Raw genomic sequence first — 54,942 nt, 5'->3', positions numbered from 1 at the left:
AAAGAATCCGTGAATTTGAAGACAAATTAACATAAATTATCCTATCTGAAAAACAGAGAAAAAAGTGAAAATAATAATGAACAAAGCCTTCGAGACCTGTGGGAATATATCAATAGGTTTAACATGCATTTCATTGGATTCTCAAAAGGAGAGAAGTGCAGAACAAATATGTGAATAATGGACAAAACCTTCCCAAATTTCATAAAAGACAAAATTTTAAAATTCAAGAAATTCAATAAACACTAAACAGAGTAAACCCCACAGACCACACCAAAGATATATCATAATCAAACTACTGAAAACCAAAAATAAAGAAATCTTGAAACAGCCAGATAAAGACACATTACATATAGAGGGACAATGATTCAAAAGGCTGAATTTTTTTTATTAACATATAAGGTATTATTTGTTTCAGGGGTACAGGTCTGTGATTCATCAGTCTTACACAATACACAGTGCTCACCACAACACATACTCTCCCCAGTGTCAATCACCCAGCCACTCCATCCTTCCCATCCCCCTCCACTCCAGCAACCCTCAGTTTGTTTCCTGAGATTAAGAGTCTCTTATGGTTTGTCTCCCTCTCTGGTTTCTTCTTGTTTCATTTTTTCCTCTCTTCCCCTATGATCCTCTGCCTTATTTCTCAAATTCCACATATCAGTGAGATCCTATAATAATTGTCTTTCTCTGATTGACTTATTTCGCTTAGCATAATACCTTCTGGTTCCATCCATGTTTTTGCAAATGGCAAGATTTCATTTTTAGATGGCTGCATAATATTCCACTGTATATATATACCACATCTTCTTTATCCATTCATCTGTCAAAGGACACCTGGGCTCTTTCCATAGTTTGGCTATTGTGGACATTGCTGCTATAAACATTGGGGTCCAGGTGCCCCTTCAGATCACCACATTTGTATCTTTGGGATAATTACCTAGTAGTACAATTGCTGGGTTGTAGGGTAACTCTATTTTCAACTTTTTGAGGAACCTCCATATTGCTTTCCAGAGTGGCTGCACCAGCTTGCATTCCCACCAACAGTGTAGGAGGGTTCCCTTTTCTCCACATCCTCGCCAACATCTGTCGTTTTCTAACTTGTTAATTTTCGCCATTCTGACTGGTGTGAGGTGGTATCTTATTGTGGGTTTGATTTGTATTTCCCTGATGCCAAGTGATGTTGAACACTTTTTCATGTGTCTGTTGGCCATTTGGATGCCTTCTTTCAAAAGGCCAAATTTTTCATCAGAAATCATGGAACCAGAAACAGTAGAATAAAATCCATTCAAAATGCTATTTCCAGCAAAAATGCCCTTCAGGTGTAATAGCAAAATAAAGACACTCTCAGATGAATGAAGACTAAAATATACACTGTTATAGACTGAAGTGTAACTCCCCAAAATTTGTATGTTGAAGTCCTAACATCCAGTGCTTCAGAATGTGACTATTTTAGACATAGGGCCTTTAAAGAGGTTAAGTTAAATTAAGTTAAAATGAGGGCAGTAGAGTGGGCCCTAATCCAGTAGAACTGATGTCCTCATAAGAGGCAAAAATTAGGACACAGATACAAACTCAAAGGCAAGCAAAAGATAGAAAATAATAAAGAGTAGAAATTAATCACATTGAGAAGAAAAAGAAGATAGGGTAGGGACGCCTGGGTGGCTCAGTTGGTTAAGCGACTGCCTTCGGCTCAGGTCATGATCCTGGGGTCCCAGGATCGAGTCCCACATCGGGCTCCCTGCTCTGCAGGGAGTCTGCTTCTCCCTCTGACCCTCCCCCCTCTCATGCTCTCTCTCTCATTTTCTCTCTCACATAAATAAAATCTTTATTTTTTTTTTTAAAGATTTTATTTATTTATTTGAGAGAGAGAGAGCACAAGAGAGGGGAGCGGGAGAGGGAGGAGCAGACCCCCCGCTGAGGAGGGAGCCCGATGCGGGACTCGATCCCGGGACTCCAGGATCATGACCTCTCTCTCATTTTCTCTCTCACATAAATAAAATCTTTAAAAAAAAAAAAAAAGTAGGGTAAATTAATGGAACCAAAAGCTGGTTCTTTGAAAGACTAATAATATTTTTTAAAACTTCTAGCCAGACTGACCAAGAAAAAAAAGACAAAAATTAATACTTATATTGAGAATCAAAGAGGGGATTTCACTAAAGACTCCACAGACATTAAAAGGATAAGGGAACACTACTAACAACTGTATGCCCATAAATTGAACAACAGCTGAGAGTCCATGATGCAACCTACCAAAATTGAATTCATCATTTAAACCCTCCCAGCAAAGAAGACTCCAGGCATGGATGGCTTCATTACTCAATTCAACCAAGTATGTAAGAAAGAAATAATACCAATTATATACAGTATCTTTCAGAAGATAGAAGAAAAGGGAACATTTCTCACCTCTTTTTATGAGGTCATCATTACCCTGATATCAAAACTTAAGACTCTACAAAATGCAAAAACCAAAACAACATTACAAAATAGGATTAGAACACTACAAAAAAAAAAAAAAAAACCGTAATAAGCTTTTAACACATGAATTGTAAAATATCCTTCCTTCTCCCCCTCCTATCCTTCCATAATCCTGCAAAACCACACCCAACCAAACCCCTAAGAAAGCCCTCAGACACAGTTATGCAGCCTTGACCCAAGGGAAAAGTGCCAGTAGCTACAAGTGTCTTACTGCATGCCCTCTGATGCAGGGCTTGATGCATGGAGTGGAGCTTGGGCTGAATTTTAGATCCCATTCACCCTGTGGTAGGCTGAATAATGGTCTCCCTAAACACCCATATCCTAACCCCTGGAACATGTGCATGTCACCTTCTATGACAAACAGGATTCTGCAAATGTGATTAAGGATCTTGAGATGGGGAAGTTATCCTGTAGTATCAGGTGAGCCCTAAAGGTAATCAAAACTGTGTTGATAAGAGAGAGGCAGGGGGAGATTTGACTGAAGGAGAAGTGAAGGCAGTGTAACAACAGAAGCAGAAAGAGATTTGGAGATGCTACACTGCTAGCTTTGAGGATGGAGGAAGGGCCATGAGTTAAGGAATGTAAAGAAGGGCTCTAGAAGCTAGAAAAGGCAAGGAAAAGGATTCTCCTCTCAGAGCTTCAGAGGAACCAGCCCTGCCAACACTTTGACTAGCCCAATGAGACTGCAGATTTCTGACCTCTAGAGCTGTAAGAGAATAAATTTATATTGTTTTAAGCAACTAGGTTTGTGGTAATCTGTTACAGCAGCAATGGAAAACCGGGAACTGGGCACCTTAGTACACAGCCCAATCTGCACAGCTATTCAAGACGGCCTGTGTATAGTCCACTTCTTCTTCTTCTACCCACAGACTAGTAAATTAAGACAGAGGCAGCAACTAGTTAGTAATTCTTCTTTCTTAAATTTCTAAGGCCTCCCCCAGCCTCCCCCAGTCTAGGCATTGGGGCATATGTTTTGACTTGTTCATCTCTGGCTCCTTTCTCTCTGGTCCTCAAATGCATTGGAAGTAGAAGTTCTGGGACTAAGCTTTTGTTTTTGGAGGGGGCTGGCAAATAGCTACCTGCTTTTCTTGGGGTACCTCAGAAGAAGGAGGTTGGCTTATGATGACAAGATAGGGCCTACACATTCCTCAGTCTCCAGGCTGAATGCCATTATAATACCATCTTAACCACTAATGAATTCCAGCATACTACACATTACTATGAGAGCACAGTGGAAGGAAGGATTATATTAAAAGTGTGTTTATCAGACTGATTACGATCTATTTACATTAGTGAATTTTTAAATCAATTTTGTTCAGTCTAATCAGAACTTTTAATGAAATAAAATAGAAATTATCAGAATGTATTGCAGATGGATGGGTAAGCATAGCTCTATAAAACCTTTGTCTCAATTATACATATGAGCACAAGTTCTGTGTTGCAATATGAAATATATTTCTTTTACTGAGTCTTAGTCAGAGGGTTTGAAAAATACTGGAATATGTGCTTTCGAATAGCTATCCTAACTCTCATCTTACTGTTCTCATGAAGAGTCAAAGAGAAAGACAAAAATGGACATAGTTCTCTAAACTGAAAGGGCATTTTCAATAAACAAAGTCCTCACTTAACTCACTTTTGATAGCTTGAGCTTGTAATGATACTGAAGGAAAGCTATTCAGATAAGAGTTCTTAACTTGTGTCCAGGTGGTCTAGGAAACCTCTGATTGTATGCAAAATGTTGTACACGAAAATGGACATATTTTTAGGAAAAGGTTCATATTTTTCATAAGATACCCAAAAGAGTCCACAAACTTTTGATACATTAATCTTGTCTGGCAGTGCCATAATTATGGGAATGGCAGAACTTGATGATAGTAATTCAAATTGATTTAGGAAAAGACATTCTGATTGAGTCAGGCCTAATAACAGGGTTGGACTAATACAAGATGAGCAGTTGATATCAGTAAAGAAGATACCAAATTATGAAGACTTTTTCTAAAAAGAGACTGTCCTGTCTTTATTATATGAAATCAGTTGTGTTAATGATGGGCTATAATACAGGCTGACTCTTAAAATGGTTGATAGAAAAACATACTTGGTTTCACGACCTAACTCATATAACCACGTCTCCATCTTAGTCTTGATAGACAGGAACACAGAGCCTTGTCATCTCTTGCCATGACCTCTTGTCACTCCTCACCTAGCTATTTCCTATTTATCCTTACAAATTCATTTTAGGCCTCATCTCCTCCAAAAGAGTTCCCTCTCCTTGCCAGGCTCAACTGTCACAAGAGCTCCACCTTGCTCTTCCATAGCAACCAATGCACAGCACTATTAGGTACTTACTTTGTTACATGGAGATTGTCTAAGTCACATCCCACCTCTGCACTGCACGGTAAGTGCTCTGAAGGCAGACAGGGACTGATGAATCTTAATCTCCAGGTCACCAAAAATTAGCTGTGTGCTTGGCACACAGTAAGAGTCAGTACCCGCTACCAGTGGCAACAAATTATAAGTTCAGTTCCTACAGCGTAAACTTATCAAAATTGTCTAAAGTCTTTTTTTCTTTAACAAGGCAGTATATATATTTTAAAATATATTAATACAACACTATTATAGTAATTTGTTAGATATTTGAGACAGAGAAGTACTCCAAGGGTGTAGCAGGTATGGACTTCAGGCAAGTCAGGCAAGTATGGGGGAAAGGCTATGGTTGTAAATATTGGTTGGTGATGACTGGTCCTGCACGCAGTGATCTTCTGAGAAAACGGAAGTGGCAATGTAGGAAGCTTGTGGGGAGAGTTTCCAGACAATTCCAGTCCCCAGTAAGCATATTTGTTTCCATAGACAAAGACAACATTAGCAACAAAATTTGCTTAATATCAATTTGACTAAATACCTTCCCCTTAACTATTCAGGGCTCCAAACATTCTTATTTTGTACCTGTGGTATAAACGATGTTTTGGATGTCTCACCACATATACTTTCCCCCATTTTCTAAGAAAGATGTGGCAGACAGAAAGTGAATAGTCTAAGGGACTGTATTCCTAGCTTTTGTATTTCAGAAATCTAGACTTCACTCGGCTTTGTTCATTGGTTTACCTGAGGTGGAAGGACAGGGCAGATGGAGCAAAGGTAAAGGATGAAGATAAATGAGTGAGGTTTTTGGTTTAGAACACCCCTGCCTTAACTGAACATCGGTCCTTTAGCAGGAACCTATTCCTCTTCCACAGCACATGCAGCTTAAGCATGAATGCTGGTGAAGCAATGAGAGAAGACGGCGGCACCTGGCAGGCCAGCCAGACTCCCCTCACAGCACACACTTAGCCCAACATAAACCTATAATGGAATGGTTAGCCAGAAGGGCACCAAGCTGGGGGGCTCAGTCAGTTAAGTATCTGTCTTCGGCTCAGGTCAGGATCCAGCCCCACATTGTCATCAGGCTCCCTGCTCAGCGGGGAGCCTGCTTCTCCCTCTTTCTCTGCCCCTCTACCCCTACCCGACCCCCATCCCCACCCCCGCTCATACTCTCTCTCTCTCAAATAAATAAATAAAATCTTTTAAAAAAGAAAGAAGGGCACCAAGGGAGTATGATCCCCTGAGGTCCCAACAAAGTCCCAGGTGTGTCTTCAACTAGAAAACTCGGAAAGCATTGCTCTGACCACTTGTGGCAAATAACCTGATTTACCTCTGGAATGTTCACATATACAGTTCTCTGGGGAGAGATGGCAAAATTTACCATGATGCACAGTCAGGTATGTAGAAAATATTTATTAGGACACTGTTCATTACAGATGAAGAAAAGACCAAGTTTCTTACACAACACCATGGAGTGGCAGGGCTGGGTCAGCAGCACCTCGGGAGCCAGAATGAGGCTGGGTCCCCCATTCCCAGCCCCCAGTGGCAGCAGGGTTCTGTGGGGGCAGAAGGAAGACAGAGGGGAGACCCTGCCTGTATGAATGCATTAAGGGGTGAAAAAGCAATCCTCTCCTGAAAGCACCAAAACAGTGCAATAACTTTTTCCCTTTAAAGTAAAAATAGGTAGTTTCACCATCATACCTAAACATTGAAATGATACAAATTTTCCCCAGGAAACCACGGATCCAAACTTTGGGTTTTATACGAACAACCGGGAGCCATGCAGGTACTTGTTGAGGGGCCACAGGTTGCTCTCACCCACACTGGAGGTGCGCCTCTGGCACTGCTTGCAGCGCCGATACTTCTCACACTGGTCCAGGAGGAAGAGCTTGTCTGATGCCCTGCGGAGAGGGGAGGACGAGCAGTCACCATCAGGCGCTCCCTGAGGCCACGCCGGGGGCCGAGTTTAGAGACCAGCGCAGTAGAAGAGACGGAAAGAGAAGTCACACCTGCTCCCTGCCCTCCAGGTGCTCACCACCCACCTGCGACGGCCTACCTGCCATCCCCCCCACACACACTGCTCCCCAGAGCTCAAGCCAAGGGGGCATCTCCTGCTTCCAAACCTCTCTTTATTTGATCACAAAAACTCCTCTGTTAGCTTAAGTCGGGCAGGTGTCTGCTTTCCTCATCTTACAAATGAAAAAAGTAAGACAAAAAGATGAGCCGCCTCTCCAAAGTTAGTGTTAATTCTCAAAGCCATGACTAGATTCCCTAACGCTAGATTGTTGATCGATAGCTGGGGACAGGGGGCGCGGATCTGATACATGTCAGGAAGATGTTCTTGGTTGGATCCATCGTGGGCATCTCGGTTTCCCAGTTGCCGATCTTACACACAACCCCCTTAAATGACCATTCTGTCAGCCTTGGATGTGTTCAGATGGAAAGTCCATCTCCCTATTTCCAACTAGTTATTTCCAAGGAGAAGTCCTACCTCCCCCCCACTCCCACCGCATGCCTCCCTACCCTCCACAAAATGACAATAAAGCTAGCCTAAACGGAGGCAAAGATCGGGGCAGAGATGGCAAGTATGTAACATACAGCAGGCATTCTCCAGTCCCATCTCCGTAACAGGCTTTTCTAATACAGCACAGCAGTAGCTCCTACTGAACCCAGAATTCTCTTCTCCACCAGAGGTGCTAGGCAGCCACAACCAAAGACCTGAAGTTGGCCCTGGAAACCTCTCTGCCATGCCAGGATCTCAGGAAAGTCCACGAGGAGCAGAGGGAGTTTCTCTGCAAAGCCCTGGAGGTTCCAATCGGGAATTACCGCTCGAAAGCCTTCTCCTCCAGGTCCCGCTGCCTCTTCATTGCAGCACTGCTTTTCCAGTCCTCCTGCAAGCTCTGGTTGACTCTGTTCACCCGCTTGAGCTCAGCATTTCTGTCCGCCAAGTGCCTGGAGAGAAGAGCATGGTCTGCTTCCATTCACAATACAGGGAAGGGCAGGCACCGACCTTGGGAGCCCCATTCCCCTCATGGTAGATTAAACAGAAACATTCTGGTTTTGTTCACTGCTCTTTGAAATATACTAAAAGGCAAGAACACTGAACAAAGAAAAACACTAAAAACATCATAGCTCTCAAATAGTTTATGGGTCTAGGACCTTTCATCTTCAATCCTGGTTTAAATTAGCAGAACTGAAACCTTTTTCCAGTTAACAAATGCAGCCTTTAAAGCTATTAATTTCCTTTGAGGCTAATTTAACTAAACTGAAGAATCATCTCAAATGGATTTCCTATACTTGAGGTTTCTTTCCTTTTATTCCAGTCTCCCAGCTGTCAGTAATCAGCCCACGAGTTGCTACAGGCATGGTACAAGGCGAAGTAGACAGGAATACAAATGAATGGCTAGAGAGGGGAAAAGAAACAGAAGTGACTGGCAAAGGAAAATGAAATCAAGAAAATACTTAACATTGTGAAGAAGATTAAAAAAAGGGAGAGAGAGAGAGAGAGAGAGACTGGTGAAGGTCACAATATCAAAGAAGTGATTGCAGTGTCTCTCTCTTCAAGTACCATGCCCCAGAATTCCCAATGGTAAGTGTCTCTATTACTGGTCTCCAGATGCTCAGCCACTGCTGTTGTGAATCATCTTAAACCTGGTTCAAATTATTTATATGTGTCTATTTCTTGCCAGACTGAAACTCTTACCTTCAGTTTTCATTAAGGTCTAGAAAGGACTTCACTAAATGTGACCATTGATTTAGCCCATTCTGCAGGGCTCTGTGTTATAGGCAGCAACCGCCACTAGGTGTCAGGATGCTCTGATAAAAATCAGCAATGTACTCTGTGCTGGTTCACTTGTCCTAAAAGAGCATGGCCACATTTTCCTCTAATGAGCACTGATTCAACAATTCAGCTACTGTACAGTCATTACAAAGTTTAAATGAAATAATATACAAAAAGTGCCAATGCCTATCACACAATGGGAGCTCAATGACTGAATGGTACCTGTTACATATATCTATCTATCTATATCTCTTATAACCTTTTTTTCCTTTTCATTGTGTTTTTTTTTTTTTTAAAGATTTTATTTATTTATTTGAGAGAGAGAGAATGAGAGAGGGGGGAGGGTCAGAGGGAGAAACAGACTCCCTGCCAAGCAAGGAGCCCGATGCGGGACTCGATTCAGGGACTCCAGGATCATGACCTGAGCCGAAGGCAGTCGCTTAACCAACTGAGCCACCCAGGCGCCCCATTGTGTTTTTTAATAGTAAAAACCATATAGGGAAGCCTGGATGGCTCAGTCCGGTAAGTGCCTGACTTGGGCTCAGGTCATGATCTCAGGGTCCTGAGATGGAGCCCAGTGTCAGGCTCCGTGCTCAGCAGGGAGTCTGCTTGTCCCTCTGCACCTCCCCTTTCCCCCTGCTATACTCTCTCTCTCAAGTAAATAAATAAATAAAATCTAAAAAAAAAGAAAGTAAAAATCACATAACATAAAATTGACCATCTTAAACATTTCTAAGTGTACAGATACATAGTGTTAAGTATATTTACATTGTTGTGCAACCAATATCTAGAACTCTTTCCATCTTGCAAAACTAAAACTCTATACTCACTAAACAACTCCCCATTCCTCCCTCCCCCTAGCCCCTGGCAGTCACCATTCTACTTTGTTTCCATGAATTTGACCACTCTGAATACCTCACAGAAATGGAATCATACAATATTTGTCTTATTATGACTGGCTTATTTTACTTAGCATAATGTCATCAAGGTTCATCCATGTTGTAGCATGTCATAATTTCCTTCTTTCTGAAAGCTGAGTAATGTTCCATTGCATATGTATAACACATTTTGTTTATTCATCCCTCTGTGACAGCTTCCATTTCTTGGCTACTGAATGCTGTTATGAACATGGGAGGGCAAATATCTCAAAATCCTGCTTTCAACTCCACCAAAAAAAAAAAAACCCTACCTGAACTGATCAATGTACAGAAATCTGTTCCATTTCTATACACTAATAATGAAACAGCAGAAAGAGAAATTAAGAAAACAGACCCACTGGGGCACCTGGGTGGCTCAGTCAGTTAAGTGTCCCACTCTTGATCTCAGCTCAGGTCTTAATCTCAGTGTCATGAGTTCAAGCCCCATGCTGGGCTCCACACTGGGCATGGAGCCTACTTTAAAAAAAGAAAAAGGAAACAATCCCATTTTCAATTGCACCAAAAAGAATAAAATACCTAGGAATAAACAATGAAGGAGGTGGAAGATCTGTACTATGAAAACTATAAAACACTGATGAAAGACATTGAACACAGGGGCTCCTGGGTGGCTCAGTTGGTTAAGTGTCTGTCTTCAGCTCAGGTCATGATTTTAGGGTCCTGGGATGGACCCTGCTTAGTGGGGACCCTGCTTCTCTCTCTCCCTTTGCCCCCTCCCACTCATGCCCTCTCTCTCTCTCAAATAAATAAATAAAATCTTAAAAAAAAAGAATGAAAGAGATTGAACACAAACAAATGGAAAGATAGTCCATGCTCATGGATTGGAAAAACAAACATTGTTTAAATGTCCATGCTACCCAAATCAATCTACAGATTTAATGCAATCCCTATCAAAATACCAACAGCATTTTTCACAGAACCAGAACAAACAATGCTAAAATTTGTATGGAAACCACAAAAGACTCTGAATGGCCAAAGCAATCTGGAAAAAGAAAAACAAAGCTGGAGATGTCACAATTTTAGACTTCAAGTTATATTACAAAGATGTAGTGATCAAAACAGTACGGTACTAGCACAAGCATAGACACATAGATCAGTGAAAAAGAATACAGAGCCTAGAAATAAACCCATAACTATATGGTCAATTAATCTTTGACAAAGCAGGAAAGAATATCCAATGGGAAAAAGATAGTCTCTTCAACCAATGGTGTTGGGAAAACTGGACAACAAAATGCAAAAGAATGAAACTGGACCACTTTTGTATACCATACACAAAAATAAACTGCAAATGGATTAAAGACCTAAATGTGAGACTTGAAACCATAAAATTCTAGAAGAGAGCACAGGCAGTAATTCTCTGACATTGGCTATGACATCTTTCTAGATATATCTCCTGAGGCAAGGGAAACAAAAGCAAAATTAAACTATTGGGACTACATCAAAATAAAATATATATAAAGAACTTATACAACTCAACACCAAAAAAACAAATAATCCAAGTAAAAAAATGGGCAGAAGACATGAACAGACATTTCTCCAAAGAAGACATACAGATGGCCAACAGACACATGAAAAGATGTGTTTACAGTCATTACAAAGTTTAAATGAAATAATATACAAGCATCACTCATTATCAGGGAAATGCAAATCAAAATCACAATGAGATATCACCTCACACCTGTCAGAATGGCTAAAAGTCAAAAACACAAGAAACAACAAGTGTTGGTGAGGAGGTAGATAAAAAGGAACCCTTGTGCACTGTTGGTGGGAATGCAAACTGGTGCAGCCACTGTGGAAAACAATATGAAGGTTCCTCAAAAAATTAAAAATAGAACTACCCTACAATCCAGTAATTGCATTACTGGGTATTTACCCAAAGAAAACAAAAACACTACTTTGAAGGGATATATGCACCCCTGTGTTTACTGCAGTGTTATTACAATAGCCAAATTATGGAAACACCCCAAGTGTCCATTGATAGATGAATGGATAAAGAAGATGTGGTATATATATAGAAGATACCACATTTTCATATATATATATATATATATATATACACCCTCACAATGGATATTATTCAGCCATAAAAAAGAATGAAATCATGGCCTTTGTAACAACATGGATAGAGCTAGAGAGTATAATGCTAAGCAAAATAAGCCAGTCAGAGAAAGACAAATACCAGATGATTTCAGTCGTATGTGGAATTTAAGAAACAAAACAAATGAACAAAGAGGGGGAAAAAAAACAAAATAAACTAAGAATAGACTCTTAGCTACAGAGAACAAACAGATGGTTACCAGAGGGAGGGAGGTGGGGGATGAGTGAAATAGGTAAAGGGTATCTTGATAAGCACTGAGTAATGCATAGAATCTTGAATCACTACATTGTACACCTGAAACTAATATAACACTGTATGTTAACTACACTGAAATGACAATAAAATAAAATAAAGTAAGAACTTTTTTAGTTAAAAAAAAAAAGATCCTGCTTTCAAATCTTTTGGATATATACATAGAAGCGGAATTAGTGAATCATATGGTAATTCTATTTTTAATTTTTTGATGAATTGCCATGTTGTTTTCCACAGTGGCCGCACTATTTTACACTTCTACCAACAGTGCACAGGGTTTCTATTTCTCTACATCCTCACCAACACCTATTATTTTCTGGTTTTTTGATAGTAGCCATCCTAACCGGTATGAGGTAGTATTTTTCTCTCTCTTTTTTTTTGTTTTTGCTTTTCTTTCTCTTTCCCTTTTACAACATAATTGCATCTTAATGGTTTTGTCTACCAGTGAATAGACAGTTTTCTTCCTTTCTAATTTTTTGAATAGTCTAAAAGAAGTACTTATTAAATGTTTCATGGCGCATGTGGTATAAGAAAAATCTTTAATTATTCTTGATTTGGACATTGCACAGATATTATAATACAAGATAAATGAGAGCACATTTTATCTTTGCACTTGTGAAACCTTATGGCACTGTTCCTCAAACATATGTTTTCTTTTCATAAAGCCCTATGGGGAAGAAAAGATAGCCATCTTAACTATGTTACAGTGATATATACATTTCAAACAGTAAAAGATGTTTTCCTACATCTGCATAAATGAGTTGCAAGGGGAAGAGTGAACAGTTTGCTAACTGCTTACTTCATTCAGACTGCCATAGACTTGGCATTCCAGGATAGATATGTGATTAGAGTTAAGTTATTAAATCGTGTGATATAAACCACAGCTACATTTGCAATCTCGCCATCCTACTTGGCTACTTTTATTCACTGGAGTGGAAAATCCCTGTCTCTCAGGTTCAGATAAGCAAAATTAAATAAAACATGAACTACTTCTTGCCTGGAAGAGACAAAATCTAGTTAAATGCTAAATGGCGTCTATTCCAAACAGGACAAAGGAGGACAGCTAGTGCTGAAGAAGGCTTACCTGCGCACGTTGCAGAGTATGGAGGCCATTTGTTAGCCAGGAGCTACCTCACTCTGGTTTTGATGTGCGTTTCCCTAATGCTTAGTAATGTTGAGCACCTTTTCAAATGCTTTTTGGCTACTATTGTATTCTTTGTAAAAGGGGAGTTTTATAAGTCAGTTTAACTTAGATGCCAAGCAAGTGAGAAAATGAACTGGGGCTACGGGGGAGGTCACAAGGATTCTCACACGACTGCTGGTGGAAGCAAATTGCCATACATTTTTAGGAAGCAACCTGCTGGTATCTGGTAATATTTAAAATGTGCCATACGCTTGATCCAGCAGCTCCACTTTTAGGATTGTATCCAACAGAAACAAAAGAACCAGTATAAAGATATATATTAAAAATGTTTAATGCAAAAATCGTTGTAATAGCAAACCATCTGGAAACAGAGTGAATCTTCATCAATAGTGCAAAAGTTAAATTATAGTAATCCATGTTGTAGATATTATGCTGTCATTAAAGAATGAATTTTGTTTCTATGTACTGACCTAAAAATAAATTAATGATGCATTATTAGGTTAAAGAAAGACTGGGCTGCAGAGTAACGTATACAATCTCATAGGTCTTATTTTCATTTACAAAAGTAGAAGGAAAATATATATGTGGATATTGTTTGAATATATTTGTAAAGAGTGGGAAAAAATATAGAAGGCTGGGGGAGATTATTAACCTTTTTTTAATGTCTCCACCAATTGACTTATTTTAATGAACATGAATTGTTCTATTTTTTATAAACAAAAGCAGAAAAATTTAAAGAAAAAGAATACTTTATCAGGCCTGTTTAGATCACACTGACCCAATTATCCCCTCTGAAAGTGACCCTCTACTTGCCACAGGAGGACCTAAGATGACATCTTGAGATGGACTAGAGACGGGGAAGTTGGAAAAGAGAAGATCAGTAAGAGGGGCGCCTGGGTGGCTCAGCACATTAAGCATCTGCCTTCGGCTTAGGTCATGATCCCAGGATCCTGGGATGGAGCCCTACATTGGGCTCTTTGCTCAGCAGGGAGCCTGCTTCTCCTTCTCCCTCTGCCTCTGCCTCCCAACACCCCCCACTTGTGCTCTCTGGCTCTCTCTATCTCTCTGTCAAATAAATAAAATCTTTTTTAAAAAAGAGAGAGAAGATAAGTAAGAGAATCTGGAATAAGTAGGAAAGGATATAGAAATGGAAGAGAAGGATCTGACCCATACAGAAAAGGGGGGGTCTGTGACCAGAGCTCAACAAGAGAGATAACCAAGACCACAGTTCGTATTTGTTCAGAGCTCTGCAGTTTCCAAAAGTGTTCTCAAATACATACTCTCACATCCTTCTCAGAGTAAGGATAGGTAGGGGGGTATGTTATCCTTACTTTTCATGTGAGGGAAATGAGGGCTCAAAGACCCCACGTGTGTTTTGGCCCAGGTCATACAGCTTGGGAATGACAGAGTTTAACATCACTCATCATCAGAGAAATGAAAATCAAAACCACAATGAGATATCACTTTACACCAGTTAGAATGACTAAAATCAAAATGACAAGAAACAAGTGTTGGCGAGGATGTGGATAAAAAGGAACCCTTTGTGCAGTGGAGGTGAGAATGGAAATTTGTGCAGCCACTATGGAAAAAGTATGGAGGTTCCTCGAAAAATTAAAAATAGAACTACCATATGATCCAATAATTCTACCTTTGGGTATTTACCCAAAGAAAATGAAAACACTAATTCAAAAAGATATCTGCACCGCTACATTTATTGCAGCACTGTTTACAATAGCCAAGATATGGAAGCAATCTAAGTATCTATCAATAGACAAATGGATAAGAAAAACGTAGTATATATATATATCCATATGTATATATATACACACAAACATATACACACACACACACGCACATGCATGCACACCATGGAATATTACAGTGCCATAAAAAAGGACGAAATCGTGTCATTTGAGACATGGATGGACCTAAAGGGTTTTATGCTAAGTGAAATAATAAGTCAGACTGAGAAAGACAAATACCACATGAATCTTAAAAAAAACAAATAAACAAACAAAAAGCAGAATCAACAGAGAACAAACTGAAAGGTTGCCAGAAGGGAGGGGCATGGAGGGTCAGGGAAAATGGGTGAAGGGGAGTGGGACATATAGGCTTCCAGTTATGGAACGAATAAGTCATGGCAATAAAAGGCACAGCATAAGGAATACGGTCAATGATACTGTAAGAGCAATGTAACAGGACAGATGGTCGCTACACTTGTGGTGAACATAGTATAATGTATAAACTCATCAAATCAAAAAGAAAGAAAGAAACAGGGTGCCTGGTGTTTGAATTTAAAGATATTTGCACTGATATAGCATCCAGTCCTGCCCTGCCCACCCTGCCACCTTCACCACCCCCTCACTGGCCATGATAAGTACCGCTCACTACATCAACAGTTCTTTGAAGGAAGGGGGCTTATTGGAAGTTGAGAAGGAGCTCAAGTTTCATGTCGGTGTCTAATTGAGGGGCACCTGGGTGACTCAGCCAGTTAAGTGTCTGCCTTCAGTTCAGGTCATGATCCCAGTGTCCTGGGTGCGAGCCCTGCATCGGGCTCCCTGCTCAGCGGGAAGCCTGCTTCTCCCTCTCCCTCTGCCACCCCGCTCCCCCCCACCCCGGCTTGTACCACAACAGCACAGTTGTGGCTCACACTGTATTTCCAATGGATAGTATGGATCTGGACACCTCTTTAAGAAGTTGTACTGTAAAGGGAAGGAGAAATATGGAGAGGTAACTGGAGGGAGAGGTAGGATCAGGTCTGGTCAGTTGGTTTTTTTTTTAATCAATAACTTTTCTTCATAGGGTGAACTGTAAGGACAAAATAAGATGAAGGATTTGATAAGCTTAGAACAATATTTTGCACACAGTTACTCCTCACTGTGCTCACTATTATTATTGCTTCTGTGCTGTTGTAGGAGAAAGAGAGAAAATGGGAAGTTGGAGAGGGGAGCAAGAGAGGAGGAGAGGAGGAGGAGGAAGAAAGATCTGGGGTCTCTTACTCTTTTTGTGTCCTCCGAAGCATCTGTAAGTCCCGCTTCTGTTCCACCAGCTGCTGCAGGATGGTTCTCCTCTTGTGGCTGGCAGCGGCCTCCAGCTGGTGCTTCATGTAATTCTGTTCTCGCTTGCGCTTTTCCACCATCAGCTCACCCTCATCCTTACCAAAGATGGGCTCACAAGAGTCTGGCTCAAACATGGGCAGTTGCAGGGGTTTGTTCTTCATCTGAAAGAGGGACACACATCGTGCAGACCAGAATTCTAGCAGGCAATAAACTATGCACGACACCACAGCACAGTAAAACACCAATCCCTTCGAGGAAAGAACAGGGCCCCCAAACCGCCAAATGGGTAACACATAAGGCTACTCATGACAGTTCTTATACATATTTTTAGAATGCTAATGAAGCACTGCATAATTTTAAAAATAAAAAAATGCGCTTACCTGCGCATCCAAAGCTCTCTTATAACACTGTGTTTCTTCCATCTTATCTTTTATATACTGGGCTCTTTGTGCAGCAAGTCTGGCAGTTAAGAATAAGAGAAGAGGAGGGCACAGTGTGTTACTGTCTCTGGTAATAGAGACTAACATCACTAAAACCTATTTCCTAAGCATCAATAGGAGTGAGAGACTGGTAAATAAAAAGTGATACTTCCTCTAGAGCTTTCATTTTAATGGAAGGAGCAAAGAAATGAAGAAAGGAGTAACAGATCCATAGGCTAGTGGACAATGTGTTGAATACAGGACAGACAGGACAGATGTGAGCAAGGGATTGACCATTTTGTCCAAATTCACTACAACTAAAACAGGTACTCCTCCACCCCTCGTGTTTTAAAAAAAAAATCTAGACAGGAAAGCAGGAAGTGTCTATTCATTCTATAAAATGATTCACCATAAGATTCCTTTTTAAGAAAAGTGATCTTTCCTATTATAAATTATGATTCTGCTATTTGCAACCCACAGGAAACCCACATGATCCATAAAGCAAGTATAATGGAACATATATATTTTATAGAAAAATAATCTTTTGGTCACAAAAACTAGCTTACTATTTGTTTTAGGAGTCTCTCTCCCACTACAGTAGCCTCTTTAATTGCTCTCCTGACCTCAGTAGTAGAAGTGTGACCCCCTTAGGCATGTTTGAACTCTGACCCTATCCCAGGCCTCAGACAACCCAAGCAAGACCAATCAGATTCTCATTCCTGAAAATTTGTAATTGAGACTAACATTCATCCAAGTTTGAGCTGGAAAAAAGATGATGTCAACCAAGGAGCTGTGGGTGTGAGCAGAAGGAAAGCATTTCTTACATGACTTTTTAGTCCCTGGTTCTAGTCCTCTTAGTCCCCCATACACTCCTGCCCCTGGCTTCCGTGGGACACCCCTACTTACAACAAAACCCCAGCTTTGCTTTGAGATCAACTGGGAATAGCTGAGAATGCTGCTTGTTCAAGACAAGTCCCTTCCTCCATCTGCCAGTATTAGTGATCACAAAACAATACAAAGTGATACTCTATCATTAATTATAGATTGCTAATCATTACTCTAATGGTCATAATAATAACAGCTTTTTCATTTTTCTAATGAAATGTCATGCTGTGGTACTGGTGGCTAGCTGGGTTGGTTTGCTCAGTCGGTTACAGCTGTGCTAATCAATCCCACATGGAAATAAGTTTCACATGAAAATTCTGAACCCATTTTTCAGGGCCTGCCAGCTAGACTCACTCCTCTGTGAGTTGCACTTGTTCTAGGCGGTCCATCAACTCTCTGTTTTGTCTTTGCTTTATTTCCTTTTCCCATCTGTTATCCATTTGTTTCAGGAGACTTTGGGAATATTCTTCTTGTTTAAAAGCATTAATCTCAGGACTGAGTGGCCGTTTATCAAACAGGAAAGATTTCTGGAAGGAAGAAGAAGCAATGCATTTTACTTTAAAATACCAAAAAGAACAAAGAATAAAAGTGGTAATCCAGAACACTAAAATCAATTATTAATTTATAGTATTTGCCCAGTCCTCAACACACTGACCAGCTAGTGTTGAGACAACCCACGGAATAATGGGAGTGTGCTCAAGGATGAATCTGAGCAGAACAGACAAAACCCCATATCTGAGAGAAAGATGAAAAAGAATGTCATGGAGGAGGTCCTGAGCTAGCACCACACACAGATGGAAGGAAGGAGTTCTGAGTGAGTGCAAAAGCATGAGCAAGGACTGAGCAGGTGTGGGAAGAGGGAGAACTGAATACCCACTCTGGGCCTGGCCATTCTAGACACAGACAGAGATCCGCAGAGAGCCTGGTTCATGGAGCCTGCCTTCTGGTACAGGAGACAGGGAACAAGTGAACATACATCAGATAATTTAAGGTAGTGATTAAGTGCTATGAAGTCTTTATCGTAGCAAATGGGTGGGAACAGAGCTAAAGTGGTTGGTTATTAGGGAAGGCTTTTTTTTTTTTTTTTTTTTTATTTATTTGACAGAGAGAGACACAGCGAGAGAGGGAACACAAGCAGGGGGAGTGGGAGAGGGAGAAGCAGGCTTCCCGCGGAGCAGGGAGCCCGATGTGGGGCTCGATCCCAGGACCCTGGGATCATGACCTGAGCCGAAGGCAGACGCTCAACGACTGAGCCACCCAGGCGCCCCTAGGGAAGGCTTTTCAGTAAAGTTGACTGAATCACCTCTGCTGCAAATATCAGGTAATCTGTGTCCCATACAGAAGGAACAGAAAGTGCAGAGGCACTAAATGAAAACAAGTTAGGCATGTTTAATGAGCAGAAAGAAGGTCTACATGGCTGAAGCACAATGAGCAAGGGGAAAGTAGCAGGTAAGCTCAAAGAGGAAGGCAGGGCCATATAGACCTCATAGGTCAAGATAAGAGTTTAGATTTTACTTTAACTCAGTGGGAGACCATTAGAAGTTTTAGATTTTTTTTTTTAAGATTTTATTTATTTATTTGACAGAGAGAGAGAGAGACAGCAAGAGAGGGAACACAAGCAGGGGGAGTGTGAGGGAGAAGCAGGCTCCCCGCCGAGCAGGGAGCCCGATGCAGGGCTCGATCCCAGGACCCTGGGATCATGAGCTGAGCCGAAGGCAGACACTTAACGACTAAGCCACTCAGGCGCCCCCCATTACAGGTTTTAAACAGGAGAATGATAGGGCACCTGGGTGGCTCAGTCAGTTAAACAGGAGAATGATATGTTTGGGTTAAGTTTTAAAAGACCACTTGACTGCGATGTGGAGAATAGACTGTAAAGAGGAAGAAGGCAAGCAGCAAACCTAATTAGGGAAGTATTTCAGAAGCTGAGCTTTATAATATGGTTTGTACTAGGGTGGTAGCATTGAAGATGAAGGGATGTGAAAAGATTGGGTACATTTGCGCGGTAAAGGCAACTGTGCTTGAGGATGGTTGGATGGGGGAGACAGAGGAGGAGCAATCTGGGATCACTCCTTGGTTTGGGTTTGTGCAACTGTCTGCCTGGTGATGCCACTTACTGAAATGGGGAGGCTAAGAGAAGAACAGGTGAGGAGAGGGATCAAAAGTTCTGTTTTGGTCTTTTTAAGATATCTGCAGATATATCAAAGAGGATACACAAAGTAGGCAGTAATAAACATAGTCTGGAACTTTTATGTAAGAAGAGAAAAGAATCAGGCCTAAATCTCAAAAGTATCATGTCTCCTTCCTCCCTCCCTGCCACCCTTCCCTGGAAGGTTCTCCTTCCATTCCCTCCTTTACCTAACTGGTGTATACAAGGAAGTCTCCCCAGATCTCTGGTCTGGTCAAGTGACTCTTTGCTCACACACTGCCCTCTTCAAAGATTTATCATAACATTCATTATACCACACTCAGGATTTTAAACCTGTCTCCTCCAGTAGCCTAAGACCTCTTTCAAGAGGGACCTTGCCTTATTCATCTTTGTATTCCTAGCCACGAACACGGTGGCCAGCACATAGGATTTCAATAGATGTTTGGTGATAAATAAAGAAAGTGTATTTTATTAGAGTTATGTCCAGAGTGTCAGACCACCTAGATAGTGGTGTGAAGGGAGAAAGGTTCAGGCAAATTAAAGGTAGGCACACAGTGACTGAAAACATTAAATCCGTGGTGAAGCAGATGGCTCACCTCTATCTAAGCAGCTGGGCTGTTCAAACTTCAATGCACCTACAAGTCTCAGGAGGATCTTATTCAAGTGTAGATTCCCACTCTGGAGGGATGGGGCCCTAGATTCTGCCTTTCCAGCAAGTTCCCAGGTAATGCTGGCTCTGCAGATCTGTGGTTCCTGGGGCATTACTTTAGTACACTGCCCCCCACCACCCACCCCAGGGCCTGGCTGAGAGTTACTATCATTAACAAGTGCCACAACCCACATTTCACCTCTTAAACAATGGCACAGCCTGCAGTACAGAGAATGGATCCATATATTCACAGATGGGGCAGGTATTGGCAATAGAAATTTTGGAAAGACTCACATAAAATTCAGGTTTCTCATTCTTGTGGATTCTTATAGCTTCAGCAACTCCAAGATTGTAGGCAGCATTTTTCTGATTTTGTTCTCTATTAGCCAGACTTCTCATCTTTGAAAAAAAGATCACATATTGACATAGAGCCTTTAAAATTTTAATTCTATTACATTATAATAATCCAACCAAGGTAGAAACTTGCCTTTTGGAGGCAATGGTACTCTCTGATGTCTTCATAGATTTATAAAAGTGGGTTGGGGAAGGTTTTTTTATTTCCTGTTTTGGAGCTTTAGGCAGCACCTCTATGGTAATCGTAAGAGGCAATGGAAGATTTCATAAGTAGTTACCCGATATCACAAATGCAAGAAAGAGCAGTGGGGTCAATTATTGGAGACCACAGAAATCTGGATAGAGCAAATGTGAACATGCCATTCTCTCTTTGCTTGCTTAGATAGGTCATGAATTTAAAGGGAAAAGCCTTGATTATATCTTATTAGAAAGCACAAATAAAACCACATAAATCCAGGAATTCTACCTTTAAAATACAATCCTTGGGGGTGGGGGAGAGGGAGAAATCAGCGACAGGTGCAAACATTCAGCTGCTTGGATGTTCATCCCAGTGTTGCTCATTATTAGTGAAAACTGGATACAACCTAAGTTTTAATCCAGCAGTAAGTAAATGATTAAATATGTTACAGTACAGACATATTTAAGGGTTTTTTTATTTGTTTGTTTGTTTGTTCGTTTGTTTGTTTTTAAGTAGGCTCCATGCCCAGCTTGGAGCCCAATATGGGGCTTGAACTCACAACGCTGAGATCAAGACCTGAGCTGAAATCAAGAGTCAGACACTCAATCAACTGAGCCACCCAGGTGCCTAATGGAGCGTTTTAAATGGCACTTTATAATCATGTTCTACTGTCCCATGTTAAGCACTCTTTAATCGAGGTATTGAACTACCTGGTGTTTTAAGAGAGCCTCTTGATCCTTCAGGATTTCATACTGCTGAATGAGTCGCTCATCTTCTATCTCTCTCCTCTTCCTCTCCTCACTGTAGTACAATGGGGAATTGCGCTGTGCTCGTTGCAAACACACATAACACATTTCCTACAATACCAGGTTTGAAGACAAATTATTGCCTTTTACTTTTTTCCTTCACAATCCCTTCACAAGCTCTCCAAAGATTATGTCAAGCAACATACTTTATAAAAGGATGTATTAATGACAATTAGCAAAATGAGATTTGTAGAGTGGGCCCCACAAATATTCAAGAGGATTTGCTGAACTCTCATTTGATCAGAAGTATTTGTAGCAACTGAAAATTAGAAAGATATCCCAACCCTACTTCTGTTAACCCTAACAGATTTTGACTAGTAGATAGATTTATCACAGTCCAATTTTGGGTCCTGAGTACATAAGCCATATCTATACAATGAAAAAAGAGCAATTCCCATAACTCTCATTGAGAAACAGAAGTCAGAGGAAGATTCTGATTGGATTTTGTTTGTTTGAAGACACTGTACCTGTCCTGCCTTATTATGATCCTGGCAAGTGGGGACTGGAGAAAGTTTAGGCTTCATTTCACTGTCATTTTTCAAACAACCTGGAGATGATAAGCTATAAAAACAGTGCAACATTAATTAATGTTTAAACAGTCTGACATGAGCAATGATAATTTTACAGACAGGTATAAATATAAGAGAAAGAAAAATATCTTAGTGGTTTTTTTTTTCTTTCCAGAGAATCTATATGTATAGAGGTTAAGAACCCATGCTTCGTATCAAATAAACTTGGGTTTGAAATCCAGCTTTTTTGCTTACAAGCTGACTGCCATTAGGCAAGCTGGGTCATCTTGCAAAGTCTCAGTTACCAATTCTGTGAAACTAGGATAAAATTTATTCATTCTATAAAATGTTTTGTGCTTACTACATGGACTGTTTTAGGCATGGGAGATGCAGTGAAGAACAAAACATACAAAAAAAGAAAGAAATTGGGGCGCCTGGGTGGCTCAGTCATTAAGCATCTGCCTTCGGCTCAGGTCATGATCCCAGGGTCCTGGGATCGAGCCCCGCATCGGGCTCCCTGCTCAGCGGGAAGCCTGCTCTCCCTCTTCCACTCCCCCTGCTTGTGTTCCCTCTCTCGCTGTGTCTCTCTCTATCAAATAAATAAATAAAATCTTTAAAAAAAAAAAGAAAGAAAGAAAAAGAAATCCTGGTCCTAATGAAATTAACATTCTGATAGGATCTGACAGCCAGTTAATAAACAAGATAAATGAATGAATTCAGTAGTATGTGTGATGGTGATAAATGCCTTACAGTGCTGGAGGGATGGAGTATTAAACCATAAGCAGAATGCCCAGGAAAGTTCCACCAAGAAGGTGACATTTGAATAAGGTGAGGGAGAAATAATAATCAGATTATCTGATGGGAAGAGTGAATGAGTGCAAAGTCCTTGATGTGGGACTGTGCCTGTGCTCAATGTGGCCAGAGGGAGATGAGATCGTGGACAAAAAGCAGGAGACAGATCAGAGATCAGGCAGGATCTTGAAGGCCATGGCAAGGATTTTGGCTTTTACCCTGGATAAGAGTGGGAATCCATCGGAGGGTACAATGTCCAGTATTAACAAAACTCTGGAGAAGATAGCACTCCCTCACATCCCTGCTACTGGGAAGATAATTGGATACAACCTTCCTGAGAATAATTGGTAACATGTATCAAAGACATGAAAAATGGGCTCATCTCTTATCTTGAAAATTTTACATTAAAGTTTTTATCCTATAGAATATTCAAATGTGTGCAGAGACTTATGTGTATCAGTATAACAGTATCATTTATAATATTTAAAAAACTAAAAATCATCTAAATATACACAAGCAGATTGGTCAGACAAAAAGTTAAATTAATGAAATGATGTGCAATTATTTATGTCCTGAGATGTTTAAAGCCATGGGGAAATGTTTACCACTTATTGTTGAGTATAACAAAGCTTCATATGATATGATCTCAGTTGTACTTAAAATGTGTGTATAGGGGGCGCCTGGGTGGCTCAGTCGTTAAGCGTCTGCCTTCGGCTCAGGTCATGATCCCAGGGTCCTGGGATCGAGTCCCACATCGGGCTCCCTGCTCGGCGGGAAGCCCGCTTCTCCCTCTCCCACTCCCCCTGCTTGTGTTCCTGCTCTCGCTGTCTCTCTCTGTCAAATAAATAAATAAAATCTTTAAAAAAAAAAAAAAAAAAATGTGTGTATAGGTTTCAAGTATAAGTACATGTATATATTGTATATGCATGAAACTGAAAAATATACACCATAATGTTAGCAGAAAGTTTCCTCTATGGGGTTATGACTGATTTTTTTGATCTCTTGCTTTTCTCATTTTTAAAAAATTTCTGTGATAAACATGTATTACTTTAGTAATCAGCACAAGAACCATTTTTTGGTCCATACCAATAGGAAGCCTTCACTAATAATCCCTAACAATTAATTACTCCCTCCTCTTTGCAGTTTCTGTACTTTCTTTTGTCTTTGTCATGTGTGTTACTTCTTTAGCATCAGTCTCCCTAAAAGACTCTTGTTTGAAAGCAAGTTTATATGTCTTTTATACGTTGTAGAGCTCTGTATCTTCAGTGTCTAGAATAATGCTGGGCACGCAGTGGTGCTCAGTGTCTGTTGGACTGAACTAAATTCCAAAGAACAAGACATTCAATTCTCAATTCTCTTTCATAATGGTGAGATTACTTAAAACAAGTGTGCCTAGGGTTTTGAACATGACCTTAGTATCCCAGAAAGTGCATAAATCACACATATGATAGCTGATACATTGTGACACATTAATAAATTCAAAGTTGATAGCACAGTGCAAAGTACATAGTAGATGCTCAATAAATACTTGCATAGAGTTGACTGATTGGAGGTCTTAAAAAGTGTCCTACTCAAAGAGAAAAAAAGAAGACAGAAATCTTTTGACATAACATTGTTAGAAGACATGGCCATGATGTGTAATATATCCATTCATTCAAAGAACGCTTATTAAGTGCCAACCATGTTTAGCAAAGCTAATTTGATCTAAATATGAAACTGTGGCATATTGTAATATCCAAGCACTCAAAAAACAAAAAGGGGGATCTCAGAAAACAACAAAGGGGATCTCAGAAAACAAGAAGGGGGTTGCCTGGGTGGCTCAGTCGGTTAAGCGTCTGCCTTCAGCTCAGGCCATGATCCCAGGGTCCTGGGATGGAGCCCTACATCCTTGCTCAGTGGGGAGTCTGCTTCTCCCTCTCCCTCTTCTCCCCCAGCTTGTGCACTCTCTCGTGTTCTCTCTCTCTTGCTCTCTCGCTCTCTCTGACAAATAAATAAATAAAATCTTTTTAAAAAAAAGAAAAGGAAAGAGAAAACAAGGGAAGTTTTCCCAAATCCACAGAGATTTAGATGTTCCCTTCTCTGTGCTATTTTGTTTGCACCTCTGTCATAGCATGTATCCTACTGAATCATGGTTTATCACTCTATGTATATCTGGCTTTCCCACTAGATTGTGAGCCCTGACTGAATTTATTATCCCAATCACCTAACAGGTAGAATGTACTCAAGACTACCGGAAGAAGAAATGAATGGACACTCATTTAAATTCCCTACATCAAGATATAACTCAAAAATACATTTAGTAACATACAACAGATAAAATACCAATTCATTACCTTTCAGGGTTCATAATCTTCCAGCTACTCCCATTCTGCTCTAACTTACTCAGCAAGTTGATGCTTGTCATTTTGGGAGAGGAGATAGCTTGTTTATCTCGAAGTCTCTTAGGCGATAAGATCTCTGTAGAATGAATGAAACCAAGTTTTCTTCTAACTTTAAATGGGTGGTTTTATACTTAACTGATTTTTAAAACTCATTATTTTACCAGGAAAAATTTTTATATAAGAAACATCTTAAATTATTGTCCCTTGCCCTAGTGTAGTTAAAACAAATATTTTTGCTGTGTACTTCTTACATGCAAAGCACTGGCTGGTCACTTTAGAAAATGCAAAGAGGCAAGTCTTTGCCATTAAGGATCTTTCAGTAGATATACAGACAGTTCCCTTAACGATGGGGTTTGAGTTATGATTTTTTTGACTTTATGTTGGTGCAAAAGTGATATGCATCCAATAGAAACTGTACTTTGAATTTTGAACTGTGATCTTTTCCCAGACTAGTGATATGTGGCACAATACTCCCTTGGGATGCTGGGCAACACAGCAAGTTGCAGCTACTAGTCAGCCACACGATCACAAGAGTAAACAAGCAATGCATTTACAACTATTCTGTACCCAGACAACCAGTCTGTTTTTCACTTTCAGTGGTCAATAAATTACATGAGATATTCAATACTTTATAAAATAGGCTTTGTGTTGGATGATTTTGCCCAACTGTAGGCTAGATGGCACATTTAAGATAGGCTAGCTATACTATTCAGTAGGTTATGTGTATTAATATGATAGTTTCAATTTATAATGGGTTAATCTGAACATAACCCCCTCATTAAACTGGGGAAGATCTATAGCTGGATAGAAAAATAAGATATAAAGAAAAAACATGAGAGCTCTCATTTGTGGAGGTCTTATTACATGTCAACCATGCTAAGTGCTTTACATACACTGCATAAATAGCAACTCAGGACAATGATGAAAAATGTCTATATCCCAAATGATGGTGCCATCTTTAAGGGTCTGCCATGTTCAGAGAAGAAAGAAGACACTTCAGAGTCCAGTGATGAGAGAAGTGTTCATGGAGGAAGTGAGATGTAAAAAGGATGCTGAGAAGTGAGTAGGATTGGGAGAGACTGTAAGAAAAGGAAGGACATTGTAGGCAGGAGAAAAAGAGAACAAAAGCATGAAGGCAGGGAAGGGCAAGACATGTTAGAAGAATATGAACAGTTTTGCTCAGAGAAGGAGTCTATAGTGACAGATGAGGCTAAAAACACAAAAGCATGTGAATATTAGGCTAAAAGTTTACATGTAGTTGTGTAGACCTCATGTTGCAAAACTAATATCCACAAACCAGTGTTTACCCACTGATATGTTTTGTTTGGCCCAATCAGCATTTTTTGCTTCACTGTCAATTAGTGTGTTGCCCACAAAGCAACAATCCCTCAGAGGAAGTCTTCAGAGGGTAGTATGGAAACTCCTAAGGATTTCTAGGACCCTTTCAAAAAGTCTTTGAAGTCCTAGGACTTTCATCATGCGCTTCAACCAAGTCAGCACATCATAACAGATTAAGTAAAGACATAGACATAAAAATCCAACTATCTTCTATTAAGCCAAATATCAAAGATGTAAAATTACCATTCTCCATTTTTCATAAAAATTATTATCTATGCTAACATATTGCCCTATCGAACCCCCTTCATGCATTTACATTATCTGCCTGGACCCCATAGGCATCTGAATTTTGGCTTCTTTAAGTAATGGGGAGCCAGCAGAGAGATCATAGTCTAAAAGCCTGAGAGTCAGAAAGTGGTCAAGATGAGATATAAGATTCCAGGAATAGAAGATATTTGTTAGATGTTGTGGAGGGGGGTGGGAGAGATGGGGTGGCTGGGTGATGGACAGTGGGGAGGGTATGTGTTGTGGTGAGCGCTGTGTATTGTGTACAGTCTATTGTGTATTGTCACTATAGACTGTCACTGATGAATCACAGACCTGTACCCCTGAAACAAATAATACATTATATGTTAATAATAAAAAATAAAATAATAACAGTAATATTTAAAAAGAGATTATCCTACTCTTCCTACAATTTTAAAGGTTAAAAAAAAAACAGAAACAGATGTGGAATTCTAGCAAATGCTTTTCAGAATCTAGATTTGGGTGATTTACTTTTCTTATTGATGAACTGTATAATTATAATACATTTCCTAATGCCAAACGATCTCTACATTGCTAAAATAAACCCTGTTTGGCTACCATAAAAAAAAAATTGCTACTTGAAAAAATCCTGAGCCTTATGAGATTTAATTAACATATATAAAATATCAGCATGGTCATAGTATTTAGCAGATATTCTGTAATTATTTACTTTCTTTTGGATTAAGAAATATTTAAATGTTTACCATATGTGCTACATTGTACAATTATATTTATGTAATTTTTTTAGTAATGTTGTTTTAGAACTTTCCTATATTTTTAGAATAAAGAAATATAACTTTTTAGGAATTATATTAACATAGGTAGTTTTTCCTCGATGAATGTTTATGAAAGAGATTATAGGATTTATATATTAAAAATAAATAACTTTAAAAACCATGATCTAAAAAAAGAAGATATTTGTTAGAAAGAATAATACAGTGATTATTCATGAATCTAACTTTATTTGGGGCATAGAAGTCACTAAGCAATATGGCTGGACTCTTAAGCAGTAAAGCATGACAGATGATACCCAGAATCATTGGCCTACCTCTGATGCCTTCTTCTTTGTCTGGCTGGTCTTTTAATTTGTACTTCCTTTGTCTATTCTTTCTACCTTCTTCTACAATGGTCTCCATAGGTGGTTTGTTCTCCATCTCCTTGAGCTCAATCCTAGAAATAAGCCACGATGTTTACTGCACTGTACCTGAATAGGTGACCATGTGAACTATCAATCCTGAGAAGCAACCCAACTAGCTCTCTGATTCTGAAGTAAGCCCATTTCCCTCAAGTGGGCAAGTGCTTTGATTTGCTAAGGCTCTCTTTGAGCCTAAGTCTGAGAGCTGATCAAGACTTTCCCCCTCAATACTGGGGACTCAAAAGCAGCTCTTATACAGATAACTTGTGGGATTTAAGCTTTTGGGTTTGGTTTCAGTTTGAATTTGTCTGTCTTTTCTAGTTCTATAACCAGATGCCATTAGGAGTAATACAGTGAAAGGTGGCTGTTGGATGGCTTGAAGGCAAAGATTCATAGCCTGGTAGGCAGAGTATATCTGGAAATAACCATTCCTCTCTGCTTTCTCCTCCCCACATCCCCATCCCTTCCCCAGGCAAAAGTGAGGGACTTACAAAGGCACAATGGGGGAATGGGTTTGTTCAGTTGGTGTGTGTAATTGTAGATTTTCTGTGGTCTCAAGTATGGAGTGCTAGGTTAGAGTTAGAAGCAGGAGAGAGGAAAATGGGGGAGAAGTGGTACTTCCAGTAAATTCAGGGGCCGAACTTCACATAAATAAAACATCTATAACTGTTTTGACTATTTGAGTCCTCATGTCCATGTCTAGACTCTCTCATTGACAGGAAAGCCTGTCAATCTCTGGTCTTGATTCACTGCAATTATTTCCCTCCTGGAGTGCTGAAGCCAAAATATGTCCTAGCAGGGCAGCCAAATTTACCTTCAAAATACAATCAAAATAAAATTATTTGAATCCATTGATTTCTTTTTAATGCGTAAGGCAACATGGTGCGATGGAAAGAACAGTGGAGCAGTGAGGAGCCATAGTTTTATTTCTGACTTGGCCAGTCAGTTGTTTGGCCATTTCATCTACAAGATGAAGGGGTTGGACTAATCTCTAATGCTTATTCTGGTCCTCACACTGATTTTGCTGAGGTATATGTCATACAGTCCTTCCATCAACAATCCAATGAACACAAGAGGATGTCCACACTCAAAAACCATGAGAAAATAACACTCTGGGAAGCTGGTTGTATTCTCCAAACTTCCTCCACCTGAAATGCATAGTAGTTAAAGGCACAGCAATTAAGATTAAGAACGTGATTAAGGGCATACGATGAGTGAGTGATAGCCACTCACTGGAAATCAAACCCAATATCTTGACTCCTATTCCAGTGCTCTTAATACAGTATCATGTTGTTTGACTTGTTAAAAGGAAAAAAAGAATTAAAATTATAATTAATTTTGGACCTCTATAAAATGGATAAAATTATAATACATACCTCAAATAGTTGTAGTGAAGATTAAGTACAATAATATTGAGAAAGTGCTTAACAGTATCTGACATCTACAGTAGTAAGTGTTCTATTATTATTATATTATTATTATCATTATCATTATTATAATCATTGTTAGCAGCAGCCACCAGTAACACCCATGGCACTCTTGAGATAAAGTTGTTCCTTTATTCCACCTGTCTCTCTAACTGCTTGAGAGGTAAAAACCAGAGCTTAGACAGGAGGTGGGCTAGACTGCAGAAAGAGGAAGCTAGGTCAGAGAAGTGATAGAAGGTAGAAGAAAACTTAGCAGATGAGAAGAAGTGCACTAATATTGCAGAGACTAAAGTTGATGGGAGGTAGTATCAGAATTTCCAGGGAACTAAGAGTAGTTTAAAAAATGAATAGTCTAGATGGACCTAGAAGGTACAATGCTAAGTAAAATAAGTCAGACAGAGAAAGACAAATACCATATCATTTCACTCATATGTGGAACTTACGAGTTCCACAAACAAACAAAGAAAATAAGAGACAAACAAAAAAGCAGACTCTTAAATACAGAGAATAAACTAGTGGTTTCCAGAGGGGAGGTGGGTGGGGGGATGGATAGATAAAGGGGATTAAGAGTACAGTTATCAGGATGAGCACCAAGTGATGTTTAGAATCGTTGAATTATCAGAAAAAAATAAAATAAAAAAGGAATAGTCTAACTGCCCATTGTTTTCTATCTTAACTACAGAAAGTATGCATTAAATTCTTCTTTGCTGGAGCACTGAGAGAGAGAGAGAGAACTCTAAAAGGAGCATGAGCTAGAAGAGGTGAGAAACACGGCCCAATCACATTAGTAAATCATCAAGAATTGCTGTACCTGGAAGAACCTGTGGAGCAAAGCACTGACCTTGGAAATGCAAGCACACTGTTGGGTCGCTTCCCTAAGATCTCTCTGCTAGACAACACGGAGTCCACAGTGTCCGGCCTCTGAAGGACAGAGACAGAAAAGGGTTACACCTGGGGCGGTGGTCCAGGACAGACAAATCTAAGCTATAGGCTGTCTCAGAGGCAAGGATACCATGGTACTCTCTACTGTTATTTTTTCGAATACTTAAAGTCTAGAGCTTAAAATCCAATGAAGAATTATCTCATTTATCACCTGGGTAGTCCCATACCAATGCCACTGATGCTGCCTTTTCTCAAACCATTTCCTCTTTGGAAATTGCCTTCAGAGTTTATGGCTTCCTTTACATATCCTTAAGGGGAGAGCCAACTTAATAGAAACTATCAGGAAAATGAGCAAGCACGCTAATTTCACTCTTGACTCAAATAACTCTAAAATTGGGTGGTTAAGAGAAGGGCTTGAAGTCAGATGGATTCATGTTCACATCCGCATTACTGTTAACATTTATGTAGCCTTAGACCCTGGGCATATGGGGATAACAATAGGATCTAATTCATGGGATTTTTATGAGGTACTGTATGTAAGTGGCTGGCACAGAATAAGCACTCAACAAATGGCAGCTATTATAATTATTACTACATTATATAGTAATCACAATATTACATTATACTAGTATAGAATAACATACAAAATTATTTTGGGATTAATGACATGGTTTACAAAAGGCTTTGAAGGGAATTTCCAAAAAGAGGTTTTAAATATGTTTCCAGCAAAAGCAGCATCATTGAAATAAACCCACAGCTTCCCAAGAGAATCATTCTGCAGGACAGCACTCAGGTTTAAGTTATGGGACATTTAGGGGAAAAACAATCACTCTCACCACTTTACAGCAATTTCCTAAAGTGTGTTTTATAGATGTTAACAAGTATTGGATTAACCTAAAGTTCCCGGATTCATGATTCAGGCAGCTAAAGTGGCTTCTTCGTAGCCAGACTTCTCAGACCCTTTAACAGGCCTGTGTGCTTTGTGCCTCTGTCCATGAGAGTGATATACTTGTTTATAGATGATTAACTCTTTGACAAAAAGGTTAGAAGTCCTCCATCTGCTTTGGCCTCCATCCTCTTTTCATAGGATCTCTCTCCAGACTACTTCCAGAAAACGCTCCTTAAAAGTTATGTCTTAGAGTACAGCAGGCCAATTAAAATGCTCTCCTCTTTTATAAACACATTATTAAAGCTACAAAGTTCCATAGAATCACTGAAGATTAGAGACAGGCAAATGCTCTGACCTTGCTTCTGGTAGGTTTTCATGGAAAAGAGAGAGTTATACCTGTGTGTGTTTCCACTTTACACACACAGGGTCGGTTCCCCTCTTTAAAATCTTGCGTGAAGCCAGATTGTGGAGAAAACAACCAAATGCCTCATTATGCACAGCTCTTAAAGTCCCCACCCCAGAGCTCCATGAAAGAAGAAATTAGAGGGTAAAATTTGACCATATTTATAGAGTTTCATTTCATAGCCTTTTCACTTAAAAATCAGGCTTTTGCTCTATGGGACACAGGATTATATAACATTCTATGATAATCTAATTCACTTATACCAACTTTGTTCATTCCCAGATGTGTACCTAGGGCACATTAAGCATTCAGTTAGTCCCATTGACTGACTAGTTCACTAGCTCCTTAAACTCTGTTATGTCCAACTTAGCATGTAGGTCATACAAGTTACTGAATAGTTAACAATGATGGGGTCAGTTATGAAATTTGTTCCACAATATGGCAAATTAAAAGTTAAAGATACATTTCCATGACTCGATTTATTGTAGGCTTTCATTAAAATACTATAACCAGCAAAAAAAAAAAGACTAGAAATTCTGGTTCTACCACTTATTAGCACCCTGATTTCAGTCTTCCCACATAATCTGACCCCCATTTTTCTCATTTATAAAATCAGGATGATAATAATGCCAGTTTGATAAAGTTTTGCCCCTCAAATGAAATAATATATGTGGAAGAATTTTTAAACCATAAGGCACTATAAAATATTCAGAATTATGAGAGTTTCTGTTACTATTTATATTTTTCAGTTGGCATTGACTCAAAACTTAAAGTTTCTTTGCCCTTCTAACCTTTTTGTCAAAGAGTTAATCATCTATAAAAAACCACTTCTTTTCACTTGGGGTAAGTGCCATTTAAAATATGTCAACCTGAATTTTTCTTTTTTTTTTTCCTTAAAGATTTATTTATTTTAGAGAGAGAGTGTGTGCATGCGAGCAGGAGGAAGAGCAGAGGGAGAGGGAGAGAGAGAATCTCAAACAGACTCGCCATTGAGCATGGAGCCCAATGTGGGGCTCGATCTCATGACCCTGAGATCATGACCTGTGCTGAAATCAAGAGTCGGTCGCTTAACCGACTGAACTACCCAGGCACACCTCAATCTGAATTTTTCTTAATAATTAATGACACACAGTTAATTCAAAGCTACGATTGGGAGAGGGGTTTAGAGAAGGAAAACCTTAATTTACATTTGCTAGGGCTTTTGCCAAAGCCCCACTTCCATCCATTGAACAAAGGAAGTCCTTATAAAATCTCATCTTCACTTTGTTGCCTCTAATCACAAGGACCCCGATTCCTTTGAAAGTAAATTCTACATTTTGTTTGATGGAAATTGATCGTGATAAAAAAAGCAATGTCTCCTTCACACATCCTTCCACTGTATCCCTGCTAAATGGACCCTCCAGGGATATCATGACAAAATTAAGTGGAACAACTGGGATATCACCTAGAGGAGAAAAAGACAGGGTGGGGGGAAAAGAAGTGGAAATTACAACACGGACATATCATATACACTCACAAATAATTATTTAATTCTCAGTACTGAAAAATAGAATTGTCCATGTGCCCTTAGTTGTACCCTATCAATAGACAGTAATAGGCACAATTTTCCCTAAAAGTATATTTTTTGCTCAAAATAAGAACAATTAGCTTTCTAAGCAGTACTCCAGACAAGCTTTTGGTTTTATCTTGGAGACACAGTAATAAATAACTGCATCTCTTCATCAGAGTGTTTTCTGAAGTTTTCAGCCCTTTATCTCTCAGGACATACTGTCACAATATTTGCCTATCTCCTCCAGTTATCAAACCGTTTTTAAATGTTTATAAATATCTATAAATGCCAACTGTTTTGAAAAGAGTCATCTTCAATAGAAGTTACCTTCAAATGAAAGTGTTTCTTAACGGAGGGTATCAGACTGGATAACTTGCTTTTCCTCCCTAATAAGTCCATAAATTATATTGCAGAGGAATATGGTTATACCTAGCATAAAAATAAGCACAGGGTCTATTCCACTAGAACAGACCGCCAGTCAGAAAAGGGGGTAAATAACAAAAATGATCAAGAGGATAAATCCAAAAAGAGGCAGTAAACAAGATCCACTAATAGAGGAACAGGATAGGAAGAAGATAAGAACATTCTAAACATTCATTCAGCAAGCTTTACTTTACAGCTTTTCAAGTGTCCAATAGTGCTGGCTGATGAGGATTAATATCTCTACAAGACACAAACTTCCCTATATCATTCCATAGTCTTCTGCACAATTTAATGGCGATTCTATACCACCTTCTTCCATTTTATTTATTATTTTTTGTAAATTTCTTAAAAGAAAATGCTCTATTGCCTGCCTCTAGATTGTCCCCTCCCATTCGTCCGATGCATCTCTTCAATCTGTCTTCCAGCCCACTTATCTCAGTAAGGACAGTATCAACTCATGATGGACAAGAGAATGGATACATTGTAAATCTTACTCTCATGACCTCTCTGTAACTCCTGTTGACCATGCCCTCTCTTTGCTCTTGTATCCATGGCACTATTCTTGGTTCTCCAATTTCCTCTTCCTTGGTCTCCTTTGCTGACTTCCTTCCTCTTCTACTTCTGATAAGATGGTGTTTTATTGCTGCATTGTTGTTTTTTTTTTAAACAAGACTTTGTCCTTGTCTGTCTCCTCCCCTTACTTCATATCCTCTCCTAAGTAAATTTATCCAAATCTTGACCTCTAGTCTCCATCCCTCTCCTGAGCTTTGGATTATCTCCACCTAAGTATCGCTACGGGAATTTCAAATTTAACATGTCCAAAAGTGAGCTCATTATTTTACCTGCCACCCCAACCTGCCTTCCCCCTTCTTTCCCTATGGCATTAATGACAAGAACGTACATCTATTTTCCAAGAAATCTGAGTCACGCTAAATACCTCCCTTCTTCTTGCTACCTACCACTCTCAACTGGCAGCCAAATCCCATCAGTTCTCCATACGAAATATGTCATAAATTGACTCCTTCATCTTCCTCCTGATTACCAATGCCTTCATTCAGGCTTCTACCATATTTCACCAAACTACTGAAATTAAAGATTTTATTTATTTATTTGAGAGATAAAGAGAAAGCACAAGCGGGGGGGAGGGGTAGAAGGAGAGGGAGAAGCAGACTCCCTGTTGAGCAGGGAGCCCGATGCAGGGCTTGATTTCAGAGCCCTGGGATCATGACCTGAATTGAAGGCACTTAACCAACTGAGCCACCCAGGCACCCCAAAACTACTATAACTAAAAGAGCTATCTTCCTAAACTAAAAACTGGACTAGTACATACAATTCCCTGCTCAAAAACTTTCAATGGCTCCTCATTGCCTGTAGGATGAACTCCAAAGTCTTTATCATACTGCCAAAGGCCCCTCACAATTTGACTGCTACCAACCATTTTTGTCTTACCTCCCTCCACTCGCCTCCACAATCATATGCCCTGGTCATACAGAAGTACTCATTACTTCCTTAATAGGTTTTACTCTTTCTTTTGTTCTTGAATTATTCATACTGTTCCTGAAATATTTTCCATAGCTTCTCTGCCAAAAAGTCCTATCAAGACCTTTAAGACCTCCTGGTATATGTCATCTTCCCAACCCTCCTTGAGCAAAGTTAGGGGTGCTCTCCTCTCAGCTCCCCTAGCACTTGATCCAGTTCTGATCAATGCTGCTTTCACAGCATTTAATCATGTTGCAACATTTGCTTATATATTTATTTCCCATGCTAAATTCTGAGCTCTTCAAAGCAAGGATCATATCTTGACAATCTTTAAGAATCACTGTGTAATGTTTAGTTAGTTACCTAGTTAATTAATGATGAAGAATCATAACTCCAAAGCTAAACTCTAGGCAGAATTGTTCTTGTGAATTAACTCAAGCATATATATTTAATTCTGAAATTTCTTCAAACTTATAAAAAAATAATTAATTCTTCAACCTTGTAAAAAAAAAATTAACTATGGATCTAAACTACTTTTTTGGAGTATACTACGAGATCCAAGATGGAAAGCTAATTCTAAGGAGCAAATGCTTTTGTCAAAAAAAAAAGTTGGCTATATTTTCACTTTATTTGGTAGGTTTTTGATGAATTAGGATATTATATGTCCATAAAACTATAGGTAAAAATGTCTGAAAAGTCAATCAAATATACCATACAGATTATATGCATAATGAATTCTAAGTATAATTTGTTGGTATTTGTTTTTCCAATCTTTCATTTTTTGGTGGGAAGTTACTCTGAAAATTAACTTTCAGGGAAGTTCACATAAAGACAAATTTTAGCCTTTTCACCTGCTGACTTTGGGGATAGACTGTCTCTCTTTATCCATGTATGAGTCTGATGCAATAGGGGATAATAAGGAAGGTCAAAAGGAACACAGCCCAGAAATTGGGAAGGAAGCCCCCAAAGGCCCCTAAGTAACCAGGGCAGGTGTCACTAAGTCCACACACCAAAGCTGGAATGTAAGCAAGTGTCCTGTGTCAGGTGTCATGCCTGTTTTGTTTACCACTATATCTCAAACTCCTGGAACAAAGCCTGACACATAGTTGGGCCTCAGTAAATATTTGTGGAAAGAGGGAAGAAAGGAAGGCGGGGGAAGGAGGGTAGGAGGAAAGAAGATTTTAGGGTGTGAGAGGTATACAAGGTGTTCATTAAGTCTATGGAATTACTAACCTTCTCACTTTTAAATTTTAATAATTTAGATTACACATGATAGAAACAGTTAGTGATCTTTTTCATAGCTAATATGGACTATAATTCTAACCAGAAACCCTAATTAACTTTTTCAATATAACCATTTAACTTCTGAGGGCTAAAAAAATGAATAAAGTCTGCACAACTCTGTAATGTGGCATTTATATAAATTAGCCTTGATGTCACATCAAGTCTTCCCACGCCTGCCTCTTAAGCCACTGAGGTTTAAAATGGCCTGCAGGAAGACTGTATATCATTTCCTGCATTGGCCCCCCACTCTTCCAAAGGGACCACGTGAAAAGAGAGCTCCTCAAATCAGAAACCAGTAACGCAGCAAATGAACAGACTTTGCCCTTTCATTTTCATCCCCAGGCCAGTTACTTTCTGAGAAGGTCTTAAATGTTGAAGATATTTACCAGGAATATATATTTTGTTTTGCTTGAGTCCATGAATCTGTACTAACTTCTCCGCCATGATAAATATGGGCCTCTGAATCAGAATAAACTTGTTGTTTCCCACCTCAAATTTTTGTCTCATGAAAGTGAAAATTCCAAGTCCTGGGATCTGAACCCCCTGAAAGAAAAAAGGAGGGGAAAAAAAAGAGTAACAACCAGAATTCACTGAAGGGGTAAGGAAAAATAACCCTTAGTACCATTATCCAAAAAACATGGAAAGAATTAAGCATTAAACAGTCAATGATCCCTACAATCTCCTACAGCTATAGCACATTATGACTCTAAGTTTCCATATAAATATAAATGTAATATGTTGATCTCCAATGATTCTGACATCAGATCGCCCATCTTCATTATCATTCAAGGGCTGTGAGGACTAAGAAAACTTGTATAGGTGCCATAGCTACTTTTAATCTATTTTTAAGATTCCTCTGTCCTGGGCACCTGGGTGGCTCAGTTGGTTAAGCGTCTGTCTTTGGCTCAGGTCATGACCCCAGGGTCCTCCGATGGAGTCCCACGTTGGGCTCCCTGCTCATCTGCTTCTCCCTCTCCATCTGCCTCTCCACCCCCCAACACCCCCCTCATGCTCTCTCACACTCACTCTCTCTCAAATAAATAAATAAAATCCTTTAAAAAAAAAAAAAAGATTCCTCTTGTCCTAAATTGTGTGAAATTCTAAATTTTAATCATTTGCCATTAGAGAGAGGGAATTTAAGAGGCCACAAGAATCTCTGCTTTCTCATTCTGTCTTTTAGGTTTTGTCTCTCATTTAAAATCAGACAATCCAGCATCCAAGGCATATGCTGCAGTGTAGTGATCTTGGCTGATGGGTAAAAGCAAATGCTTTTGGCTCTCAAACTGGGTCTCTGTCTCCCTGGAAATATCATACCTCAAGGGTTACAAATGCCTACAGGCACCATGAAAGAATGCAAGGGAGTGAAGGTAGCCAACCAGAGAATGCAGTGGCTAGAAAGTACAAATCCCATTCAAAGGCGAGAGCCCATTGTTGGCTCCAGCCAAGTGTCATCATGCAGGAATGGAAAACTGGTATTGTTAAATCTGCTGATTTTTCAAGAAAAGAGAGAAAGAGATGCAAAACTTTATTATATAGACTCTCCAAACTTTAGGTGGTGATGACTAATTCAAATTATCAGACCAAACAAAAGTTTGAAGGATGAATTTGGCCGAAGGGCTGTCATATTGGGACCTCTGAGTAGCTTATAAGTTCCACAGTTTCCCAGCTCCCCCCAGATTCCTCAAATATCTGTCCAGTTCTATGGCATCCAAACTCAAGGCTGGGCACAGTTTCTTATTTTTGGCAAGATGAGTTCAGTCCCTGATTGTCTTCTTGTATTTAAGTTAAAACCCATTCCCTGTAAGGAGGCAAAACAGGAAGCAGTATATCCTTCTATAACTATGCCAGGAACTATCAGGTCACAGATAAACAGAGTTCATCTAGTTCCTCTACACATAGCCAGACTAGTCAGTGATCTTGGTATCAACTAGAAGAGCAGAACTTTTACGAATTCATTACCTAAAAATAAAATCCATGTTTGTTAAATCTACTATCCATAAGTCATAAGTGGGAGCATCATAAAATCACAGGACTGAAAGTTAAATTGGATGGCCCTAAAGTCTGCTATCTTGCTCACAGCAAACTTATACAAGACTAAGGAGGAAAAGTTGTTTGGACTCTTGCATTAAACTTAAAGTATAAATCTTACCTTGTGTAGGGATAGCTGCCGTTCCACAAATTCTGACACATTTGCCCAGATAGTAGAGACTTCTAAAATTCAAAGGAAATAAAAAATAATTTATTTAAGCACTCATGTGACAGAATCTAGTGCTAGTAAATAAAAAAGTAAATATTAAATGCAGAATCAAATAATAGTAATTCCTAATTAATTAGAATTAACAGAAAGTAAGGTCATTCCCCAAAGTTAATTTTCCTAGTAACTAAAGCTCACCCTTTTAAGTTCCAAAAATGTACTTAATAATAACAATAAATTTTTGAATAAAATCTTTCTAGGATAAAAGGAACTCTATCACATATTTGCTTTTATTCTATAAAGGAAATTCTATAAATTATATAAAAGTGTGACAGAGTTCCTTTTATCCTATAAATAGAACTAGCCAAGTATAATCTAGACTTTTTATAAGTTTTTATTTAAATTCCAGTTAGTTAACATACAGTGTAATGTTAGTTTCCGGTGTAGTTTAGTGATTAACCCTTCCATACAACGCCCGGTGCCCATCACAAGTTCGACCCTTAATCCCCATCACCTATTTCACCCTAGCCTTTTCTTTTTTTTTTTTTAATTAACATATAATGTATTATTTGTTTCAGGGGTACAGGTCTGTGATTCATCAGTCTTACAGAATAAACAGCGCTCATCAAAACACATACCCTCCCTAATGTCAATCACCAACCACTTCATCCCTTCCATCCCCCTCCACTCCAGCAACCCTCGGTTTGTTTCCTAAGATTAAGAGTCTCTTATGGTTTGTCTCCCTCTCTGGTTTCTTCCCTAGGAATTCATCTTCTTTATCCATTCATCTGTTGATGGACATCTAGGCTCTTTCCATAGTTTGGCTATTGTGGACATTGCTGCTATAAACATTGGGGTGCACATACCCCTTAGGATTGCTACATTTGTATCTTTGGGGTAAATACCCAGTAGTGCAATTGCTGGATCGTATGGTAGCTCTATTTTCAACTTTTTGAAGAACCTCCATACTGTTTTCCAGAGTAGCTGCACCAGCTTGCATTCCCACCAACAGTGTAGGAGGGTTCCCCTTTCTCCACATCCTCGCCAACATCTGTTGTTTCCTGACTTATTAATTTTAGCCATTCTGACTGGTGTGAGGTGGTACCTCATTGTGGTTTTGATTTGTATTTCCCTAATGCCGAGTGATGTTGAACACTTTTTCATGTGTCTGTTGGCCATTTGGATGTCTTCTTTGCAGAAATGTCTGTTCCTGTCTTCTGCCCATTTCTTGATTGGATTATTTGTTCTTTGGGTGTTGAGTTTGATAAGTTCTTTATTGATTTTAGATACCAGCCCTTTATCTGATATGTCATTTGCAAATACCTACTGCCATTCTGTCTGTTGTCTTTTGGTATTGTTGACTGTTTCCTTTGCTGTTTTATCTTGATGAAGTCCCAATAGTTCATTTTTGCCCTTGCTTCCCTTGCCTTTGGCGATGTGTCCAGGAAGAAGCTGCTGTGGCCGAGGTCGAAGAGGTTGTTGCCTTTGTTCTCCTCAAGGATTTTGATGGATTCCTGTCTCACATTTAGGTCTTTTGTCCATTTTGAGTCTATTTTTGTGTGTGGTGTAAGGAAGTGGTCCAGTTTCATTCTTCTGCATGTGGCTGTCCAATTTTCCCAACACCATTGTTGAAGAGACTGTCTTTTTTCCATTGGACATTCTTTCCTGCTTTGTCAAAGATTAGTTGACCATAGAGTTGAGGGTCCATTTCTGGGCTCTCTATTCTGTTCCATTGATCTATGTGTCTGTTTTTGTGCCAGTACCATACTGTCTTGATGATGACAGCTTTGTAATAGAGCTTGAAGTCCGGAATTGTGATGCCACCAGCTTTGCTTTTCTTTTTCAAGATTCCTCTGGCTATTCAGGGTCTTTTCTGGTTCCATTCAAATTTTAGAATTGTTTGTTCCAGCTCTGTGAAAAAAGTTGATGGTATTTTGATAGGGATTGCATTGAATGTGTAGATTGCTCTAGGTAGCATAGACATTTTCACAATATTTGTTCTTCCAATCCATGAGCATGGAATGTTTTTCCATTTGTTTGTGTCTTCTTCAATTTCTTTCATGAGTATTCTATAGTTATCTGAGTACAGATCCTTTGCCTCTTTGGTTAGATTTATTCCTAGGTATCTTATGGTTTTTGGTGCAACTGTAAATGGGATCAACTCCTTCATTTCTCTTTCTTCTGTCTTGTTGTTGGTGTATAGAAAGGCAACTGATTTCTGTGCATTGATTTTATATCCTGCCACTTTACTGAATTCCTGTATGAATTCTAGCAATTTTGGGGTGGAGTCCTTCGGGTTTTCCACATAAAGTATCATATCATTTGCAAAGAGTGAGAATTTGACTACTACTTTGCTGATTCAGATGCCTTTTCTTTCTTTTTGTTATCTGATTGCTGAGGCTAGGATGCCTAGTACTATGTTGAACAGCAGTGGTGATAGTGGACATCCCTGCCGTGTTCCTGACCTTAGGGGAAAAGCTCTCAGTTTTTCCCTATTGAGAATGATATTTGCTGTGGGTTTTTCATAGATGGCTTTTATGATATTGAGGTATGTACCCTCTATCCCTATACTGTGAGGAGTTTTAATCAAGAAAGGATGCTGTACTTTGTCAAATGCTTTTTCTGTATCTATTGAGAGTATCATATAGTTCTTGTCCTTTCTTTTATTAATGTAGTGTATCACACTGATTGATTTGCAAATGTTGAACCAACTTTGCAGCCCAGGGATAAATCCCACTTGGTCATGGTGAATAATCCTTTTAATGTACTGTTGGATCCTATTGGCTAGTATTTTGGTGAGAATTTTTGCATCCATGTTCATCAGGGATATTGGTCTGTAATTCTCTTTTTTGGTGGGGTCTTTGTCTGGTTTTGGGATCAAGGTAAGGCTGGCCTCATAAAATGAGTTTGGAAGTTTTCCTTCCGTTTCTATTTTTTGGAACAGTTTCAGAATCTTTAAATGTGGTAGAATTCCCCTGGGAAGCCATCTGGCCCTGGGCTCTTGTTTGTTGGGAGATTTGTGATTACTGCTTCAATTTCCTTGCTGGTTATGGGTCTGTTCAGGTTTTCTATTTCTTCCTGGTTTAGTTTTGGTAGTTTATAGGTCTCTAGGAATGCATCCATTTCTTCCAGATTGTCTAATTCGTTGGCATATAGTTGCTCATAATATGTTCTTATAATTGTATTTCTTCTGTGTGTTGTGATCTCTCCTCTTTCATTATGATTTTATTTATTTGGGTCCTTTCTCTTTTCTTTTTGGTAAGTCTGGCCAGAGGTTTATCAATCATATTAATTCTTTCAAGGAATGAGCTCCTAGTTTCATTGAACTGTTCTACTGTCCCTTTGGTTTCTATTTCATTGATTTCTGCTCTACTCTTTATTATTTCTCTTCTCTTACTGGGTTTAGGCTTTATTTGCTGTTCTTTCTCCAGCTCCTTTAGGTGTAAGGTTAGGTTGTGTATTTGAGACTTTTCTTGTTTCTTGAGAAAGACTTATATCACTGTATACTTCCCTCTTAGGACAGCCTTTGCTGCCTCCCAAAGATTTTGTTGTGTTTTCATTTTCATTTGTTTCCATGAATTTTTTTAATTCTTCTTTAATTTCCTGGTTGACCCATTCATTCTTTAGTAGGATGCTCTTCAGCCTCCATGTATTTGAGTTCTTTCCAACTTACCTCTTGTGATTGAGCTCAAGTTTCAAAGCATTGTGGTCTGAAAATATGCAGTCTTTTGGTACTGGTTGAGACCTGATTTGTGACCCAGGATGTGATCTATTCTGGAGAATGTTCCATGTGCACCAGAGAAGAATGTGTATTCTGTAGCTTTGGGATGGAATGTTCTGAATATATCTGTGAAGGCCATCTGGTCCAGTGTGTCATTTAAAGCCCTTATTTCCTTGTTGATCTTTTGCTTAGATGATCTGTCCATTTCCATGAGGGGGGTGTTAAAGTCCCCTACTATTACTGTATTGTTGTTGATGTGTTTCTTTGATTTTGTTATTAATTGGCTTATATAATTTGCTGCTCCCATATTAGGGGCAGAAATATTTACAGTTTTTAGATCTTGTTGGATAGACCCTTTAAGTATGATATAGTGTCCTTCCTCATCTCTTATTACAGTCTTTGGTTTAATATCTAATTTGTCTGATATAAGGATTGCCACCCCAGCTTTCTTTTGATGTCCATTAGCATGATAAATGGTTTTCCACCCCCTCACTTTAAATCTGGAGGTGTCTTTGGGTCTAAAATGAGTCTCTTGAAGACAGCATATCAATGGGTCTTGCTTTTTTATCCAATTTGATATCCTGTGTCTTTTGATTGGGGCATTTAGCCAATTTACATTCAGGGTAACTATTGAAAGATATGAATTTAGTGCCATTGTTTTGCCTGTAAGGTGACTGTTACTGTATATTGTCTCTGTTCCTTTCTGGTCTATGTTAGTTTTGGGCTCTCTCTTTGCTTAGAGGACCCCTTTCAATATTTTTTGTAGGGCTGATTTGGTGATTGCAAATTCTTTTAGTTTCTGTTTGTCCTGGAAGCTTTTTATCTCTCCATTTTCAATGACAGCCTTACCCTAGCCTTTCTTAATGACCCATTCAAAAAGCATTTATGGAGACTCATAAAGAGATTTTGTGTGTGTGTATGTGTGTGTGCGTGTGTGTGTGTGTGTGTGTGATCTTTCTCCACAACCCCGCCCAGATGATAAACTCCACGACAGCAGGAACCTAAGTTGTTTGGTGCACTGAATCTTTGTGTACTATCAACAGTGAGTAGCATGTAATAGCCTTCAATATTTTTTAAATGTCTTATGTCCATAGAACATCATTACTAAATCTATAAAACAATATATTCTTTTTCTAATTGAGATTCAATTGACACAATATTATATAAGTTTCAGGTGTACAACATGATTCGATATTTGTCTATATTGCAAAATGATCACCATATTTTTGCTTAATTTTTGACTTGCTTTTCATTCTCATTTGTTAATGTTAGACTACCAGCTGTCACCACTCTCTGCTGCTAGTGCTCTGCAGAACCCCTACCTAATCCTAATTTACTGCTTCTGACTTGCTGTGTTTTTTATTTCAACAGATATACTAATATTATCTCTAAAACAATAGTATTTAACCACAGACCTTAGGGTAGGGACCCAAGCAAGGTCTTGAATCAGTGCATAGACTTCTCACTATCTGCTCTGAATGATCAGAGAGAGGTCTATGTTTTTCTTGTTCTGAGCTGTGTTCCCCCCCCCAAAAAAAAACTGTGGAAGAAAAATAAGTAGTTGCCAATAACTAGTGTTAAATATGGGATATGAAGGTATACTCTAGGTATAACCAATATTTAGAAATACAGAGACTTGGCAGTGGGCACTGCAGAATGGACTTCGCTGGCTCATGCGCCTCACTCCCCTTCCTCTGCAACTAAGTCTGACAAACCCAATATGGCTTAGAGTGAGAAATTTGATAAATTGAAATTGAAGAAGACAGAAACTCAGGAGAAAAATCCACTGCCTCCCAAAGAAACAACTGAACAGGAAAAGCAAGCAGGTGAATCTTAATGAGGCGTGTGCAGCCAATATGCATGGTACATTCCACAAGCATTGCCTTCTTACTTCTTTTAGCTGTTTAACTTTGTCAGATGCAAAGAAGTTGGATCAAGTTTAAATGGCTGTGCTGCCCTTTTCCACATCAAAGAATTCAGAACTACTGACAACGAAAACCACGCTTGCCTCTCCCATCTGCCTGTCTGTCTGGCAGGGAAGGAAAAGAACTGGCATGTTGGTAAAGGAAGAAGCTGGGTGGGAGGACAGTGAAATCTAGAGTAAAAATGAAGCTGGTCCAAAGTGTCCTGCAGGCTGTAAAATGCAGTTTAACCACAGTGCCATTTTTTTGTTCCAACAATTTTAATTATTGGAATGTACAATTATTAATATACAAATAAAAAAATTTTAAACCTGGAAAAAAAAAAGAAACACAGAAAATTGAGTCTGTGTTGACATCTCCATTCCAAACCCAATGATGTGTATATATTAAAGATACTTTCCAGGGGCACCTGTGTGGCTCAGTCAGTTGAGCATCTGACTCTTGATTTCAGCTCAGGTCATGATCCCATGGTTGTGTGATCCAGTCCCGTGTTGGGCTCTGTGCTCAGTGGGGAATCTGCTTGAGATTTTCTCTCCTTCTGCCCCTCACCCAGCTCGTGCTCTCGTTCTCTCTCTCAAATAAATAAATAAAATCTTAAAAAAAAAAAAACACTTTCCATTGAGGAACTCTTTGCAAATCAAGAGTGTTATGTTTTATTTTTTTTTAAAGATTTTATTTACTTATTTGACAGAGAGATAGAGAGCACAAGTAGGCAGAGAGGCAGGCAGAGGGAGAGGGAAAAGCAGACTCTCCCCTGAGCAGGGAGCCCAACGTGGGGCTCGATCCCAGGACCCTGGGATCATGACCTGAGCCGAAGGCAGCCTCTTAACTGACTGAACCACCCAGGCGCCCCTAGAGTGTTATGGTTTTTTTTGTTTTGTTTTTTGTTTTTGTTTTGTTTTGTTTTTTTTTAAAGATTTTATTTATTTATTTGACAGAGAGAGACCCAGCGAGAGAGGGGACACAAGCAGGGGGAGTGGGAGAGGGAGAAGCAGGCTCCCCGTGGAGCAGGGAGCCCGATGTGGGGCTCAATCCCAGGACTCTGGGATCATGACCTGAGCCGAAGGCAGACGCTTAACGACTGAGCCACCCAGGTGCCCTTAGAGTGTTATGTTTTAATTCTCAAAATAAAAGATCAAGAACAGTGACATTTACCAGGTTGCCACTTTGGGATATGGATGCAGTTGGTGACAAAAGACAAATTCTCTCCCCACTTTGGAAACTGCTTGATTTATTTGTATAACTTTTATTTCTTTTTTTTTCCTTTTTTTAAAATTTAAATTCAATTAATTAACATATAATGTATTATTTGTTTCAGGGGTATAGGTCTGTGATTCATCAGTCTTACATAATACCCAGTGTTCATTACAACACATACCCTTCCCAGTTACCCCATCCCTCCACTCCCCTCCAGCAACCCTCAGTTTGTTTCATATGATTAAAAGTCTCTTATGATTTGTCTCCCTCTCTGGTTTCATCTTGTTTCATTTTTTCCTCTCTTTCCCCTATGATCCTCTGCCTTGTTTCTTAAATTCCACATGTCAGTGAGATCATATAATTGTCTCTCTCTGATTGACTTATTTCATTTGGCATAATATATAACTTTTATTTCTAATGGCTTAAACCACTACTTAAGGCAGGGAAATTGCAATCTTTTAATTCCAGTATATCAGGGTTATAAATATTTTTATTAATATGCCAGAGAAGGAATAGATAGGCAATGAGAAGTAGCAGTGATTCTCATGGGCATCTGGGAAAAAGTTGGGTGATAGAAATTCACTCACCCACCAAAGAAAACTAGGGTTGCATGCTACAGTGAGCCAAGTGACAAGATTACAACCAAGTGTTTCCTCTGCTCTGCTCCATCCTACTGTATTCCCCACTCTTTCCCACCACCATAGACAAAAGAATTCTACTTCTGGTTGCTAAGAACTAAGAAGGTCTTACAACCAATCCCAATTGTATACTGAGTCAAAATTTTCATCATAACCAAAAATGTCATTAATTTACTAATAATACAGAATCTCCATACCCAGATTTACATGGAGACCTTTCAAATTAAGTCAAAACTATTAAATCTTTCACCTAGACTCATGATAGGCAGCTCAAATTTCAGGAAAACAATCTATACCAAAAGGAAATGATTTAATTAGAGCCAGGAGAAACTATATAGCTTGCAACCAAACCCTAATGAAAAGACTTGACTGAGCTTAACTGGAAATTTGAGGATCATCTTTCTTCATTTGGATAATATATTCAAGTCATGGTGTTTTACTCTATACAATCTAACAGGCAAAGTTATATAAGAGCAGAGTTTATTATTCTAAACTGAAATTTGTTATTTCTTACTGAAGAAAAAAAGAAAAGCTGCACATCATTCCGTTTAGGAAGCTTTAGGGTCCTGCACTTCAATTGGAATAGACAGATTTGAAAATCTTACAAACTATGATTTTAACTTTAATTTTTCTGACATCCCAAAGTCAGAGAGGGTATCACTAAATCTCAAAACAAAAAGAATTGTAATCCAGTCTAAAAAGCAAGTTAAAGAATATGCTAATTTTACATTTTAGAGAAAGGTGTAATATCAGGAATCACTATTATGAAGAAATAATCCCTAGACATACCTTCTATACTCAGTTCAACCATTATTTGACTTCAACTTCTAAACATTTTATGCATTCAAAACCATATTTTTAAACACAGCGCCAAGTAGCAGGAATACTGTATTTTATATATGATCACTATAAAAAAGAACTAAGTGTCCATTATGTAAATTATGGAATAATACATGCTTGAAATAGATATTAATACCAAATATAAAAGATAAGCTCCCTGACTTCGTAAGACATCTTCTAAAATTAAAATACCGACACACAAACAAAGCAAAATATTCAAGAATGATTTGAACAAAGAAACATATTCCCAGAGCATAGTGCAGTGAAAAGATCAGTGTGTTGCACTGAAGACCTACAGCCGTCCTGCCTCCGAAGATTGCTAGCTATGTAGTCTTCAAAAGTTTGAGCAAGTTCACATCCATAAAATGATGACAGGACCTTCTAAGTACCATAACTACATAATACTTAACTTCGGTGAAACATATGGAAGTAACAGGACTCAATATATACAATGATGTAAAGTTAATTTATGTGTTTTGCTGAGATTGGAAGTTTATCCTCATCTCCTTCACAATGGGTCATTTGTGAACGTTAATAAGTAGTTACTTGACTTCTGTTTCCGTCCTTCAACCAATAAAGCTCTTGCTGAGGTCCCCAATGGTCTCCTTGTCAATAGATTCAATAGATATGTTTAATTTTCACCTCTCTGACCCCTCAGTCATATCTAACACTGATGACCACTCTCTCCTCCTTTAAACACCTCTCCTGTTGGCTTTTGTGACAACTACGGTCTCTTGGGTTTTCTTCCTACCTGTCTAGCCATTTCTTCCAGTCTCATTTGTAAGCTCATCTTCCTCAACTCAGCCATTAAATGTTGGAATTTTGGGGCACCTGGTTGGCTCAGTTGGTTAAGCGTCTGCCATCAGCTCAGGTCATAATCCCAGGGTCCTGGGATTGAGTCCCACATGGGGCCCCCTGCTCAGTGGGGAGTCTGCTTCTCCCTCTGCCCCTTCTCTTCCCTCCCACCCTGCTCATGCTCTCTCTCTCTCGCTCTCTCTCTCTCAAATGGGTAAATAAAATCTTTAAATAAATAAATAAATAAAATAAATGAATGTTGGAATTTTCAAAGGTACAGCTCTCGGCCTTCATTCTTCACTCCAGACTCTTCTTAAGCAGTCACACCCATGCCCAGGGCTTTAATGACCACCAAAATGCTGATAACTCCCAAGTGTTTTTTTAGAAGCCCAGACGCCCTCCCCATTTTCAGGTTCTGGACCTGTGTATCCAACTGCCTCTTTGGATATCTCACAGAGACTCATCACATGCTCAAAATCAGCATTTTCTTCCCCTTAAATCTTGCCCTGTATCCAGGGTTTCAATCACAATGACTGCCACCATCATCTATTCAATTATATAAGCCAGGAACTCAATTCATCCTCGAGACTTCTTTCTCTCCCACCCTCCTATCCAGTTCACCACCACAATCTGTAGATTTTACCTCTAAATAGCCTTTCAGTCTGTCTACTTCTCTCCACTTTTACTGCTACCAATTTAGACCAAGCTACCATTCACTCTCACTTAAGTTACTGTTCTAGGCATCCTTGACCCTCCAATTCATTCTCCACTTGGCAAACAAAGCAATCTTTTTCAAAACACAGACTTGATCACGTCATTCAACTCCTCCTTTAGCTCCATGCAAAACACTTAACGGCCTTCAATCAGGCTTAAAATAAAGGCCACTATCCTTTATATGATTTACAAGGCTCTGCATCACCTGACCTGTTTCTCCAGCCTCCTTTAGAACACACTCACTCCTACACTTACAAAGCAGCCATTTTTACTTTCCTTCAATTCCTCAAGTCACCCCTTGCTCCCTCTCATCAACACACTCTTGTTTTTTCCTCTGCCAAGAACACTGTTGCCTCCCCTCCACTCCCTACCATACTGATCCATCTCATCTATTTAACTGCAACTCATTCTTCACACGTTAGCTCAAATCTCTTCTTCAGCAAATCTTTACACACATCCCCATCCTCGCCCTCAGTAAAAGTTCCCAGTGTACCATGCACCTCCTCCTTAGTAGCACTTACTAATTGTAAATTAATATTTATTTCTGTGATTATTTGGTTAATGTGTATCTCTCCCCCACTAGACTATAAATTCCAAGGTTTTTGCTCACCATCAGTTCTCTGGTACCCAACACATAGAAGGTTTTCAAAATCACTCATAAATAAATTAAATATAAATTTATAAATATGGGAAATATTTTTTAATCCATAAAACTATTAATGCTTCTTTTAGAATTATTGTAACAGGAAAAAATAGGAGTGATGCAGGGGAAAGAAAAGAGGCATCTACTCCTATTTATTTTTGTCTTCTTAAGTCATTTGGTTAAAGCATAGGCAACGTCCCTAAATTACAATGACTTGATAGTAACAATAGTTTCCATTTCTGGAAAACCAAGGGCTCCCATTGCTTACAGACATCTCAGTGTCACTTTAGGGGGACTCTTCTAAGAAACTATGCTTTTGATCAAGTCTAGTAAGATTTCTATAAGAAGCTGCCCGGTCTTCTTCCAACCACCCAGTTCCTTTTATGATCATCTCACTTAACACAACCCCAAAACATCAAGGGCAACCAAGGTAGCCTTTTCTTTGCATGAAGTCTGAGAAGGAGCCATTTGGGGTGGTTGTTTTTAGCTAACATTTATTGAGCACTTACTTTGTGCTAGTACCCAAGTTAATACATTATCTCCTTTAATCAAAATCCTCAGCTGGCCCCTTTCCCTCATTAAGGCAGTCAATAAAGAAACTGTCTCTGGGCATCCAACATGAGCCTACTGTGATTAACCAGCTGGTTGCCAAGACAACATGGCCACTCCAGAGGATAGGGAAGGAGATTTTCCACCTCCCCACAAGCGGGTTAAGATCCAGCCCCCAGGGCCCTCGCCCCACATCGCTTACCCTCCTGGCTCAGCGACAGCAGCGTGGGCAACACCTGCCTGCCCAGGTCTTGCACGGAAGGGACGATGGTGTCCAACATCGCAGGTCTCCAGTTGGCTAGGTGCTCAGTCCTCGATGGGTCTCTTCTTTCTTTATATGGAGTTTGTACAAAAGTGATTTTCCCACCCTTCAATCCCCTCTCCTCAGAGCTTTGGATGTACCCTAAAAACAAAAATTACCAAATCTTGATTTTTTTTTTCTTTCTTAAACGCTCTTTCTCGCTGTCCCTCCCACCATGTGCTGGCTCTGCCTGAGTGGCTCCCACCGCAGGAAGCCTGAGAGCTGTCCCGCACCAGTATGCAAATCCAAGCCCTTGGGGCCACCGAGAGGCCCAGTGAGAGGTTGAGCGGGAGCTAAGAGTTGGCAAGGAGGACTAAGGGAGGGAAGGCCAGCCGCAGGGAGGGCGAGGTGTGTTGCTAGGACGCGACAAAGGCTTGCTACGTTGCTAGAATGTCAAAGCAAGGCCTTGGCCCCGCCTCCTATGATGGGTCGGGCGGGGCCCCACGTTGCCCGGGTGATTCCAGAGCTCCCAACAGCGAGTTGGGGTGTAACTTCACGTTTTTATCTTTGTTTTTTCTTTCCCTTCTTACCCTGGGCAGCGAAGAGACTTCCTCGCTTTTTAACCACCTTGGACCAATTTGGGAATACCTTTTAACCCTAGCGGTGGACATTTGAGTCCCCGGATCTGTGTGAGGGCTGCAGTTTGAACTGGACCTTGTTTCTCGCATTTGGTTTTCTTGGGCTCTCTTCCGAGGAAAAGAAGAGCTGAAGGACTGGGGAGAGAAACTGACGTTTCTCTAATGACAGTCATTTTTTAATTCCCTGGACACTGCACGAATGTCATCCTACAGACTTGTTTTAATACTCTCCCCTCTGCTGGGCGCCTGGGTGGCTCAGTTGGTTAAGCGACTGCCTTCGGCTCAGGTCATGATATTGGAGTCCCGGGATCGAGTCCCACATCGGGCTCCCTGCTCAGCGGGGAGTCTGCTTCTCCCTCTGACCCTCCTCCCTCTCATGCTCTCTGTCTCTCACTGTCTCTCTCGCAAATAAAAAAAAAAAAAAAAAAAAAAAAATCTTAAAAAAAAAAAAAACTCTCCCCTCTGCTGATAATGAATTATCCCAAAGTGAACACACACATAAGCCCCACCCAGGTCAAGAAATAGAATTCTTGCATCCATCACTCACTACTCAAGATTAGGCAAGCTACCCTACCTCTCTGAGGTTCTCTACGAAAACTGAGAGTTAACAAAACAAGTCACACAAAGAGTTTTCCCAGAGTGTGTCCCACAGAATACTAACTTCTTATGGTATAAATAAATGATAAGTGGAAAAAGGAAGGGAGGGAGAGGAAGGAAGCCCTATCACCACAGAAACACCTCATTCCTCCTCCAGACATTACTCCAACAAACATGATAAATTTGTTTTGCCTGTGTTTGAACTTTCGGAATCATATAGTATGTATTCTTTTGTGTGTGGCTCTGTCATTCAACTGTGAGATTCTCCATGGCTTCTGTAGTAGCAATTTGTTCATCTTCACTGTTGCATATTATTCCTGTGCATGAATATGGCACAATGTATTTATCCATTCCACTGCAGAGGGAACATTTGAGTTATTTCCATTGGGGGGGCCAATAGGAACAATGTTGCTGCAAACATTCTTGAACAAAACTTTTGATGTACATACATACTCATTTCTTATGTATATACAATTAGGAGTAGATTACTGGGTCATGGGAAATGCAGATTTTAACACACAATGCCAAGCAGATTTCCAAAGTGACTGTTGCAATGGTGGTGGGAGGGAGAAACTTCTGGCACTTCATGTGAACAGAAACTAGGGATGCTGGATGGCCTGCAATGTACAGGACAGTCCTATACAATGAAGACTGTTCCGTATTCTGCACTATGTTGAAATATCTCATCAGACTTCCATATAAGAAAAAAAAAGGCTGCTTATGAACCTAGAAAAAAACCCACTCTAAGTGCAAATACAAAGAAGTTTCTGCTTAATTTCAATATCACTTAATTTCCTAGAAACTCAAAATCCAAGTAAACCAGGGAATTATGGCTTTTTTTTCAGGATTTAAGATTATGCCTTTTTTTCAGGATTTAAGAAGAATTCTTCACTATTTAGGAAAACTATAATCATTATGATCAATGAGTCTGGTGGCTGTTGAGTAGCCAACAGACTTGAGCCAGACTGCATTTGTAGCTGTAGCATTCATAGTGATTCTTCCTGTTGGTATAAGCATGTGGCAACTTCATTTGCCTTCCAGCATAGTCATGCCTAGACATGTATATATTAAAATATACATTACTTACATTATACTAGAGTTCGGACTTTATATTCTTTTTTTTTTAAGTAGGCTCCACGCTGGGAATGGAACCCAATGCAGGGCTTGAACTCACAAACCTGAGGTTGAGACCTGAGCTGAGATCAAGAGTTAGATGCTTAACCTACCAAGCCACACAGGTGCCCCCTTTATATTCATTTTTAAATGGTATGGGTAAATAAGCTGAATTATCCATAAACCTCACTTCAGGATAGTAACAAGGCATTCAGGCAAAATATTTGTTATAAAAAGGAATCATTGTGTCTAATAGGCCTGAGAACCTCTGTGCTAAAAAAGACAAGCTCCATAACTCAGCTTTTCTCTCTCTACCTTCTACTAAGAAGCTCAGAACTAGGTTTTAGGCCTTGCATAAGCTAGTTTCTTGGAAAAATAATTTCCTCCCACTCTCTCTTTTACCACCTGCCTCCTGTCCTTAGTCTATGATGGTGTTTAGTCTTCAAGCACTTACCTTTGCAGAATAGGTTGTCTTAAATTCTTTGGGGGAAATAAGGGAGGAATGGAGCAGCGGCAAACAATAGGCAAACTCTTTTGTGACAGTTGTCCTGACAATTGCTGAGCAAGCTAATTTTTAGTGGTCATATCAGCATTATTATTCAATCTTAAGATAATGAAATTGAAAAAATATATATTTTTTTAGAATAATAGATTAGATTGACTTAAACATGATGATGATACTTCTAGTCTCCAGAAAAGCTGTATTCAGTTTCAAAAAATGGTTATGAATGACTGCTGATTATTAGTGAATTATAGATGACCAAAGAAGGATCTACAAATGATGAAGGCAAAGACCATTCTTTCAACATCTTTTCCTTTTACCAAAGGTATCTTGACAAAAGAGGCTGTGGAAACACACGTGACCCAGTGTTTACTAGCAACTTGAATGAGCTATAAACATGTATCCTGAAAAGAAATACCCTTTAGTTGATAACAAAGCTCAAGCAAACATTGCAATTCCACTGCTTAGAATTTGCTCTTTGGATACACCTGCATGATATAGACAGATATATATATATGAAACATTGTTTGTAATGCTAATTATTAGAATTAACCTAAGATAATCATCACAGGAAACTAGTTAAATCATAAATTGTACTTTGGAATACATGTTGAAGAGTTGCTTAAAAGAAAGCTGTTCATTTATGTGCTAATATTTTAAAAGTTTCAAGATGTATTAAGTGAAAACTTGTTGCAGAATAGTATTAATAATATGATACTATTGTTTCAAGTATACATATACATGTTTATAAATTCATAGAATATTTGAGGAAAGATAAATAAAAATATTAATAGTGGTTATTTTTGGATAGTGTGGAGTTGTGTGTGGAGAGGGAGGAGTTCAGAGAACTTTTAGATTAACTTTTCTCCTTTATTTACTGTTTACCAAGAGCATGGATTATCTTAGTAGTAATATTTTAAAGATAATTTGCCAAAGAAAGAGAAACAGAAGACAGAGAGAGGTAAAAGCAGAGTGCTGGGATTTATGAAAACACTGAAGGAAACAAACAGGGCCAAAATTTTCCAAAGTACTTTAATATACATATACTTTTCTGCAAGCTTCAACTCACCTTGCAAAACCAAATTGAATGGGCAGTCACTTTTACCCAGACCCCAAAGCATACACAATATTAGTGGCTTGTATTAAAGGCAACTTGGAAACCTATTAAAAAAGAAAACATTTGTGGGGCGCCTGGGTGGCTCAGTAGTTAAGCGTCTGCCTTCGGCTTGGGTCATGATCCCAGGGTCCTGGGATTGAGCCCCGCATCGGGCTCCCTGCTCAGCGGGAAGACTGCTTCTCCCTCTCCCACTCCCCCTGCTTGTGTTCCCTCTCTCACACTGTCTCTCTCTCTGTCAAATAAATAAATAAAATCTTAAAAAAATAAAAATAAAAAATAAAACATTTGTAATATTCTTTTTAATATTATACAACACAGAATAAAAGTTTTCAATAAATAATTTAACCCACATCTATTAAGTATCTAATATGTGTCAAGCACTTTGCTAGTTGGTAAGAGGAATATAGCAGAAGAAAATCCCTACACCATTAATTTGCCATTTAACAAATATTTATTGAAGAAAGTTCTAAAATCAGGATTGGGTTCCTAAGTCAATGTGTAAATTGAAAATTCAATAAATGAGCAAAATTACTCTAGAAATACCTTCTTAGGAAGGCACCATGTTAAAGACCCAGATAGCATCACTTGGTTCATAGACCCAATACAGCCAGTTTTTCTCTCCAGTTTTGGATCAGATCATTTTCCTGTGAGCATGTAATGAAGCAATTGGTTTATGATGAGGAAAGCAGTCTTGTCTGAAAAATTTAACCAAATAGTAGAACTGCACTCAGCACAGTGAGATGCCATGATAGGTACTCGGGAACTGAGATAGACTGAAAATATACCAGATGCATATCTCCAATCCCTTGCTTACTCAAGGGCTTATGCAGAAATGGACTTGTGGTGGATTTCTACCACATTAACTTAGCTAAGATGGAACTGCATTTCCCAGAATTCCCTTCCCTGTATGGCTCTATAAGATTAGTAAAAAGAGAAATTTGTGTGAGATTTGAAAGGCAGAAGTAAAGCTGAAGACATTTTTATGTTCTGAAGATCACTGTAGGGCCAGACACTGATCTGCTGGCTCACCACGTAGGCATGGGCCAGCAGCCTGGCCTGCACTCTCCAGCTCCCACCAGATCTCCTCCTTCAGCTCCTCTGAATCCTCAAGTAGGTGCATGTTCAACAGTGTGGCCAAAGGCACCACCTTATCCTATAGGTCACATGTATCACTGAAGTTAG

General features: G+C 39.3%; 1 protein-coding gene and 1 pseudogene across 1 annotated transcript; one reads left to right on the top strand and one right to left on the bottom strand.

Annotated features, from left to right (window-relative positions):
- Window positions 1-6,238: 6,238 nt before the first annotated feature.
- CCDC81 (coiled-coil domain containing 81) lies at window positions 6,239-49,914 on the bottom strand. The gene is made up of 15 exons (XM_036082145.2): window positions 49,755-49,914; window positions 38,489-38,550; window positions 36,726-36,882; window positions 32,792-33,048; window positions 30,272-30,351; window positions 27,917-28,038; window positions 25,177-25,300; window positions 22,010-22,103; window positions 21,447-21,593; window positions 20,499-20,603; window positions 17,761-17,933; window positions 16,483-16,561; window positions 16,043-16,263; window positions 7,660-7,785; window positions 6,239-6,734 (listed from the first exon to the last, which is right to left on the bottom strand). Exons 1-15 carry the CDS (start codon window positions 49,831-49,833, stop codon window positions 6,593-6,595), a joined length of 1,968 nt encoding a protein of 655 aa, XP_035938038.1. The 5' UTR covers window positions 49,834-49,914; the 3' UTR covers window positions 6,239-6,592.
- Window positions 43,845-44,091, top strand: LOC118529378 (thymosin beta-4-like; annotated as a pseudogene).
- Window positions 49,915-54,942: the final 5,028 nt, after the last annotated feature.

Source organism: Halichoerus grypus, chromosome 11 (assembly GCF_964656455.1).
Source record: "Halichoerus grypus chromosome 11, mHalGry1.hap1.1, whole genome shotgun sequence".
NCBI lineage: Eukaryota > Metazoa > Chordata > Mammalia > Carnivora > Phocidae > Halichoerus > Halichoerus grypus.
This window is presented reverse-complemented; position numbering and strand designations above follow the sequence as displayed.

Excerpts from the sequence above, each read along its gene's own strand:
- CCDC81 (XM_036082145.2), bottom strand. The coding sequence starts at position 49,833 with ATGTTGGACACCATCGTCCCTTCCGTGCAAGACCTGGGCAGGCAGGTG. Across the intron at positions 28,039-30,271 it reads AGTGTGCTTGCATTTCCAAG|GATTGAGCTCAAGGAGATGG; the intron begins GTCAGTGCTTTG and ends GCTTATTTCTAG. Across the intron at positions 21,594-22,009 it reads ATCATAATAAGGCAGGACAG|GAAATGTGTTATGTGTGTTT; the intron begins GTACAGTGTCTT and ends CTGGTATTGTAG.